The following is a 69,417-nucleotide window of genomic DNA, read 5'->3' on the forward strand; positions in this document are numbered from 1 at the left end:
CTCAGCCTCTCCTCATAAGTCATGTGCTCCAGACCCCTAGTCATTTTTGTTGCCCTCCGCTGGACTCTTTTCAATTTTTCCACATCCTTCTTGTAGTGTGGGGCCCAAAACTGGACACAGTATTCTAGATGAGGCCTCACCAATGTCGAATAAAGGGGAACGATCACGTTCTTCGATCTGCTGGCAATGCCCCTACTTATACAGCCCAAAATGCCGTTAGCCTTCTTGGTAACAAGAGCACACTGTTGACTCATATCCAGCTTCTCGTCCACTGTGACCCGTAGGTCCTTTTCTGCAGAACTGCTACCTAGCCATTCGGTCCCTAGTCTGTAGCAGTGCATGGGATTCTTCCGTCCTAAGTGCAGGACTCTGCACTTGTCCTTGTTGAACCTCATCAGGTTTTTTTTTGGCCCAATCCTCTAATTTGTCTAGGTCCCTCTGTATCCGATCCCTACCTTCTAGTGTATCTACCACGCCCCCTAGTTTAGTATCATCTGCAAACTTGCTGAGACTGCAGTCCACACCATCCTCCAGATCATTAAGAAAGATATTAAACAAAACCGGCCCTAGGACCGACCCTTGGGGCACTCCGCTTGAAACCGGCTGCCAACTAGACATGGAGCCATTGATCACTACCCGTTGAGCCCGACGATCTAGCCAGCTTTCTATCCACCTTACAGTCCATTCATCCAGCCCATACTTCTTTAACTTGGCGGCAAGAATACTGTGGGAGACTGTATCAAAAGCTTTGCTAAAGTCAAGGAATAACACATCCACTGCTTTCCCCTCATCCACAGAGCCAGTTATCTCATCATAGAAGGCAATTAGGTTAGTCAGGCATGACTTCCCCTTCGTGAATCCATGCTGACTGTTCCTGATCACTTTCCTCTCCTCTAAGTGTTTCAGAATTGATTCCTTGAGGACCTGCTCCATGATTTTTCCAGGGACTGAGGTGAGGCTGACTGGCCTGTAGTTCCCCGGATCCTCCGCCTTCCCTTTTTTAAAGATGGGCACTACATTAGCCTTTTTCCAGTCATCCGGGACCTCCCCCGATTGCCATAAGTTTTAAAAAATAATGGTTAATGGCTCTGCAATCTCATCTGCCAACTCCTTTAGCACCCTCGGATGCAGCGCATCCGGCCCCATGGACTTGTGCACGTCCAGTTTTTCTAAATAGTCCCGAACCACTTCTTTCTCCACAGAGGGCTGGTCACCTTCTCCCCATATTTGTGCTGCCCAGTGCAGCAGTTTGGGAGCTGACCTTGTTCGTGAAGACAGAGGCAAAAAAAGCATTGAGTACATTAGCTTTTTCCACATCCTCGGTCACTAGGTTGCCTCCTTCATTCAGTAAGGGGCCCACACTTTCCTTGACTTTCTTCATGTTGCTAACATACCTGAAGAAACCCTTCTTGTTACTCTTAACATCTCTTGCTAGCTGCAACTCCAAGTGTGATTTGGCCTTCCTGATTTCACTCCTGCATGCCTGAGCTATATTTTTATACTGCTCCCTGGTCATTTGTCCAATCTTCCACTTCTTGTAAGCTTCTTTTTTGCGTTTAATATCAGCAAGGATTTCACTGTTTAGCCAAGCTGGTCGCCTGCCATATTTTCTATTCTTTCTACACATTGGGATGGTTTGTTCCTGCACCTGCAATAAGGATTCTTTAAAATACAGCCAGCTCTCCTGGACTTCTTTGCCCTTCATGTTATTCTCCCAGGGGATCCTGCCCATCTGTTCCCTGAGGGAGTCAAAGTCTGCTTTTCTGAAGTCCAGGGTCCGTATTCTGCTGCTCTCCTTTCTTCCTTGTGTCAGGATACTGAACTCGACCATCTCATGGTCACTGTCTCCCAGGTTCCCATCCACTTTTGCTTCCCCTACTAATTCTTCCGTGTTTGTGAGCAGCAGGTCAAGAAAAGCTCTGCCCCTAGTTGGTTCCTCCAGCACTTGCGCCAGGAAATTGTCCCCTACACTTTCCAAAAACGTCCTGGATTGTCTGTGCACCGCTGTATTGCTCTCCCAGCAGATATCAGGGTGATTAAAGTCTCCCATGAGAACCAGGGCCTGCGATCTAGCAACTTCTGCTAGTTGCCAGAAGAAAGCCTCGTCCACCTCATCCCCCTGGTCTGGTGGTCTATAGCAGACTCCAACCACGACATCATCCTTGTTGCTCACACTTCTCAACTTTATCCAGAGACTCTCAAGTTTTTCTGCAGTTTCAGAGCGGAGCTCTGAGCAGTCATACTCCTCTCTTACATACAACGCAACTCCCCCACCTTTTCTGCCCTGCCTGTCCTTCCTGAACAGTTTATATCCATCCATGACAGTACTCCAGTCATGTGAGTTATCCCACCAAGTCTCTGTTATTCCAATCACATCATAGTTCCCTGACTGTGCCAGGACTTCCAGTTCTCCCTGCTTGTTTCCCAGGCTTCTTGCATTTGTGTATTTATGTAATACAATTTGTATCATTTCTAGGGTGCCAAAGTCATTTACAAGGAAAACAAGTAAACCCCCTTATAGTCTTGTAAATCTAGTGGACATGGTGCATACGTTGTTTGATTATATCGAACACTCTTCACTCCACATCTTTCAAGGCTTAGCATCGGATATGAGACATTACATTAGAGGAACATGAGAGATTTTTCACAGAGGGATGTAGATCTGAGTCACACAGCAAACAAATGTACAGTTTCTAAGCTGGGGTGACAGATTTGATATATTTAGGATTCCTGAGCTATCTGGACGTTTGACCTCTGGAAGTTTCAGGTTCTTGGGTCACCAGCAAGTTATTCCGAACTGCTTTAAACCCACATTTTGTTTTCCCTCTCCTCTGGCTCTTAATTAGCATATAGGAGACCAAAGGGCAAGGGGGTGGAGTTACTCTAGTCTGCCACCAGGCAGGGGCTCTCTTTAGTTGTAGGCTCATCCATGAATTATGGGAGTTTGGATTGAGAAACTAACAATAGTTGGAAATTTTCCTTATCAAGCATTAGAGCTGTTCCTTCCTGGGAATGATGTGGTTTAGCTTTAGCTTAATAAATGCTCACCAGACAAGATGTCTCACCTGTTGGGAGGGGTCTATTGACTCTTTAGCTCTGAAAGGAAGCTAAAGTGTGAAATATACACCAAAGTGATTGCCACCAGATCGTTAAAGGGCCATGTGAACGAATCTGCTGTCTGCCGCCTAGTGGTTGCCGCTGCTGGCGGTCACCCTGCCTAAGGGTCGCCTAGGAGGGCTAGGGAACCTGGGCCCTCCCACTCCACCGGGTTCAGACCTTGCGCCCTGTGAGGCCTGTCCAGCATCTTTCACCTTGCAGTGTCTCCCTGGGCCACTTCCTATCTCCCTCTTCCCCACAGTGTGTTGCAATTTGTCCCTGCAAGCACTACCTTGCAAGTGGACTACCTGTCTCTGACCTGTGAGAGCTGCTGCTCACCGGTGCTCATTCTTCTGGTCTGGATCTGTCTACGTCCCCCTCCGGAGCTCTCAGAGCAGGTTCTTCTCCATGTTCTGTCCACCCCAAACTGAGTTGGCCAGCTCCCTTTTAAACCTTGCCTCCAACTGGAGCATGCTCAGCAAGGTTCGGAGGGGAAGGGCCTCCTGAGCCCAGAGCTGCTCTTTAACCCTCTGCTATCCAGAGAGGAGTTTATACACCCCATCAAAGACCCTCTTCCTCAGAACAGATGGCAGGGCATTGCCTTGTGGTCCTTGCACCACCACCACCCCCGGCTCTCAAAAAAATGTTTTTATGGTTCTTCCCAGCCCTGTGACATGTTTGGAAGCTGTAAGGTGGCAAGCAGAGGTACCAATGCATGATCCTGGGGTTGGTATCCTTCATAGAATGTAACCACTGTAATGGCGCATTGTCTGCCACTAAGAGAAAGGGGTTCCCTCACAAATAATATCTTAAGGCATCCACAGCCTATTTTACTGGCAGGGCCTCCTTCTCAGTGACTGAATAGGATGTTTCTCATGGGAACAGCTTCCGACTGATGTACAGTGCAGGGTGCTCTTCTCCGCCGATGTCCTGGGAAAGCACCACTCCCAGCCCTATATCAGAGGCTTCCATTTGTAGAGTGAACCTCTTGATGAGGTCAGGATGCTCTTTTAGCACCCAGAATGCCTTATCACAGACTGTGGACCACCTGATCTGTTTTGGGCTGGTGTCCTTTATTACATCAGTCAGGGGTGCTGCAATGGTGGCAAAATTGGGCACAAAGCATCTGTAGTACCTGGCAAGGCCTACAAGTGATGCACCTGCATTTTTGCGGCTCATATGGCACGTTGCTTTAGGGCCTGTACTTCGCTGACTAGCAGTCTTTGATGTCCGCCCCCCACTCGGTAGCCTATGTGTGTCACCTCCCAGCTGGCCAGCTTGCATTTGGTCAGGTTAGGCATTAGCCCTGCCTCCTGGACGGCCTGCAATATCACCATCATGTGGCTTAGATGATCATTCCAGTCCCGACTGTAAATGATGATATTGTCAGTGTACGTGGTAGTGTACTGCCCATGTAGGTGGAACACTTTATCCATTAAGCACTGAAAGGTGGCCATAGCCCCGTGTAGGCCGAAGGGCATGGTCTTAAATTGGTATAACCCAAATGCCATGGAGAAGAGTCTTTTCTTGTGTCTTGGCAGTTAGGGGAATCTGCTAGTAACTTTTTGTTAGGTCAAGGGTAGATATATACTTGGCGACCCCCAGTCTGGCTAGTCCCTCATTGACCTGGAGCATAGTGTACATGTCAAACTTTGATATAGTGTTCACCCTCCAGAAATCAATGCAGAAGCGGATTGACCACTCACTACGGGACTCCTTGATGACCCCCATCTTCAACATAGTCTGTAGTTCCTGGCGGACCACCTCCCACATCTTCCTCAGCAGGGGGTAGGCCAGGGGTTCTCAAACTGGGTGTCAGGACCCCTCAGGGGGTCACGAGGTTATTACACGGGGGTGGTCGCAAGCTGTCAGCCTCCACCCCAAACCCCTTTGCCTCCAGCATTTATAATGGTGTTAAATATATTAAAAAGTGTTTTTAATTTTGAAGGAACATAAATTCACACGTGTAGAGTTAAGCACAGGCGTTTATTACGCACAGCGCTGGTGGAGTGTTACTTTGCTTATTAGGCTCAGAGACACTGCAGAACAATTAATTATAATAGATTATATGGGGTGCTTATTGGGCGGAGAGAAGCAACAGGAATGAGTTTTCCCAAGCCCCTGGGTAGGTTCTAGCAGCAAGACAAGATAAACACAATAAGCCGATGGTCTAAAAGATTACATAATGGCTCCGCCCAAGGCTTAAATTAACATATTGCTGACACCCAGATAATTACCCCCAAACTATATTTATTAAAATGTATAGATTAAATCCTAATTTTGGGGTCCAGGGGAATGAGGTAGCGGCTCTCCCAGTTGACCAACAGGTACATTTCTGGAGATTTAAAGCAAAAAAGCAGTAATTAGTACATAATAGTTTATAAGTTTACCCTTGCATTTTTGTGGGCTAGAATTGGCATACCTTTGTGAGGGGAGGGTGTCATAACTCATGTCAATCATATTAGGCCTTTCCCTGAACTCTGTCTGGGATCTGAGAGGTATTGTACTACTATCTCCTCCTTGCATTAGGAAGTAACCGTGAGGCCTTTCTCAGCGCTTCATGTGTCTATAACTTACGATAAGGATGCCCAATTACATTCGGAGTTATGCTGACTTTGCTCACTGACTTGAAACACAATGCTAGCTGTTTACCCCAGCTTTCTCTTAGCTATGTATTGTTCCCTGTTAGCCAGCCCCCATGGCCTAGGCCAAGCTGTGGACTCCGGGCCTATATGAAAAGTTCTTAGCAGAAACTGCAGTTAAGATCTTACATCCACATTAAATGGATTATGGCCCTTCAAATTTATAAGGGGGGGGTCGCACTCAGGGCCGGCTTTAAGCCGATTCACCCGATTCCCCGGAATCGGGCCCCGCGGTTAAGAGGGCTCCGCTCCGGGGGTCTTCGGCGGCATTTTGGTGGCGGGGGGTCCTTCAGTGCCACGGAAGACCCGGAGTGGACCCCCTGCCGCGAAGTGCCGCTGAAGCTCCGGACTGCCGCCGGGTATTGGAATCGGGCCGCGCGGGTAGGGTGACCAGATGTCCTGATTTTATAGGGACAGTCCCGATTTTGGGGTCTTTTTCTTATATAGGTTCCTATTACGCTACACCCTCATCCCGATTTTTCACACTTGCTGTCTGGTCACCCTACCCGCGGGTCATAAAGCCGGCCCTGGTCACACTCAGAGATTTGCTGTGTGAAAGGGATCACCAGTACAAAAGTTTGAGAACCACTGGGCTAGGCGTTTTCCCCGGTAGTGCGGTGAACGCCCAGGGGTAGACTTCTGGCAATAGCTGCAACTGGCGCTCTTTCTCCGGCTGGGGGTCTCCTCCCATTGGAACTGGTCAGGGGTCCTGTCCTGGGGTGGTGGGCCAAGTTCTGACTCAGGCAGAGATGTGAGGAGTCCCTCCTGCTCACACTAGGCTTTTAGCAGGTTGAAGTGATACATTTGTGTCTTCCTTCATTTTACGATTGGTGTAGCTCATAATTGACTGCCCCTACCTTCCTCACTATCTCAAATGTGCCTTGCCATCAAGCCATCACTTTCAACTCCGAGGTCGGAAGAAGCTGTAGGATCCTATCCCCAGGCCTGAATTCTCTCATCTGGGCCCCTCTGTTGTAGGTTCGTTCTTGGTTCTGTTAGTCTTGCAGCAAGTTTTCCAGGGCAAATGTCCCTAGCCTCTCCACATCCTCTCACAGATGGATTACATACTGGACCACATTGGGCTTAAGGGGTGGCTGCTCTTCCCACATCTCCCAGAGGATATCTAGCACCCCCAGGGTTTTCCACTGTGCAGAAGCTCAAATGGTGAGAACCCCGAAGGGGCTTGCAGCACCTCGCAGATAAGAAAGGAGGGGTGGGAGCAACCGATCCCAATGCCACGGGTCCTCAGCGTCAAACCTCTGCAGCATCCCTTTTAAGGTTTTATTGAAGCGCTCCACTAGCCTGTCTGTCTGAGGGTGATAGAATGATGTCTTTAAGGTCTATAGCTCCTTCATCAGTTTTGACAGATGTTGGTCCCCTGATCGGTTCAGATCTCTGTAAAGTTCCAGTGTCATAGAGTCAGGGGCTCCCCCTTTCGCAGCTCTGGGTTATTTTATTGAGCGTCCTGGCTTGTGGCTGAACAACTGAACAAATAGTAGCTCAGGCCTCTTGGCTGAGGGCTGAGCAAAGAAATTGTCAGTGGCCCAGGCCTTCTGGCCTAAGGGGTTAGCACTCATCCAGCCTTGCGTGCAGGGCCGGGAGCAGGAGGACCTGGGCCCACCCTGCTCCACTGAGTCCCAGCCCGGGGCCCTAGACATGACATGATCCCATCACAGGCTTGGCAGAGAAATGTGGGGTCTCTGCCTCGGCTCCCAGCAACACAACAGGACCAGTGTCTCTTTTCCCTGGGCTACTTCCCACTGGTACCTGGTGGGGCTGCTCCACAGCTTCTGGGGCCTGGGTCTCAGTCTCTTGTTGGGCAGCCCGCATTTCTCGCCCTCTGAATCCCCCCTCCACCAGAGGGCTCTTGTGGCATAGGCTCTTTAGTGCAGACTTGGCCTCAGAGTGGTGAGGTCCCCCCAACGAGAACAAGCTGCTTCCTGCACATTCCTCTAGAGCAAGAGAATATCTGAGCTGTGTGACCCATGGGAGGGGATGGGGGTTTGTGTAGTGGAGAGAGAATAGGCCTAGGAGAGGATAAAGCTCCGTGATCTGAAGGGGAATGAGACCCTGAAGACCACAGTGCGGGGATAGGAGGGTGTCTGCCTGCAGTCAGAGGGTGGATTTGGGATGGGGTAGGAGTGGTCCTGGGCTGGTGAATACACAAGGATACCCTGCAGAGTGCGGCAGCTGTAGGGAATACTGCTGGCCCAGGCTGCAACAGTCACAGATGGAACCATGGTTCAGAGCAGAAGAGTCCTTCCCTTAGCCTCATGCAGAGCACTCCAGCACTCTGCCACTTGGGGGCAGGAGTTGGCCTTGTCAGCGAGTTCCCCCTCATGGCAAAACTCTGAATTAGGGGAGGAAGCTTGAGGTACTCGATGGAACCCCATGGAACCCGATCTTGTCAATAATCATGCACTGGTCAGGGTTCATCTAGGAAAATGGGCTAGTACATCTAGAGGGGAAATGGGAATTACTCCAAACCAGAGTAACAAGACACAGAGTTAATATTAAAATATTTGGAGATCTGCTCCAAGCCTTACAGTTAATGAGTGATTTGAGTTATCACACAGCTCGGTATTTCCTGGAAAAGGAACTATGCAAAATTCATGGAGTGCCTCCTTAATGGGGTACTCAGGAGAACATTCCTGGTCATTATAGGCAATAGGAGATCACATCATTGAATTGGGTTATTGCACATTTCCGGGGGGCCTCAACTAGAGCAAGGTGTGACAAAGAACCACCACAGTCTTGCAGTGGAGAGCTCATGTTCAAACTCCTGCTCCCTTCCCCATGCTTCTAAGCAGAGTGTCCTGGAATACACCACATAAACCCTACTGCCCAGGAGGCAGGTTGCAGAATCTTTCCCACTTCCTGTTAAAGGAATGTCGCCCAATAGAGTCTAATCCTGCCCCGCAGTACGGACTTACTATGCATGTCCTTGGATGGTAATTCTTTCCACAGCATGGTGCAAGCCACAAACAATGCCCTTTGCCATCCCTCTCATGGTGGCTGGGCTCCCCCAGTCATTGTCTCCCTGCAGGGCACAGCTGCTGTGGAGAAGGGTGGGGAGAGCTGAGTTTTCACAGAGCTCAGCCCTTGTCAGTTTTGAATATAAAGGCCCAGCCAGTCCACAGCCAGAAGAACTGGGAGGGAGCAACTTTTGTGCTCTTGGTTCTGCGAGGAAGGATGTGGAATAGTCACTCACCAAGATCTTTCTTAAAAGCCAGGTTTCCAAAAGTGGCCACTGATTTTCATAGGTAGCCAAAACTTGAGACCAAACTTACAGATTCCTAGATTCCAAGGCCAGAAGGGACCACTGGGCTATCTCGGCTGACCTTCTGCATGACACTGTGCCAGAGATGTTCCCCGAACATGACGCGCCATGGGCAGGATGCTGCAGAAGTGTTGGGTGTCTGCACCCTCCTCCCATTGACCTCCCCTGGTCCCCAGGCTGGCTTGTCCTAGAAGTAATATCTCATGAAATCATGAGGGTGCCCACGAGGTGACAGCAGACTCCCTTCTGCACATGGGTGGGTGCCCGGGCACAGCAGCTGCCGAGAGGCAGGCGCTGGGCAGCTTGGGCTTATAAAAGGCAGAGCTCCACGCAGAACCCTGAAGAGTTTGAGAGCCACACGCTGCCAGCAGCATGAGAGCGAGCTCTGAGTCCTCTTGGATGTGACTGCGGCTGTGAGTGTTGGGCCCCTGGGCTCCGGAAGGTGGGGACACTTTCTGCAGCTGGGGGTGCTAGGTCTGAAATCAGCTGGTAGCTGGTCCGGCAAATGTGCCAGTCCCTGCTTCAGAGGGTTTCTGAAGCTGGGGGAGGTGGGGAGCCCTTCTGGCATCTGAGGTGGATCAGAGTCAGGGAGGAGTTGTGGGTCAGCCAATGTCAGGACTAGCTAGGAGGCAGACTGCTTTGGGTCTGGTGTCGGGGTGCAGTGGTCAGGTAGCAGAGGGGGAACTTGGCTTTCACCAACGGTTGGACGCGCATGGCAGGCAGGAGCGCCGCCAGCTTTTTTGCCGCCCTGGGCGGCGGAAGGTCCCATCCCTGAAATGCCGCCCCCGACAGAGGCGGCGGAAGGTCCTGCCGCTAAAATACTGCTGATGACCGGGGCGGCCGAAGATCCGGCCGCTGCCCCCCAAATGTTAGCGCCCTAGGCGACCACCTAGGTCGCCTAATGGGTTGCGCTGGCCCTGATGGCAGGCTTAATAACTGTTAGGACCAGATTTATCTGGGGTGGGCTGTGGGAGGCACCGTGTGGCTGAGACCAAAGAGCCTGGGCATTGCAGCAGTACCCCCTGTGTCCCTGGAGCAGAGGGATAGGGCCCAGCGACTCCTGCTGGGTGGTACGTAGAGTAGCTTGGAAAAGGTAAGCATGAGCCCATCATTGTTGCAGAGGTCCAGGTGGGGCTCTTTGAGGAAATGTTTGAAGGCTGTGTCATCACTGCAGAGTTGACTTGGGTGACCAGCGCCCCATGTGTCTGCCTCTGGGATACAAGCTCCCATGTTCCTCCTGACTGCCAGACCACAGGGCTGTTCTTCCCCTGCAGCTCTGGGAACAATGGATTTTAAGCAGTAAACCTTTGCTGCACCTGGAATTTTCTCTTCTGGGTAAATAGAGAAATAGAGCAGGGCAGGAATGGAATTTCCATTTTATGGGCAATTCAAGGATTTTAAAATATGTTTAGTTCCAAATCTGGAACAAAACCAAAGAATTTCAAAATTTCTTCTGAAATAAAATTTCCCCAAAATGGTGTTTAAGATTCATTTCATATTTGGATTTGATTTCCACATCAAAGAAATATTTTATAATACAAAATCAATTGCAAAATGAGCAGTCTTTTTGAAATAAAAAGTCAAACCATTCTGTTTCCAAACCTTCGAAATGGGAAGTTTTGCCCCGATCGGAATGCTCTTTTCATTTTAGCTAAATGAAACTGATGCGTTCCCAAGACAAATACACAGAACAGCATTTCCACTGGAACAATATTCCACTGGAAATGTTTTCATCATCTCCAACAATTTCAATCCACCCTCATAGAATATCAGCGTTGGAAGGGACCTCAAGAGGTCATCTAGTCCAACCCCCTGCTCAAAGCAGGACCAATTCCCAGCTAAATCATCCCAGCCAGGGCTTTGTCAAGCCAGGCCTTAAAAACCTCCAAGGAAGGAGACTCCAGCACCTCTCTAGGTAACGCATTCCAGTGTTTCACCACCCTCCTCCCCCTCTGAGGTGTGAGCTGGATTGACCAGGGCCAAGCTGGTGATTGGTTTTCTGTACACCCTGGCTTTGTTCCCAAGGGTCAGTCCTCTTTACTTAGAGGCTTTTGCTCTGGATCTTTCAGTCACACCCCCACATATTCCCCCTGTCCCTACATATTCCCTGTGTGAGCTGCTGCTGAGAGGAGATTGTCAATGTCACATTGAAACACAGGCGGGGAACAAAATAGCAACAAAATAGCAGCAGGGGGAGAGAGAATTGGAGGAATTACAAAAAAATCACAATGTCTGCAATTTTAATGGCGCTCCGCAAATTCTGAGGTCTCATTTAAAAAAACAAAAAAGGGTTGCAAAGATACAGCCCTCATTGTGACAGCTGGGATCAGTCTGTTGAAGGGCGTTAGAAGGGTGATTCCCCGCCTCTCCCCTGAACTACGCTAGTAACAGCCCTAATGTGGACACAATTATACCACGCTGGCTCATTTGCTTTTCTGTACAGGAATAGTAATACTGCTATAAAGCACCCCTATACTGATATAACTGAGGCTTGGTCTACACTATAAAACTGATACTGGCATAACTCTGTTGGTCAGGGGGTGAAAAAACACATCCTTTAGTGACACAGGTATGCTGGCAAAAGCCCCAGTATATCTGCAGCTATGTTAGCAGAAGAGTGCTTCTATAAACATAGCTAACATCGTTCGGGGCAGTAGGGTTCCTACATCATCAGAAAAACTCCTGGCGGTGAAGGCTGTGCCAATGTGGGGGGCTATGCCAACATAGCTAAGCTATGACAGAGCTTAGGTGGCAGAGTTGGAAGGGACAACCTGACAGAGGTAAGGTGGCATAGCCTGAGTCCACACTATAGTTAAAGAAGTGTGTGTGGACAAAGCCTCATCTTATACAGGATGAAGTTAGAGAAAAATTACTACAGCTGCAAACAAACAGGCTTCCACACAGCTTGAGTTCCTGCTTTGTTTCCTTTTGTTTATCAAGAACCATGTCCTGCAAGAAACTCTACAGTGCATAGGGCTCTAGTGGCTGAATAGCACATGGCTTGTAAACAGATCATTGACAACCTCACAGCAAAAACCAATGTGCTGCTAATCCTGCTTTGCAGTAAACCACTGCTGCTATTGGTTGGCATGAGGGCAACGTGGGAAACCCTGTGTCCCTAACCCCATTCACTGAAGTGTAACTGGAACGATGGTATAACGCTTTACATGTGAGCAACCCCTTCCCCCTCCCAATGATCTGTAATTGTGCTGGAGATGGGGGTGGCCTGTGAAGATGAACTCAGCCAAATGGCGTGTATGGGGTTCAGATATGGGTCTCCAGGCCGGTCCTGTTGCATTTTAACTGTGCAATGGCAACAGTGCATTCAATGGAAAGGATGCAAAAGTGCAGCTTTTTGTAGCAATATTAGCATGCCTGCCTGGCAGGTGTACGTCAGATGTGGTGCCTATGTAACAGACACAGAAATATATTAAATTGCACGTAACAAGATAGAGGGGGCTGGAAAATCCTCCAGAGGTGCAACATGACTCAGTCAATGTTCCTAGGAAAACCTTAACTCCAGCCTTTTCTCCCTGCTTTCGGTCGATCCAGGGTCTGCATGCTGGAGCTGGGGTGCAATTCCATAACGCCGTGCCTACAGCAGCCTGCCCGCCTTCCAAGTCCCTGAACCCTCCAGGCCCCAGCTTAGTTTCATTCCAAGGCTTTCAATTAGTCTTTCCCTCAGGCCTTGCCCTTTTGCCCACATTTCTCTGTGGCCTCTCACCTACTTTGAAACAGGGCTCAGAGCTGCGCAGACTGGCTCCTCCTTGCCCTGCAGATCAACCCTCTGGGCCGCACCAGCATCAACACACAGACACTTAGAGCTTGCATCTAAGGTCTGGTCTATACTACCCGCCTGAATCGGTGGGTAGAAATCGACCTCTCGGGGATCGATTTATCGCGTCCCGTCGGGACGCGACAATCGATCCCCGAATCGGCGCTCTAACTCCACCAGCGGAGGTGGTAGTAAGCGCCGCCGACAGAAAGCCGCAGAAGTCGATTTTGCCGCCGTCCTCACAACGGGGTAAGTCGGCTGCAATACGTCAAATTCAGCTACGCTATTCACGTAGCTGAATTTGTGTATCTTAAATCGACTCCCCGCTGTAGTGTAGATGTACCCTAAGCCTGTGAGGTATGGGCCATGGGACTCTTGCAGGGACTGCACCTGCCCTTTCTAGTTCAATTTCTCTCTATTTTGCAGCCTCATTAGATTCCTTTGCCATGGTTGTGTTGGTGCTGTTGTTGTTGTAAGGGTGAAAAAGTCAGCCCCAGGAATGCTGGGGCTTTCAGAGCAGATGCAGGTGTGTATGTGTCTCCCATCATGTCCTTTTCCCCAGTGTGTTTCTCACCTGGATTGAAATGGGGCTGGAAGGCTCCCAGAGTTGCATTTCGCCACCTGGCTTAACTTGAAAGAGCTCAACAACCACGGAGAAGCCAGGCCCATAAACGCTGGGTGCAGCCAGTGAACAGGAGCTAGATTATAGGCATGTGCCTGGACAAGGAAGCAATGCGTGACTACTGCACCACACCTGGAACAGTGCTGGCCTTGGTCCTCCCCGGTGCGAAGCCAGGCATGTGCAGATGTCAGCTGATGCATGCTGCTGTGCCTGGCACTTTGGAAATGGGGCGCATATTCCTGCAAGCCTCGCAGGCAGCATTTGCCCAGGAAAAGCTACTCAAAGTGTTTGCTACCACGTTCTCCAGCATTATCCCAGCACAGCCACGGAGCTTGGAATTGGTTCCTCCCACCAGGTGAGAAGCCTGAGACCCTTTGTCCCTAGTATGCACCAAGCCATGATGAGCAGCCAGGTCCACAATTAACACCGCAGAGCTTTCCAAGCAAGGCCTCTTCTGGGCTGGAATTGCTGGGTCATGGGCTGCAGGGCACTCTTTAAATGAAATGGGTCGTCTGCCTTAGGAAGCGAAAGCCCCTTTCCTTAGTTTTGGTTTTGTTAAATCCACTCAGTCCTTTCGCCAAACAGGGTTATGAAGAAAGTTTGTCCATTGAAATTTGTAATGGGCACAGAGTCCCTTGTGGAGCAGCTAGGCTGTGGTGTTTGGGGGCGAATCAGTCTGGCTTTACCAGTGTTCGATCCGAGCCTGATCTTGGGCATTCATGGCGTTCAACCTGCAAAAGGCTAAAGATGGGGTGAAGATTTTACAAGGAGCCAAACAGAGGCATGCAATCCGTTCATCAGGAAACTGACCAGGCTGGGGATTGTAACTAGCTCGCTAACCTTGGCTCCAGGGTTCTGCATTTCTGAGCCTAGGAAGCTGTGGGTGAAATGATTGGTGCACCTTAGTGAGAGGTGTGTGGGTGTAGGCGTGTGCAAAATATATCTGTTTGAGCGTAAGTGTGGTTCTAAGGCTCAGGGGCCGTGCATGAGGGTGAGCAGCAAAGTGGGCACTCCCTCTCAGGGAACTCGGCAGTGCTCCAAACCAGACAAGAACCTTTCTAAGGTTCCAAGGCCATGCCAGCGTGGCCTTTCGTCAGAGCCCTGCCTGGGTTTCTATGGTGACTCGTTGGCTCACTGGCGAGAGAGTGAGCCCTTGTGTTTTCCCCTTGTACAGTCATGGGCCGGCCTGCTTCTGTGACCTCGGGAAAACAGCTCCCTGTGAAAGTAACATTTCTCCAGGTTCGCTGGGAAGTGAAACATTAGCAGCTGGGACTGGAGGGTGGGATGGTGGGAGTGGTTTCCAGTACCCTGTCACAGTACCCTTTCACAGGCCGCTGTCCTTTTGCCCAACGGGGTTACAAACATGCCCTTCCTGGAAATCTTTGCAGAATATCTGCTGAAGACCCAGGTGGCTCGCTTCCCTACAAAGCCCCCTCACCAGCAAGCATGACCAGGAAACCCCAAAGTGATAGCATATAATTTTAACACACTTTTCAATACAACACAATATGTAATAGCTGTGGACATCTTTAATATCACAAATGTTTTGCAAAAAGGAATGGCACCATGATCCATTGCTTTCTTGAGGTGTGCCTGAACCACACTTGTAATGGAGCAAACTGTAAGATATCTCTAGAATTTATTTGCTTTTGTTCAGTTCCAGTAAAATCTGCTCTCTGGATAGCTGTGGTATTCAGGAATCCCAAATACTCCCACCTTCTAGCAGGGCATGTCTTTTGAAAATGGGTTTCTAGTGCTGCCAATAACAATGTGAGCCTAGAGTTTTGGAATTGTGTCAGTTAACCGGAGTGCAGTGGTGTGTGCTGTGAAGCCAGGTTATTTCTCAGCAGCTCTGCTAGCACTTGCTGATGAGCAGTCTGGGGAATGGAATGCTGATATTCCTGTCTGCGGCTGTGGCCTCCTAGGCAGGAGATTAGCCCAAAGTCAGCGATCTGTGTAGCTGTACTGGTGCTGACTCCTGAGCATAAACAAGGACATGCAGAGAGGTTTGTACTGATGGAGCTAGCTGAGATTTAGCTACAGAGCAAGCATCCATCCCCCACATGCTGCCCTGCCAGCAGGCGTGGTCCCTGGTCTGAGCAGCTGCTCTGGGAATGGGGTAGTTCAGTCTCCATGGGCCGTGCAGTTCTTGGCCACTCTGCTGGGTCTGCCAATGAGTGCCAAGCATGGCAGTGAATTGGTGATGTGGGAGCTCCTGGAGCTGAGAGCCACCAACCCTCCTGACTGGATCCAAACTGATCACCTACGTGTTCAAGGCTCTACAGCCCATTTGTCAGGCCCAAGGAAGTGTTAATGTAAGAACGGGTCCCCGTGCCTGGATTTATGTTTGCCCAACACTTCCCATTATAACCCTCGGTTTTCAGTGGCTTGTAACTTTGCCAAACTTTAAAGTGATATTTCCTGTGCCAGGTGCCTGCCTCGAACAGAATAGTTTGGGGAAGGTTCAGCCATTTTCAAGGGGTAGAGGAGGTGAGAATATGTTGTAGTGAGATTTTTTCTTGGCAGGGTGTGGCCTGTGTGTCTGGAAGGTGCCATCTGGAGTTCCCATGAAAAGCCGCCCAAATGTGGCCAACTTGCGAACATCAGCAAGATCTCAGTCACATGCTCAGCAGAGATTGGTTAGGGTTTGGGAGCTGAAGTCTCTGAAGGTTCCATCTGCACTGAGCATGCTTCAGCCCGTCATGGCTCCTACGTATGACCAGGGTGTGCAGGTGCTATCCCCACAGAGTGACTGAGTACGCTCCAGCGCAGGGTTGCATGGGCTGAGCAGGACTTTCTCTGCAGTTGCTGCTGTAAGCTGCTGTGGTGCTGGCAGAACTGAGAGCAGGGAGACTCTCTCCTGGTGCCCAAGCAGCGAGGATGGGGAAGGTATAGCCTCACTTAGAATGCAGTGGGATGAGGAATGAGGGGAATGACCTGGGGAGAGGAGGTTGCCAAAACCAGAGGGGGCTGGGGGGCACTGGCTGGAAGGCTGGGGGAGAACAGCGGGAAGCAGGAGCTGGTGGGGCGGGAGAGGGGCAGGAGACAAGGGATTGGATAGGAGCTGAGAGAGGAGTCAGCATCTGGGGGCTACATAGGCAGATAGGGGGAGTACAGGAGCAGAGGGATGGAGCAGGAGAACATTGCGGGAGGATAGCAGGGCAAAGGGCGAGGTCTGGGGAAGGATAGGGGCAGGGGAGTCTAACTGCTAGAGCACACTCCCTTCCAGAACCTGGGAACTCTGAGTCTCTACACTACTTTGTGAAACCCCTGGCAAAGTGTGTGTCATCCCCCTATACTGCCTGATGCCTAGAGAGGATAACAGTCTACCACTGCTGCTGATTACTCCATTCGATCAAGTGGTAGAAATCTGTGCTATGGATCCAAAGGGCCGAACTCCTCTGATGACCTAAGCTGGGGGTCAATCTAGTTTGACATATTGGAATTTCAGGCTTTTAAAGTTAGGCGACTACATTAAAAACTATTACTGTTGCAAAGCCCAAGCACTCAAAAGTCAGAGAATGCCAGTATTAGGGTTGCCCATGTGACCTTAATTTGACCTCTTGTACATATGCATATTGATACAGTCTGTAATTACAGGATCACATACTATCTTTTTCCAGAGAACCCTGCCTTGCTCAGTGCAGAGGATGGACCTGCTCTGGGGATGAATCAGGGCTGAGTCGTGAAGGGGGCTATTGTCTGCAGCACTCCTGCCTCATTTGTTGCAGAATTTGGCAGGGGTGTCATGCACAAGGCAGGGTGTTGCAAGTTGTCTCATGGGTAGGCATTCAAATTCTGCCCTGGAGAATTGGATTCTATCCCTGCATCTGCCACAGAGTTCCTGTGTGATGCTGGGCAAGTCACTTAAACCAAAATGTTGTACAGTGGGGTAATATCACCCCCACTCTTCACAGGGCTGTTCTGAGGATAGCTCCAGTGCTGTCTCTGCAGCACTCAGATGCTGTGGGGAGAGCATTGGGAAGGAAATTAATAATTCTGTGTGAGCAAGGTTTGGATGGTATTTGACAAATAAAGCCTGAGGAGAGAATAAAGAAATACTGAATAACTGACCATCCACTGACTGTGGGGAAGACAGTATGCGGTCATGTAATTAAAGACTGTGTCATAATGTATATGCACAAAGGAGCTGAATTAAGGTTGCACGAGTATCTGTAATTGGCATTTCCTAACTTTTGCATGCTTGACTTTGCAAACCTAATAACGTGGTTCTTCAGCTGTGATATGTGCATGTGAATGCATTATAGCCACCAACCCAAGGTAGGAAACATGCCGGTGGCAAAGCCGTGCCCTCAGAAGTTCGGAAATGCCAGCACTGAGGCTGCTTCTTGTAAACATCCACCCCGGGGACTGTGAGACAACAAAAGGAGACCTTTGGCCTGAACTCTGCTGGCCACAGAATCCCCAGCAGCAAAACAACCCTCCCCTCCCAGAGCCGGTCAGCACTGCCGTGGAGGTGTTCAGGCTTCCCTCACAGACTGGCCTGTGGGGCACCACTGCCCCGTGCTGCATGTGCCCACAGCCCCCTCCTTGCCAACCACCCAACCAGGGAGTGAAGATGAGTGGTCAATGTCTCAGGAGCTCCCAAGCCTAGAAGTAGCAGGAAGACAAGCTGCCGTGATGGGAAGGGTCATCACCTGGGCACAAGAGCTGGGAGAGCAGCTAGTGTGGCTATGGATTAATGCACGGTGTGAGCTAGAATTACAACCATGATGGGGGAGTGCAGCTACGCCCTGGCTCCCGCTGCAGTGAAGAGGGGAGCTTAGTCCTGTGCCCTGAGGCCCCCGCACCCGTAAGGCAATGGAAAGGCTCACCTGGACTTCAGTGGGCTCTAGATCAGGCCATACCTGGGCCAAAGTCTTGGAAATGGCCCAGGCAGAGATCTGGAAGGGTGCAGGGGAGGGAAGGGAGGAAGCATGTTAACCTGGATAATTGAAACAGGCTGAGATTCTAAAAGCAACTCCCCTCCCCTCATCCCAGCATAGACGGGGTGGTTTAACAATATCACACCCACCCTGACATAAGCAGCGGTCACTCCATGTTTACAGTGATTGCTAGCGCTCAGACGGGTCGCTCTGCTGGCCCATCTGTTGCCCTCTCCCTCTGGCTGTTTCTCCCCCTGCAGGTGGTGCTCCCTTGCTGGATCATGAAACAAATGTCCTAAGTGGGGCCCTGATCTCGGGGCCGGGGGAGGCTGGAGGGTACTGCCATAACAGACAATAAATGAGGAATGTGGCTAAACCCCAGGCCAGCCCTCATCCCTCCGAAGGCCCAGGTCTCCACAGGGCCAGCTGCCCCCACCTGCATGTCACCCCAGCTACTACTTCGCACTTAGCCCCTTGGGTTGCCCAGCCTCCATGACTGGCCACCCGCCCGAGGGGTCTAGGGGAAAACCCTGGATCAAGCAACTCCTCATCTCTTACACCTCCTTGCCTCCCACCCACCTTAGCCAGTCCCTGGGCAGAGAGATCTTGGGCAGCTGGAGGGCGAGAGGGTGCTGGAGTGGGAGGGCACAGAACACAAGCCTGGTGTAGTGGACCAGAAATTCCAAAGAGGCGGGAATGATGTGACAATCTTGGTGGCTGCACAGTTACACTCCACGCAGGGCCCTGGACGGGACGGGTTCAGTTCGGTTGGGGACACAGGTTCCTAACTCCCTTTGGAATTGGTGGCAATTAGGAGCCTGAATCCTTCTGTGGGGCTGGGCCATAGGTAGGGTGCCATGTACAGTACAAAGGGGAGCCAAGCTGCGACCGTGACTCAGCTGTCGGGGTCTGGAGACCTAAGGCTGTTTCCATGCTAAGACTCACAGTGTTTCAGACACAACCAAGAGACACAGGCGCTGCCTTCTTGCGTAGCAGGCCCCTGCTTAGCTGCAGGCTGGGGAGACTCGACAAGCTGGTTCTCAGAGCTGGGATGGAGAAACCGGACAGGTTTTTTCCTTCTGGAAAAGTGTCTAGCTTTGTCTTTCTCCACTGACAATTCCCCAGCTGCTGCCCCTGGACCTCCCAATGTGCCAGAGAACACGCTGGGGAAAGAGCCCCTCTGGCAAACATTCAGCTGGACGAGTTCGAGTTGGGCACCATGGAGCGTGCAGCTTTCACTGGTGTGTCCCACCCCCTGAGGTACCTGACCCACTTCCAGGTGCTGGAGGGGCTTTTTTGGGGGGGAGGGGAAGGGTAACAGGTGCAGACTGGAACCTTCAGCAGCCCCCTCCTCCCCCCGAGTGTGGGGTGGGCAGGGGTGGTGAGGAGGGAGTTATGGCGAGGTCAGGCCCCACGAGGCATGAGACGAGGCCTGCAGGGAGATGCAGCACAGGGGAAGGAGGTGAGTAGGAGAGCAGGGCCCTGCGGGAGGCAGTGGCAAGGGAGGCCCTAGGGGCTGTGGGGAAAGGGTGCTCCTGTTTTGTCGTGTTGGCCGGTGTGTTGTGACCTTTGGTTGAGCAATGAGTGAAGCACACACAGTTAGCTCCCTTGATAAGTGCAGGGAGGGACTTTGCCTGGCCCTGCTGCAGGGAATCTATATAAGTGCTGGTGGGGCTGGGGAAGAGACCTCGCTGCTGCTCCTTGCCCATCAGCCTGGGGAAAATGTTCCGCCTCTTCAGTCAAACCAGGTGCTGTTTGCAAGTGAAGCGAGCGCTGCAGAGACAGGAGTGGCCCCTTCGGCCAGCACACCTCACAGCTGCCGCACAGCAGGCCAGGTGAGGGGCAGATTGGGGAGCTAGGCCTGAGGGTCGGGACATGGGGCACTCTCCTTCGCCCCTGCTGGGATGCTCTGGGAATCCTGGCAGCTCAGTTAGGAATGTGTTTGAATAGCTCTCTGCTGGGGAGTGACCTGACCGGCTATACTCTGCACTCCAGCGTGAGGGAGGCTTTGGCACTGCCCGGGAATGGGGATCTGACACAACAGCCATTGGGAGCCACACTGAGGCGGCTTTGTGATCTGGGAGAAGGGAGTGCACTGCAAAGCTGGTACTGCATTAGGAGGGGATGTGAGCAGCGTGAGGACAGAGCAGGAATACAAAGGGCCCGGGGTTTGACAATAACGGAGTGAAGGAACATAATCCCAAAGGCAGGTATGCAGGGGGAGGGAGAGCGCTGGGACCCAGTAAGGGTGGAAGACCTGTGGGGGAGGGTGGCAGCTAACTAGACCCAAGTTTGCAATCTGATTAGGCTGCACATGCAAAGCCACCCTGTCCCACATCAGAGAGGGGAGAGTGCCTCTGCAGCTGTGGTGCAGCTACATCTGGAGTACGGGCTCCAGCTGGACCCCTCTCTGCACCGGACAGAGAAGGATGACAATTTTTGGAAGCATTTTAGAGAAGGGCAGCAACAGGCTGGAGTTGAGGGAAAGCTACGAAGAGCAGATTGTGTACAGCTTGGCTCCGGGGTGACGTGATTTGAATAGTAACATGGAGCACTCACTGTACAGAGGATTTTGGGCCTGATGCCAAGCCAGTGAAGACAATGGGAGCTTCTCCATTGACCGTGGCCTATGAATTGATCCCTTTTATACATGAACTAATTAGGGTGTAAACAACAGAGCAGGAGAGGACTGGAGAGCTAGGAGTAGTGGTAGGGAATGTAGACAAAGGCAATGTAATGGAGTATCAGGAGATCCGTTAGGCTGTGGAATAACACCCCCAGGAGTAGAAGGGAGTCCCCTGAGTTTGGCCATTTAACACACGACTGGCAAGGGGACCGGGGGGAACAATCCCTCACCAGCTGGGGGAACGGACTACTCAGAGCTGCAGAAAGGCTCGTTCTTCTCCAAGTAGAGCAGGGGTGGCCAACCCGGGGCTCCGGAATCACATGTGGCTCCTCAGAGGTTAATATGCGGCTCCTTGCATAGGCACCAACTCCAGGGCTGGAGTTACGGGCGCCAACTTTCCAGTGTGCCGGGGGGGCGGAGGTGCTCACTGCTCAACCCCTGGCTCTGCCACAGGCCCTGCTCCTACTCCACCCCTTCCCGCCCCCTCCCCTGAGTCTGCCATGCCCTCACTCCTCCCCCTCCCTCCAGAGCCTCCTGCACGCCACAAAACAACTGATCTGGAGGTGCAGCAAGGGAGGGGGAGGTGCTGATTGGCAGCCGGTGGGTGGGAGGCGCTGGGAGCGGGTGCAGGAGCTGATGGGGGGCTGCTGACGTATTACTGTGGCTCTTCGGCAATGTACATTGGTAAATTCTGGCTCCTTCTCAGGCTCAGGTTGGCCACCTCTGAAGCAGAGTAACAAACAGAGCTGTTAGTAATAGGGATGCCAATTTTGGTGGCCTGTATTCCTGGAGATTTCATCACATGACATAATCTTTAATTCCTGGAAACTCTAGGCCAATCCTGGAGGGTTGGGAACCCTGGTTAGCTGTATCTGAAAACAAGGGGTGATTTAGAATAAAACAAACACTGCCTTGGCAGTCGTGGGGACAGGTTCTATAACGTGCAGATTCCCTTCTGGAGCATGAATCAAAGCAGCTCTGTGCATGTGTGGAGAGGGGCCCCTGCTGCTGCTTTGCAGACATCTGCAAATGGGGACATCTCTGAGATGGGCTGTGTAGTTAACAGATTGCTGCCCATGAGGAGGCTGCTGCGCCCTCTCTTGGCTCTCCAGCCTGTGTTGGGTGATGGTATGCAGCCAGATATCCCCGCTCGCGAGGGTTCTGCTGTCTCCTCGGGTTTGTATTGGGGCAGCATGTGTTATATGCTGTCACAATCTCAGGTGTCTGGTATGGCCTCTGTGGCCCGCACTAGGTCTGTGCATGCATGCATGCAGCTGGCTGTGCCCCTGAGGGGTCTGCGATCTCCTCCCACCACATGTCAGAGGACACTCAGCATTCTCCTTGTCTTTCAGTTTCTCCACCACCTCTGTGGAGCACTTGTCTTGGTCGGACTCATGGCCGAAGGACGTGGGCATTCTTGCGCTGGAGGTTTACTTCCCTTCGCAGTACGTAGAACAAGTGGAGCTGGAGAAGTACGATGGCGTGGAAGCCGGGAAGTACACCCTGGGCCTGGGCCAGAAGCAGATGGGCTTCTGCTCAGCTCACGAGGACATTAACTCCCTATGCCTGACCGTGGTGCAGCGTCTTGTGGAACGCAGCCGTCTCTCCTGGGACTCCATTGGCCGGCTGGAGGTCGGCACGGAGACCATCATTGACAAGTCCAAGGCTGTCAAGACAGTCCTAATGCAGCTCTTCCAGGACTCCGGGAACACGGACGTCGAAGGCATCGACACCACCAATGCCTGCTATGGAGGCACAGCCTCCCTCTTCAACTCTGTTGACTGGGTGGAATCCAGCTCCTGGGATGGTGAGTGACATCCAGCTAGCATGGGTGTAGGTGCCACTGCTCTGCCATCCGGGGCCCAGCCAGGGCTGCCAGTGAGAGATGGCCAGCGGCAGTAGGGTAGGTTCTCAGGGATAATGGCTGCCCCAGCTTCACAGTGGTTGATACCCCAAACTGGTGGTCTTCCAGGCTCTGAACTGAGGCCTCGAGGGCGACAGTGTTAAGAAGATAATGAGGATTTGGTTTAGGGTTGCCAGGCATCTGATTTTTGACCGGAATGTTAAAAGTCTGGTTGGCAGCACAGCAGGGCTAAAGCAGGCTCCTTGCGGCTCCCGGAAGTGGTGGCATGTCTGGCCCCTAGGCACAGGGGCGGTGAGGGAGGCTCTGCACGCTGCCCCCCTCCCAAGCACCGGCTCCACAGAGGCTGGACATGCCGCCGCTTCCGGGAGCCGCCTGAGGTAAGCGCTGCCCGGCCATAGCCCATAGCCCACACCCCCTCCTGCACCCCAAACTGCTCATCCCTGGCCCCACTGCAAAACTCGCACCCTGAGCCAGAGCCCTCACCCCCCCCACACACCCCAACTCCTACCTCAGCCTGGAGCCTTCTCCTGCACCCTGAACCCCTCATTTCTGGCCCCACCCCAGAGCCCATATCCCCAGCCAGATTCTCACCCCCTCCCACACCCCAACCTCCTCCCCAGCCCTGAGCCCCTCCTGAACCCCAACCCCTTTGTCCCTGGCTCCACCCAGAGCCCACACTCCCAGCCAGAGCCCTCACCCACTCCCGCACCCTAACGCCCTGCCCCAACCCAGTGAAAATGACCACGTGAACAAGGGTGGAGGAAAGCGAGTGATGGAGGGAGGGGTAATGAGTGAGTGGGGGCGGGGCCTTAGAGAAGGGGCAGGGCTGGGGCATGGCCTCAGGGAAGGGGCGGGGCAAGGGTATTCTGTTTTCTGCAATCGGAAAGTTGGCAACCCTAGTTTGGTTACAAATTGGCAGTGTGCTCTCTGGGCCAGACCCTCTATGCTGGAACTGAAGTGGCCGAATCAGACTTGGTGTTGTGCCTGGCCTCTCTGTCTGCCTCCCTATGGCTTTCCCTACAGTAGCTCTGCTGGGAGCCACCTGAGCGGCCGCTGGGCCTTATCTGGTGCAGCTGCTCAGCAGCTCCCTCGCTGGCTACGTGCAGTATCACAGGAGGGAGGAAAGCAGCTCTGACTATTCCATTGCTGCATTGGGGCCACAGGGAGAGCAGGCTCGGAGCTTGGCTGCACCAGGAGCTGTGAGGAGGGAGACACAGGAGCTAGTTACACTCACTGGGGAATCGTCCTCATGGTCAGGGAATCCCCAGCAGGGTGCTTGCCAGGGGTTTCTGCTCCCTGGGTGTGGAGCAGCTACTATTATGTAAGGACTTGGGGAGTGTCTGCAGAGATCAAAGGTCCAACTCCGTCTTGCGGAGGGGATGCCAGCCCAGCCTGCAGCCTCAGAGGGTGAACATAACGTAAGAACATAAGAATGGCCATACTGGGTCAGACCAAAGGTCCATCCAGCCCAGTATCCTGTCTACCGACAGTGGCCAATGTCAGGTGCCCCAGAGTGAGTGAACCTAACAGGTAATCATCAAGTGATCTATCTCCTGCCATCCTTCTCCACCCTCTGACAAACAGAGGCTAGGAACACCATCCCTTACTCATCCTGGCTAATAGCCATTAATGGACTTAACCTCCATGAATTTATGTAGTTCTCTTTTAAACCCTATTATAGTCCTAGCCTTCACAACCTCCTCAGGCAAGGAGTTCCACAGGTTGACTGTGTGCTGTGTGAAGAAGAACTTCCTTTTATTTGTTTTAAACCTGCTGCCCATTAATTTCATTTGGTGGACCCTAGTTCTTATATTTTGGGAACAAGTAAATAACTTTTCCTTATTCACTTTCTTCACACTACTCATGATTTTATATACCTCAGTCATATCCCCCCTTAGTCTCCTCTTTTCCAAGCTGAAAAGTCCTAGCCTCTTTAATCTCTCCTCAGATGGGACCCATTCCAACCCCCTAATCATTTTAGTTGCCCTTTTCTGAACTTTTTCTAATGCCAGTATATCTTTTTGGAGATGAGGAGACCACATCTGTACGCAGTATTCAAGATGGGGGTGTACCATGGATTTATATAAGGGCAATAAGATATTCTCCGTCTTATTCTCTATCCCCTTTTTAATGATTCCTAACATCCTGTTTGCTTTTTTGACTGCCGCTGCACACTGCATGGACATCTTCAGAGAACTATCCAAGATCTCTTTCCTGATTAGTTGTAGCTAAATTAGCCCCCATGATATTGTATGTGTAGTTTGGGTTATTTTTCCAATGTGCATTACTTTACATTTATCCACATTCAATTTCATTTGCCATTTTGTTGCCCAATCACTTAGTTTTGTGAGATCTTTCTGAAGTTCTTCACAGTCTGCTTTGGTCTTAACTATCTTGAGTAGTTTAGTATCATCTGCAAACTTTGCCACCTCACTTTTTACCCCTTTCTCCAGATCATTTATAAGTTGAATAGGATTGTGCTGTAGGGAACACTAGGCTCTGGCTTCTGTTGCCATTAAATTGGCGTCAGATGGAAGCAGGGTTGTTCAGTACACATTCTGGTTGCTTTAATGTAGAGCACACATCCCGAGCAGTGCAATAGCAGGGGATGGGCCGCTCTGCGCTGGTTGGGACCACTTGATGTATGTTCAGCCCTCAGACTGAAACAGTTGAGCCCTGTTGTCTCCCATAATGAGGAATGTGGCCAAGCCCCAGGCAAGCAGCCCGGCCTCTGCAGTCCCAGAACTCCACAATCCTGTCTCCATATCCTACTCACTGCCCCCTCTGTGTGGGATAGATGTACATCTGTGACAGTATGGCAGCAGGCAACATCTGAAACCATGTCACCATGGCAGTTTGGCCATGCCCCTTTCTGCACCGTGGCCCCCGTAAACATCTGCTTGGCAGATTGTCTGGGACTTTAAAGGTGACTTTCAAAGCTTCCTCCCCCCCCCCCCAAATTGCACTTGTACCCTTTTCTTGATTTTTAGGATGTAAAGAGGGCTGGAAAGTGCCGGCTCTGGGCTTCCCTGGTTTGGCTGTAGGACCTCTTGGCTATTTCAGAGGGTCTATTGTTTTTTCTCACAGGGATGTTGCATATTTAGCAAAGGCTTCCTTCCCCCAACATGTGACTCACTGAAGTGAAGTAAATGCTAACAAAAGCAAACACAGACTAAACCCTTCATCTCACCTTGGGTGCCACTTTCTTGACTCTTGTAATGTCCTGACTGCATGAGTTGTCTGGCAGCATCCCAGGCTTCCTGGCTAGACCACTTTGAATTTCTAACAAGGAGGACAAACAAGGAGGAAGAAACCTTTAAAAAAATTTAAACGTGTCAGGCCCCCTTTATCCATCAAAGCATCTACCCCTCAAAGCAAGGCTGTGGTGGTGAAAAGGGCACATGCTCAATTTTGTTTCCCTTGCAGGTCACAAGTCTCAAGGGATTTTTCTACTTTTTGGCACAGGGATAAACAGAGATTTAGACTTGTATGTGATTTTGTTCATGTTTAGGCCTAACCAAGTCTATGTTCTCGTCCCGTCCTAGGGCGCTATGCAATGGTGGTCTGTGGTGACATTGCAGTCTATGCCACTGGCAATGCCCGTCCCACAGGAGGGGCAGGAGCTGTAGCGATGCTGGTTGGACCAGAGGCTCCTCTGGTGCTAGAGAGAGGTTGGTACTGTTAATACAATGACTTTGTCTTTCCTAGGAGTGTTTGGTGCTTGGCCAGAGCTGGCCAGATTCTAGCAATAGGCCACTGTCTGTGGGGCAGCTTAGCCCTGGAGACGCATGATCCCAGGTTGTGTGTCTCTGGACATCAATCCTTCCTGAGCCTTGTAGCAATTGGTCTCCTGTGGAATTCATATTTCAGGATGGGGGAGGGACACGGGGCACTTCATGGCTCTTAATGAGATGATCAGTAGTGAGTCAGGGCTGTGTTTTTGGTCTGAAGTCAGTGGGAGCTGCTGTGTGCCCAGCACCCCACTCACTTGGGTTAATTCATAAGTAGGCACCTAAGAGCCTAATTCTAGGCTCCTGTTTTTCAAAATGTTGGCCACTAAGTCTGTGTATGAAAAGAAAACCGTGGAGTACCAAGTCCAAGCTCCTCCATGCAGAGGCGAAGTGTGCAAAGGAGGCCTTAATGAAAATAAAATGTAAAAGAGGAAAGAACGTCTCAGGTGCAGTCATCTTATGTGCCTGATGTCTGGCTGCTCAGCACTATTTAAACCTCATGGAAAGAGACATTTGGAGTGATCCCCAAAGCGTCAGTGCCTCCCTTTGGCCAGATAGGGCATTGCACAAAGTCTGCTTGGATCAGCGGGACGGTCAGTCCGCTCTTCTTCTCTGACTTTCTGTAGTCCTGTTCCGGGATCAAGGACATTAATTTCTGTCCCACTGGGGTTTATGGACTTACGCTTGGCGGGGGTTAGCTGGGCCTTGTCCTCAAGGGGCCGAGAACCCCCTTTGGCTGTTAAGGGGTAGGTGGGGGAAGGTGGGCCCACCCACTCCGCTGGGTCCAGCTCAGGGCCCTGAACCCAGGCAGGCAGAATAAGTCCTCCACAATTCTCCTGTTGTGCCCTGAGCTTCTTCCTACCTCCCCTGGGTCTGTCTGTTTCTGCAGCCTGTGGCTCTGGCCATTTTGTCTCTGGGTCATTGTCATTCTGGGGCAGCCTCTCACTAGCTTCCTGGCAGGACCCTCTGTCCCTGGCCTGCTTGCTCCTCTGGCAGCCACCAACCCCTCTGCTTCTTAGCTCTGTTATTCTCCCAGCTGCTGTGAGGCTGCCAATCAAGGATGACCAGCAGTTCCTCCAGTAACTCCTTGGCTGCCAGGTCCACATGGGGTCTACACGCCCCATGACATGACACCACATCTAACATGGTCTTAAAACTCATTGAGAAGAATTGCTGAATTTCCACAGCCGCCGTCAGCCTCGTGGTTGGCTAAATAAAGAGAGAATGATTGATGTCCCTGCTTCAGTAATATGTGGTGGCACTCAGCCAAACTATGCGTTAAGTGTGAATCGGCCTGGCTGCACTGAGGGCAGTGTAGCTATGTTGCCTTTCACCAGCTGAGACTCTGGCCCTGTGTCTGTGCATTTCCATCCAGCTAGCGTAAGTGTGGTGAAACTTGCGATAAGCACAAGGACTTTGCTGGAAACAGAGCACATGGTTTAGGCAACAAAGGATTTTACTAAGAGGCACTAAATTTGCAAAAACAAATAAAGGGTTTTTTGGAAGATCTTGACAAATTACAGACTGTGGACACAACTGTCCCAGGCTCAGTACACATGTGGCTTGACCTAATTAACAACAAAGGACTGGAAGTATACAAGAGATATACAATAAATAAATAAAAAGATCCAGAGAAGCTGAGATTTTTCCATAATCTGGCCAACATGACTGATCCAGGAACAGGCTTCTTTAGCTGTGCCCATTCCCAGGATTCAATTGTGTTATGGATCTAACACACCTTTTCCCTGACATTTAACAAATGGAGCAGGCACTACAAAGCCCTCTGTCTTACCTGTTACTGTCCAAACCACGATGAATCATACAACAAAACAGAGCAATCTAAGAGTATGGATATCAGACTCCTGCTGCCTGTGCACAGCTCAGGAAGGTTCCTAGCCTCAGGCCTGAAGCAGGCAGTGCAATGCTATATGAACTCAGACTGATGTTGATCTGGCAGCTCCCTGCCCCCCCGCCCAGCTCACCTCTGCCTCCACCTCCTCCCCTGAGTGCGCTGTGTGCCCGCTTTTCCCCCCTAGCTCTCAGCGCTTGTACCGAGAAACAGCTGTTTCACGTGGCTGGGAGGGAGGGGAGAGGAGGGGGAACGCAGTGCGCTCAGGAAGAAGCGGGTCCGGGGCAGGGATTTGGGGAAGGGGTCCAATAGGGACAGGGAGGGGGTGGAGTTGGGGCGGGGACTTTGGGGAAGGGGTTGGAATGGGGGCAGGGCAGGGGCGGGGAAAGGGTGGAGTCGGGGCGAGGCGGGAGGGGCGCGACTCGCACAAGCACCCACCAGCGCTGGGGAAAGTTGGCATCTATGCTGTCCCCCCACCCCTGTGTCCCCTCCATCTCCATCACCCAGCTGTTCTCGACTCTGAGCTGGATGGGGGGTCAGAAACTCAAGTGTGGATGGCAGAAAATGAAGGCTGAAGCAGATTGAAACACACAACTGCTCCAGGCCTAAGCTGAGGCTGTATTACATGCCCTGAACTGTCCTATCTGCCTCCATAGTAGCTGCCCTAAGGAGCTGTCCAGGGTGGTAAACAGCTTTCCCAATCCTGAGGGCCTACAGCCTGCACCAGAGCCCAGCACCAAGGGCTGCAAGGAACCATCATCCTGCTGTGCTGAAAGGTTAATGTCTGTTCAGGAAGGCTTCAAAACAGGGCCCTCTCTGCCTGTACCCAGCCACCAGCAGCCCATTCCTGGAGTTCAGCACATTCACTCCTTAGGGAAGACTGGAAACCGTACAGCAGCTTGAATCCACCCAGGCCCTTCCTGGCTAGTGCAGGAGAGTCCTGAGCAAACAGCCTCATTCAGGGAAGGAATCTTCCCTTCCCCCTTCAAACAAGCAACTATCCAACCAGCACCGAAGAAACCTGCCCTGGACACATCGGTTCTAGCTGGGCACTGTCTAGTATCAATCTAACACTCCTGAGCAAGCTCGCAGTCGCTAGCCAAAGGCCAACTACATGCCCATCTAACTGAAGCTAATATTCCAGACCTGGCACAATCTGGATTCGGGGCAGGATATGGACCTGAAACTGCTTCAGTGGCACTGCTGGATGAACTCCTGCTGTCAGTGGATACAGGGCAGACATCCAGTCTCAGCCTCCTGGGTCTCGCTGCAGCGGCCAGCCATGAGATACAGCAGTCCTGCCTATGCGAGGTGATGGGTCCAGGGAGTGCACTAAAATGGTTTAAATCCATCTGGTAGGGACACGCTCAAGGGGCAGTGATAGAAAACTGCACTGCTGCCTCTGAACTCATCGCTGGTGGAGTCCCTGGTCCTAGTCAGCATCTACATGCAGCCCCTAGGGGAACTGGTCAGAAGACATAGACTCAAGTGCAGCGATATGCAGATGACACACCTCTCTACCTCTCCTTCACCACATACAATCACACCACTATCACTAGGATGGCCAGTGCTGGCGGCCAGAGGAAGCACTTTGAGGAGTTTGCAGCCATGGTGGCACAACTGGTCAGCTGATCAGTTCAGTCCATAGCTTAGGAGGCTCCTGAATTCCTCGCTGATGCTGAGCTCTTGACGCTGAGCTCTCGTGTGGCAGTGTCCATGAGTAACGCTTTCTGCTATCTCTGGCTGGCTGGGGGACTCTGCCCCACCCTGGCAGACGACGACCTGGCCTCAGTTGTACACACCTTCGTCACCTCTCGGCTGGGCTGCAGCAGTGTAGTATACCTGGCCATGAAACTGGCAGCACTTAGGAAACTTGAGCTAATATAGAATGGGACAGCACATCTCCTCAGCAACATGGGATGCCATGGGCCCAACAAAACCATCCTCTGCCCCCTATGCCAGCTTCCCATAGAATATCGAGTTCACTGCCTCAGTCCTTACCTTCCAGGTGCTCAATCTCTGCCTTGGCCCAGGTCATCTAAGAGGGACTATAGCTCCAGGATAAGGACTCGACAACTTTGCGCCTCAGGCACAATGGTCCTCTCTACTATAAGGGAAAAGCTCGTGTGTGCTTGGGAGACTGAGCTTTCTTGAGGTCTGGGCTGGAATGAACTCCCCTAGGAATGCAGGACCATCCCAACCTTCCCCACCTTCCCTTCCCTGAGCCCAGCACATTTCTTTGATCTGTCTTCTCTGTTATAAGCACAGAGCAGCACATACATATTTATATAAAAGCACTCCAAGCACTCCGTCACACAGAATTTCCCCTCTAGAGGGAGGCTGAGAGAAAGTGGACCACACACGCCGGATGTTAGTCATGTTGCGTTATGCACAACTGGAAGGTGCTCAGATACTACACAGACAGAGGTAGTACAAGAATCTACCTACCTTTCCAGTGTATCCAGAGAAGGTTCTCTTAATAGAAAAGATCTCAGATATGAAGGATATAGGATGAGGTCAGAGCAGGAAGAGGAGGTGGAAAAGTGGCTCATGAAATCAATGAATTTTGTGAATTTTATGGGGTGAATTTTTTTTTTAAAGAGCTGTGGTGGGTTTTGGCTAAGAGGTTCATTGCAGGAGGGGGGCTGGTATGGTGAGGGTTTGAGGTTCTGTTCCCCTGCTGTCTCCGATACACAATGGTGAGTCTGTTTTCTCTCCTCCAAGGTGTTCGGGGAACCCACATGGAACATGTATATGATTTCTACAAACCAGACATGGCTTCAGAGTATCCCATGGTGGATGGGAAACTCTCTATCCAGTGTTATTTCCGGGCCCTGGATCAATGCTATTCTGTCTACCGCAAGAAAATCCAGAGCCAGTGGCAGAAAGGTACAGAGCCTATGAGTGAAGCGGGAAATCTTGTGAGTGCCATAGGTTAGACAAACACCTGTCAGGGATGGTCTAGGTTTCCTTGGTCCTGTCTCAGTGCAGGGGGTTGGACTAGATGGTCCCTTCCAGCTGGACATTTCTATTATTCTGTGTCAACTGGGGTACCTGCTCCTCTGCTTCTGGGGGGCTCACAGTCTCTCTCTCTGCCCCCCTTGTTGTGTCTGTCTCCCCCACCCCACCCCATGTTGTAGGACCTGTGGATTTCTGGGTAAGAGGACAGAGGGGCCATGGACTGGAGGGGCCAAGAGTGGTGGGAACACAGGGGTGGGGATAGGAGGTGGAGACACCAGAAGTCCATGAACCTGTAATTTGTTAGCCTCTGACCTGGCTGATAGACAAAGTGGTGGGAGAGCCGTTGGAAGGAGGCTGGGTCAGGGGCCAGGCCTGGCTGGGTGATAAGACAGACAGCACATGTTGAAATGGTGGGTGCTGTTTCCTCCATCTGAGGAGAGTTTAAATCCTTTAAAAACCCATGTTTCCCTACTGTGACTCATCCAGGGCTCTGTGCCTGGGGAGCTCGCTGGCGGCAGCATGCAAGAGCCATGAGGTCGTTCCTCATTGGACGAAGGCGTGAGCGCCTGCCTGTGTGGGCACGTGCTGAATAGCCATTGTAACCAACCCGCTGCCCCAGAACAGGCCCCCCAGACTGAGCCCAGGCAGTGGCAGCTGGGTCTGCAGTACTCGTGGTTTGCTGGATCGAGAGAGCCCTTCCAGCTCCAGGGGCCAGTCCCTTTTCAAAGTAGCTCCTGTGCAGGAAGGGTGAGACTCTGTGCCAGAGAGCTGTGAGGGACTCTCCTGCCCTAGTTTAGTATGAGGGTGAATAAATCTCCCCATATTGTCCCCATTTTTGGCATCCGTGGGGTTGTCGGTGTCTCCTTATGCAGCATGGGAAGGCTGTGGGTCTCTTCCCCACCCACCCATCCCATTGCCCTGTGTGGGGTAGGTCTATGGGTCTTTGCCTCCAGTGCCTGCTGCAAGTGCTGTGGCTTTCTGTGCAGAGTGGGGTTGATGGGTCTCTAATGGGTGGCTTCCGTCTCCGTTCTGCTGCAGTGGGGGTGGACAAACCTTTTACCCTGGAAGACTTCCAGTTCATGATCTTCCACACGCCCTTCTGCAAACTGGTGCAAAAGTCTGTGGGGCGAATGATGCTCAACGACTTCCTAGCAGCTCCCAACCCTGACACGCAGAGCGGCCTCTACAAAGGGCTGCAGGCCTTCAGGTGGGTGAGCGCTACGGAGCAGGAGTGGCCTCTGCCAGGGGTGTGAGAGTCCCTGGGCTGCCAACATCCATGGAGAGGCAATTCTGCTAGTGGGGCTGCAGGAAATTGGAGCAGGGTCCACACATCTGTGGCACATCCCTCATAGGGACTGTGCAGGGACAGATGCTTTTTCAATGTCTGTTGATAACGATACCCAGCTTTTAGTTAGCACCTGTCATCTGCAGAGCAGTTCAGTGGCATTCTCCCAATTTTACAGATGGGAAAACTGAGGCTCCAAAAGGGAAAGTGACTTAACCAGCAGGCCAGTAGCAGAGCCAGGAATAGAACCGGATCCCCTGAGTTCCAGTCTCATGCTCCAGCCTCTAGGCCACATTAGGAGTGTCTTGGTGGGGACTGTTTTTTCCTTGAGGCGCTGTGGATGCTCAGGGGAGAGGTTATTGTGGGAGGATGTTTGGGGTGAGTGTGTGATTTCCTTAGCGAGGGCGCTAGGTGACAGGGAGGCGAAGGGTGCCCTGGCAGGGTGGTGCGCATCAGGGTACGTGTTACCCCTCTGGCAGGGGCTGATGCATTATGGCAGGCAGCATTTCGGCATGATGGTCTGCGGGCACTTGCCTCTGTAAGCTGCGGAGACTGGTACATCTCCATGTACCAGTGGGGCTGGGGCAAGGCTCGCATGGGAGCTGCAGACATACAGAGGGGTGTAAGCCCTCTAGCAAGGGATGCCTGTGGTCAGGCGGGACGTGGCTCTCTATTTGCTGTGTCGAGGTTTTGGGGAGCGCTGAGTGCATTATGGGTGTGACCACAGAGCCAGAGTCAGTGGACAGGAATGTAGCAGCAGCACTGAGAGATCCCCAGTCATGGACCAGGACCCCACTGTGCTAGGTGCCGCACGGACACGGAACAAAGAGCTGTTCCAAAGAGTTTCCAGTCTAAGTATGAGACAAAGGACAAGAGGCAGACACAGTCAGGGGAGTGGAAGGAAACAGTGAGACAGTGCTGGCCAGTGTGGCAGCAGGGGTCTCAGCACTCCAACAGCCTAGCCATGTCAGGTGTTTTGCAGACATTGTGGCAAATTGGCTATCCTGGCTGGATCGCGAGCAGGGCTAATGATTCTTTGGGAGATGCTTTTCTACTGAGAGTTGAGGATTGTTATCGAAGAGCTAAGGATTTTTGTTTGCCGGGGAAGCATCGGTAGCAACTCAGTAATGAAGCCTGAGCGGAGCTGTGCACTGAAAGCATGGATTCAAATGTATGTTATGTATGAAAATACAGCAGTTCCTCCCATCCCTGGAGCAGCTGCTCTCTCAGAGCAGAATGAACTTTCAGAGAATTTACAAGGCAATCTATTAGTTTAAGAATCACATTTCTTAAAGGAGGTATTTTTAATTTTATACCAGACTTTTTTGCCCCTAATAATCTCAGTAACAGAAGAACACCGACTCTTCAAATTTCCTGTGGTGTTAAAACGCCCTGGAATCTTGTGCACAGGCTCCAGCGTATAGACTTTAAGGCCAGGAGGGACCATGGTGATCCTTTAGTCTGATCTCCTGCACATGGCAGGCCACAGAACCTTGTCCACCCGCTCATGTAACAGACCCCTAACCTCTTGCTGAGTTACTGAAGTTCTCAAATCATGGTTTAAAGACTTCAGGTTACAGGGAATCCACCATTCACACTAGTTTAAACCTGCAAGAGACCCGTGACCCATGCTGCAGAGGAAGGTGAATAATTGGATTCATGATCATTTCCCCCCATCATTCTTCATAACTGAAGGTTTCTCCTTCCGCAGAGGCTGAAGGTAGGGTGACCAGGTAGCAAGTGTGAAAAATCAGGATGGGGGATGGGAAATAGGCAACTATATAAGACAAAGCCCCAAATATCCGCACTGTCCCTATAAAATTGGGATATCTGGTCACCTTAGTTGAAGGTTAGAGGCCTACTAGAGAAGTCCATGAACTGCCCTTTTTCAAAATGGCTGCTATCTCCTACTGTCCTCAGTAGGACTGAAGTGCCTCCACCTCCTCACATCCTGGAGGAGCGCCATCTTCCCTGAGTGCTGCTATAGTTTCAGTCCTATTGAGAACAACGGGAGGTGGGAGCCATTTTGAAATGGGGCAAATTCTTTGTGACAGTCTTTCAGTTATGAAAAATGGGGGCAAAACATGGCCATCAATCTAAATAGCTTTCAACAACTGCCCATTGCACCAGCTCTGCTCAACAGAGAGGTCAGATTTTGGGGGCGTGAACTAGGGTGTTTGTGTGTTTATGCAGGATATGTGTATATGCAGCTGAGACCACCCCAATCCCACATAAGGGATGCCAAAAATGGAAAAAAAACAACAATAGGGCTTTTAAAGAGACAAGGTGGGGGATATAATATCTTTTGGAAGCTGGTCCAATAAAAGATATGACTTTACCCACCTTGTCTCTCTAATATCCCGGGACCGACACAGCTACAAGGACACTACATGCCTTTTAAAATCAGTTTAATCTTATCTGAGTCAATAAACATGAAAAAGCCTCAATCATACTTGTGTGATCTCACAGTTCAGGGCAATTGCACCTGTATTCCCCTTCTGTGGTCCAGCCAGGGCACCCACTCTCAGGCTTCTTGCTCCCCAGCCGTCACCTCTCCGGGGCAGAGACACGTGTTTCTCTCCCTCCTGACCGGAGTCTTTTCTGGCTGCACCGTTCCCCGCCTACACTGTGAATCCCCAAGCAAGCCAGACGGCCTAAGCACACCTGCTTTGTTTTTCTTCTCAGAGGCTCTGAACAGTGTAATTGTTCACAGCTGAGTTACCGCCTAGCTTTTTCTAAGCAAGCACATTTATTCTTAAGATAAAAGTGTTACAGAGAAAATATTGCAAACAATAAAGGAACCTACACTCAAGCTAATAAGCTCACCAGAGATCACCCCCTGTCTCTAGCAAGGGCTCTAGCAGGCGAACAGTCATTCAGGCCCCTCCAAGTGGCTTTTCTGTGGTTATAAGTCCATAACCACCTTGGCTGAGAATAAGCCCACCGGTGAGTGCCTCTTTTATCCAACTGGGGCCTCTCATCTTGTCCTCCTATAACAGGTTATCTGCAGACAGTGGGTTACTCCTGAGGGCACGGTTAAGAGAGGGGCCAGAGATGAGAAGTTGCCCCCCCCCCAAGTATTTCCTGGGAAATCCACTCAACTAAAAGTTCAGCCTTGTCTGGCCCATTGTTTCAAAGAGTCCCTTGAAGATCAGAACACTGCCAGGGTTTGCATTAGTCCTGGCTCCCTCCTAGAGATGTTCCAGACAATCCTCCAGGAATACATGAACATTTGCATTTTTAATACAGTGAACTCCTAAAATTCTTCAAAGCGATTCAGTCAAGCTTGGCTAGGATATGTAGGTAATTGCCACATCTGTTACCTACGGTTCTTGTATTGTCAGCATGGGGCAAAGTTAAGGTTTTTGCTGACACAGAGAGATTTAGTTCTACTGTTAAAAAACACATTCAAGTGCAGTCTGTCCAAGAGATCACTGTCTGGGGAGAGGCCAAGATGGGGCAGAGTTCAGGCTGTTTGGGTGCCTAGCTGCATTTCCAGACCATAATGTGTTTGGATTTGTTTGAATTTACCCTTCCCTCTGAATTTCCTGGGTTTGGGAGAACGCCACCATCCCAATTGCATTTCACCCCAAGTGACAGGTCTGCACTCCCAGCCTTGATGGAATTGTTTGCTGTCTGGGAGCTGTACTAGTACTACGTCAGGGTGAGATTTCCCAGGGTGCCATGACCACCTGGGGCACAGAGGTGTCCCTAGAGGGCCTGCAGGCGTTTGCAGTGGCTCAGATTTCCATGGGGGGATGTTAGCTGTTTGGTGAATGACAGTTCTGTGTCCGGGGTAGTGAGGTTTCTCTAATGCCAGCTGCAGGCAAGGTCTCCCCAGATAACACCGAGTGCTCCTTGCTGCTCTGCATCCCTACTGAGTGACTGGCACGAGGCTGAACACAGCAGGTCCTTGTCAGCAAAGGCATGATGAGCGTCATGTCACCCAGCTCGATTGTTAAAAATGAAAACGCAAAGCGGGTGTGGGAGCAGCAGCTGTTCGAGGGGCTCAAGACTTTCTAGCTGGGCTCCGGGGAGTGTAAGATTTCCCTAGCGGGAGTCATGGTCCATCAGGCAGGTGAGATTCTCTTCCGGGGGCTGTAACTGTCCAGGAAGGCGAGCAATTTCCCAGTAGGGACTGTGCAAATTCAAGCAGGGTGCAATGTAAGTAGACAGGGCTGCAGGACTTCAGGCCGGCAGCACTTCCCTAGCAGATATTTGCAGAGCTGCCAGCCATTGACCCTTGCTGCTATCCATATGGCCCGCTGTGGGGAGACGGATTGCCAGAGGGAATTCGTGCTGGGCAGCTGATGCGTTTTCCCAGCGCAGTTGGTCCTCCTGGCTGGTTAACCCACAAGTGAACCTCCTCCTCCCTCTTCCCAGGGGGGTGAAGCTGGAAGACACCTACTCTGACAAGGACGTGGAGAAGGCCTTTCAGAAAGCTAGCCTGGAAATGTTCAGCCAGAAAACCAAGCCCTCGCTGCTCCTCTCCTCTCGCAACGGCAACATGTACACCCCGTCCATGTATGGCTGCCTCGCCTCCCTCCTCGCACAGTGAGTGCCAGCTCCAAGCACCCCTTTCCGCCAAGCCCTGCCCCACCCCTGCGTGCCCAGGCCTTGGCAGAGAACAAGTCAGGGGGTGGGCACAAAGCTGACTTCCAGTTGGGATCTGAGCCTGCAGCCTTTGTGCTGAGCAGCAGTTACTCCTCATCTAAAGGACCTTTCTCAGTTACTGAGCCACAATGGGGGGAGTCTGACAGAAGAGCTGTGATTTTTCCAGGACTAGTCTCTGCCTGAGGTTCCATTTTTAAAAAAAAACTGGATCAAAAATCAAGTATCAGAGGGGTAGCCGTGTTAGTCTGAATCTGTAAAAAGCAACAGAGGGTCCTGTGGCTTTTGAAGAAGTGAGGTTCTTACCCACAAAAGCTTATTGATCAAAAATGACTCAGCGACTTGAGTACCACAGCTCTGTGCAAGTGTGTGCGCGTGCATGTCGGAGTGGCTGGGCTTGTGTGTGCACACAAGTGTGTGTGTGTGTGTGTGTGGGAGCAGCGGGGTGTGTGTGTGTGTGTGTATGCTCAGTCGTGCATGTGTGTGCGCGGGCACATGCTTGTGTGTGCGCGAATGGGTCTGTGTGTGTATGAGGGGGATGTAGCCTTTGCCATTATAGACTATTTGTTCTTACAATTCTCCTGACCCGCAGTTACTCCCCAGCAGGAGGGCTCGGCCTGAGAAGGGGGCACATTCCAGGTTGCACAGTGACCGTTTCTCTACCATGACCTGTCTGTGGGTTTTTCCCTTTCAGTGCTTCACTTTGCAACTTTAAAAGTCTTTTTATTTCGTTCCGTGCATAGCGTTGCTGTTTAACCAAACCCAGTGTGTGTCAGAGGCAGAGGGGAAAGAAAAGACTCAGCCGCTCTCAGGGTGGGGTAGACCCTGCTCCTGCAGGTGGGCACTCGTGCACTCTAAGGATGACGGTGCTAACTGTGCTTTGCAGAGCCTGCCTGTGCCTGGCCCTTAGTGCACGCTCTCCCCCACAACTCCTAGTTCTGCCCAAGATACAGCAACGTCCCCTGGTCTCCCTGCTCTCAGCAGGGACTGCCATGCATACTAATGCTCCCTGTGTGCAGCTCATCTAGCCTCTGGTTTTTCTATCATGCCCATCACCAGCGTATCTTGGCTCCTGGTGCATGCTCTCCTAGCTGCTGTCTTGAGGCATGTCTGAACTTGATCCTTCTAGGCCCTACTTCAGGGAGCCTGCTGGTATGGAAAGCCTGGAGACAGTTTCTCCCCGCAGTAGCTAGAGATCTGATTTCCTGGCTGCTCAGATGCAGGTGATGCTCCCTTACCTCACTAGTCATCACCAAATAAGCCCGCAGTGGTGCCCACTTGCAACTCCAAACCCTGCTTCTGTTCCTCGTCTGGATCCCACAGACCTTAACGCCAGCGACAGGAGCAGGAGGCAAAACTCTCCTGCCCTTCTCTGCCCGCTTCCTGGGGTTGCCTGCTGTCACGCAGGGGGATCGTTTCTATTTTAGGGAGGTACAGCCTAGGTTCAGCCCGGGGGCCATTTCTGGTTGCCCCCCACTGATTTGAAATAAAATCCATTTCCAGCATGTCCCAGGTCAGAGTAGCTCACCTACAGCCCACACACTGCCCCCTGGGGCATCAGCTTGCCAGGCCGTGTGGGTAGCTCCCAGGATTTGGGGTGTCTGGCCTTTAGCATGGACGTTCGCCACTGACAGCTTGGTTTGAATTGCCACAGATACTCTGCTCAGCAGCTGGCTGGCTCCAGGATTGGGGCCTTCTCCTATGGCTCGGGATTGGCTGCAAGCTTGTTTTCCATGCGCGTCTCGCAGGATACTGCCCCGGGTGAGTCCCTTCCTATTCACTCACCTCGCTCGTCAGCCATCGGACACCTTAGGTGGCAGTGATGGCTGTGGAGGGTCATCCTTCCTGCTCTGGCCTGGGGATGAGGCTTCTGTTCCCAGCCCAGCCCTCATCCTGGGGAGCTCCTGAGCCCCCAACCCGGGCATGGTTGTAAATACCCTGAGTGCAGGAGCAGACAGTGCAGGGTGCGGGGTGGAGAGTGGGCCTGGACGACCCCCCATGGAGCTGTGTTCTGGCCGCAAAGACCATACTCTGCTGCTGCTGGGGTTAGCAGAGGGAGTCTGAGGGTCGTTGCTTAGAGGTTCCATGTTGACCAGGTTTTGGGGGGTTACCTTACAGTGGGCGGTAGTAAATGGGGACCCTGGAACTGCCACAGCAAAGTACCAAGGATCCAGCCAGTCTTGACTATGACAGCGGCCAGCACCCACTGCTCAAGAGGCAGGTGCACGATCCCGGGGTGAGGGGAGGCAGTTAGGGGGTTGTTTGCCCATGGGTGTGTGTGTTTATTCTGAGCCCCTCAGCGGCTGGCTGAGATTGGAATGTGACCCGACTCACAGTGTGACTGCAGAAAGCCCTAGGGACACTGTCCCCACTGGGCTCCCACCCCCATCCCGCGCTGGGTGCTGGGATCGGAGCTCAGGCCACCACACAATGGGGTGAGGAGAGATTCATTAGGGATGCTTTATCGGCTTCTGAATGGCTTTGCCCACCTGGGGAAGGAGGCAGATGGTGTACAGGGCCTGTGGGGACACCCTTGGCCTGCAGGGGGAATTACCTGGACACCCGTTCCCTGCAGAGGAGCTGCGACTTGATGGGGCAGTGTTCATTGGTTATGGATCCCTTGGGCACCCTCGGCTTCCCTGGCCCTGACTGGCTCACTCTCTCACCAGGCTTTCTCTTTGCCAGGTTCTCCCCTGGATAAGCTGGTCTCCAGCCTCTCTGACCTGCAGACTCGCCTGGATGCCCGGAAGCGTGTCCCCCCGGAGGAGTTTGCAGAGATCATGAAGCAGAGAGAGGAAAGCCATCACCTGGGTGAGGGAGCACAGTCAGAGGGCCCAGCGGCCAGCTGCAGCCAGCACTCTGGTGCTGACACCTCAGTGGGGCTGGACTTCCTAATGTTGGGTCCCTAAATCCGCGTGTAGGCACCTCAGGAAGGGACCTGATTTTCAATCACGCTGAGCACCTCCAGCTCCTCTCAAAGGGTGGGTGGGAGTGGAGGAGGGTGCAGGATCGGGCCCACCACCCCTGCCCATGGCAACTATTACTGGGAAGCCCTTGCTGCTGCTTGGGGGGGTGAATCCAAGTGGAGTCTGCATGGTGGCCAGCCAGGAAACAACACTGCACGTTAGTGAGCTGGGGCAGCTGGAAGTCACTGGCACACAATACACATGGAACCCCTCTAGGGACATGCCTGAAAACCCTTGGGGTACCAGGAAAAGGGCAGATGTCTCTTTGCCCAGCCTGGCCTCTGATTCAGTGTCCCAGGCACGCTGGAGAAATTCCTACTGACATCCTAATTCAGCAATAGACATTGGCCCCCTTGTTAAACCACCGTGAACAGCTGGACACACACATCCCCTCATTAATTACCTGGCAACGCTCCCTTACCACTGGCCCTCCTTCTTCTTTTGACTCTGTACAAACTAAGTCCAGGGAAACAAGGTCTCTTCTGCCCTAGCTACCCTTCTTCCCTGCTGGGGGAGCATGGGACTCCCACTTCTCCCACAGCCACTGAGTGGAGGTGCTGGCCAAGGCTCTGGAGGATCATTTGGGGCCCTCACCTGCTGGGAGCCCCACTGAGCTCAGATGTGCTGCGTCCATCACCTAGTGTCTGTGCTGGAAAGCTGGCTGGCTGGAGCTTTCTGGAGCCAGTCTGGCCAGGCAAGAGCACCTTCCAGCTCCCCCGTAGTGCATTTTCAGGCAACGAGGGCCAGCAGCTGGAGCCCAGGCCTGGAAGTCAGGAGACCTGGCGGCTGTTCCCAGTTGTAGCTTTCAGATCACCTCATCCCAGCCAGGGCTGTGCTGGGAGCCTGCAGGGAGATCCAGACCTCAGGTTCACACTTCCAGCAGCTGTCCCTCTCCCCATGGCAATGCTGCCAGGTTGCTTACAGCCCCAGCATGAGGGGATCCTGCCCCACAGCTGCAGCACCCATGCTTCAATCCTGTTTCTCTCTCTGCAGTGAACCACACTCCCCAGGGGTCTAAAGACGACCTGTTCCCTGGCACCTGGTACCTGGAGCGAGTTGATGACAAACATCGCCGGCAGTATGCCAGGAGGCCACTCTAGCGGGGACAGGCTGCCAGGTGACTCTAAATCCTCCTTGGGGGCCTGGTAATCACAAGGCAAGCAAAGGAAGATGGGGAGATGGGTGAGTGGGGTGGAGGAACAAGGGATCAAGGCAGTACTTGGAGGGATATCCTTTCTGAGTCCATTTCTCCTGGGACATGGGAAGAACAGGAACTCTGGAGATTTCCACAAGGCAAGGATGGTTCCAGTGGAAACAGGGAAGGTCTGGGACCACCCAGCAGCTGGGTGCTCATCAGAACATTAGTGGCCAGAGCCAGTTGCTTCGGAGGAATGTGTAAGAACCTCACAACAGGCAGAGGTGATGTAATCTCCCCACCATACTGGGTCTCATCTTGGTCTCTAGCAGTTGGAGACTGGCTTACTGAGGCAGGAGGTTTGGTCTCCCTTCCCACATGTTTGTCATTGCTGATGATACGTCTGGATACCCCTGATAGCCAGATAAAGGTCTAGTCCCTCTTTGAGACCTGTGAAATCCTTGGCAAGATGCAGAAAGGGACTGGCGGTTGGTCAGTCTGGGCTCTTCTAGTTCTTCTTGCTCATTTCACAGGTTCCTTGCACGTGTCTTAACACCTCTCTGTCTTTTTGAGGGCAGCTCCACCTGCTGCCTTACTCAGTGCTAGTGACCCAGCAGCTGCTGCCAGCATAGAGCCTGAGTTTCTCACTCAGCAACGTGCAACACTGTCCTAAATCTGGGGAGGACTTAGCATGGGGAAGATGCCCTTGGAGAGAGGGGCTCACAGAGGGGAGCTGAGCGAAGTTGGGAATTTCCAATTTGACATCTCTACCTTTGATTTGGTTCTGAAATGGGACAAAAGGTTGGAATTTCCCATGGAACAGCAAGCTCTAAACATTGCGTTTCAGCGTTATTGAACAAAGCAAAACTTTTGAACATTCCCCACAGCAAAATGCTTCATTCTGAGTCATTTCAACATTAAAATATATTTCCTTACAGTGGCACATTGCCTTGTGGGGGGGTCACCTGTCCTCACTGGGGGCTAGGCTCCCTAGTCAGATTACATCTCCCATAATGCACCCAGTCATGTGACTCCCATGAGCCACCACGCAGCTTGGTCAGTGTGAAATTCATGCCTTATGGAAGATGTAGTGCTCCAGGGGCCCAGCCCATGGGAGAGAAAGGGGCCAGAACTACCACTCCCGTAAGGCAATGTGCCACGATATGTAAATATAGTTTTTTTGTTTTATTGAACTGCTACAGAACTAAACATTTTGGGTCAGTTCAAAACTGAAATATTCTGATTCGATTCCAACTGACCTGAAATGAAATATTTTGCTTAGATTTTCACAAGGGAAAACTGAAAAGTTCCCAGAACTCTATTTTCCATTGGAAAGTCATGCATACAAATTCCCAACCAGCACTAGGATGGTAGGACTCAGTGCCAAGACTCAACAGAACAGTTCAGAGGGAGGGGCTTAGCAGCTAGGTAGGGCTGGTGGACCCTGAGGGTGGGGCTTAGCAGTTAGGTGGGGCTGGCGGACCCTGGAGGAGGGGCTTAGCTGGCACTTTGGGGCAGCAGGACTCTCATCCTTCTACCTGCACATGCTGCATGCCTATCTGCACTTGGAGCTGGGGGTGATTCTCAGCTGGAGGAGACATACCTGCGCTAGCTCTCCTGGAGTGAGTGTGCTACAAACAGACTGTAGCCGTGCACTGTGAGCCATGGGAGGGGCTAGCTCCTTCCCCAGAGGGGGGAGCAAACTGGCAAGTTTCCAGAGTGGGGGCCAGCTCCCATCTGTTAAAGTGGCTGCAGTTGGGCGGTTTCTGAAGGAGGAAAGAGTGCCCCCCCCCAGGCTGCAGTTATTGGGCTGGTGTCCCAGGTGGGGAGATGGGGTCTGTACCAAGACTGCGAGCTACCGTCAGGGGTGGGAGAGAGACATCAAATGAATCCACTCTTCTTGCTCTGCCCCTGTAGACCTGCCCAGCCTCATCAGAGCAGATCCCAAGGCAATGGCCGAACCACCAATGGAGAGCCCGCAGGCTCCCACCGCACCAGCTGCAAACACCCTGGCTCCATTATTGCAAACGGAAAGACCTGTCACTCTTCCCAGGGACTGCACACTTGGCTGAAGGGCCCCGTAGAGATAATGCAGCCCTGCGTGCCTGCCTGAGAGCCTCACACCATTCGCCGTGTCGGTGCCCAGTTTAGGACGTTCTCTGATGCCAGGCGCTCATTCCATCCCTCCCCTTTGGCACCCCTTTGCTGGAGGAGTACATTTCTGCGGCGGCAGGGTGATAACCTGGGTGGTGAGGATCACCCCCCTCCCCTTTGGCCAGCTCCAATAGAACTCAATGGGGATCAAACCACAGGGTGCTATTGAAATAAATTCCATAAGCCTTCAGAGCAACACTGATATAGGTTGAACAGAGCCAGAGCCTGTCAGTAGGTTTTGTTTGAAATTCTCCTCTAGGATGGTTTAAAATTCAATAGATTTTTTTTGTTCTTTGTTTCTTCAGGGATTTCCCCTGCGGGCCCTTAGCTCCTCCCTCCATAGGTGGGGCTAGCTGTCCTTTGGCTGAACTGGCCTATGAAGAATGGCTCAGATGATGTCACTGTGCGTAGTGCTGTACTACTTTGTATTCCACATGCTTTTATACTGCATACAGAAATAAAGCCATTATGAATAGCGGGGGCAAACACAGTGACATCACACTACGAAGGGAAACCTATAGGCTGCAGTTAAATGAGAGGCCCATGTCTGTGTGGAGGGCGTGACAGCATTGCTGCCACCAGGTGGTGCAATGATCCTCTGGTCCTGCTGGTAAGTTTGTTCTTCAGACAGTGCTGTGGAGTCTCAGGTTGTGTGTGTGAGCCCCTAAAGGGGAGGCAACATGCTGGACCAGTGGGCTGCATGGCTGTATGCTAAACAGTAGAATGCTGGGAAGCAGAACTCCTGTCTTCTATTCCTGGCTCTGGAAGGGGAGGGTGGCCTAGTGGTTAGAGTGTCTAAGTGCTGTGTTTAACTATTCTTTGCATTTATATGGTGTCCATTCATTATTGCATCCTCCAGCATTTTGTGATGTTGGCTATGCAGGAGTCTGTCCCATTGTAGACCTCACAGTCCAGCACATAGATTTGGCACATTCATTCTGAGAGGCTATATAGCTACGTGAAGGATTCTGGGATCTGCCATATTTGAGATCTGAATTTTCCAGTCTTGCAAAATGGGTATGGAGGAGAATGTTCCTGCCCTATCACTTCAGCTAGCACTAGGAGATCTTGCTCTGTAATCAGGGCTGGGCTGTGCAGTGCACACAACTCATTCCAGTCACTGGAAGAGCTGCGATTAGAACTCAGTCTTCTCCAGGCTTACAGCCCTGCCCACCTTTCCCTCAGCCAAAGGATATGTTGATGGTGGAAAAATAATGCTGCACTATCTGTGCAGCAGATTGGTAATGATGCAGGAGGCTCAGTGGGGCTTGGGAGCCAGCTCAGTGCACTTAGAATGCCCAGGAAACTAAGAGCAAGTGTCTAGCAAGTTCTACTGAGCATGTGCAAATGGTAAATTTCTGCAGCCTCTAACTTGATCACAGCTGTTCATGAGGATATGAAACAGCACCTCTGAGCGCATGATTAGCCCCTGGCCCAACTGTCATGCTCCTCCACCAAGGAGGAGGAGCATGGTGATGCTCAAGGGGATTTAAAACTTATACATATATTAAGAGGAAATGGGAAGATTTTTAAACCTAATTCTGAAAGGATGACATAATTTTTTCTCAAAAAATTTACCAATGGCAGTGACCAGTTGCGGAAACTTCAGTCTGAGGGGTTAGTTTGATGATGTTATAAACAAATGAAAACAAGAGGTATAACGGAAAGTGTTAGACAGCTTAAACTCTAGGGCTTGTGCAGGCTTGCTCCTCCTTGCAGTCTAATACACAAAAAGTGTACCTCTGCAGAATGCCCCCCTGCCCCCCTTTTTAGGGATGGGAGAGGCAGAAACACTTTCAGGCCTTCTCTGTAGAGCCAGAAAAAGAGGGCTCAGCTGCTCTTACAGGTCACTTTCTGCATGTGTTCTGCAGTCAATGCACTTGCTAGGTTTTCTAATGGTCCAAACTCTCATTTTACAGTAGAATATGCTAAAATCCAGCAAAGCGTGGGCTTGACATGAAAGAGCTGTGTAACAAATTTGTTATGGAAAGGGCCAGCTGTTTCTGCGCCATCTCTCTTGGGGGGAGAGAGAGAGGAGGTGCCAAGGCCCTCTCACCATGTTAAAAACAGGCAAAACTTTTTTCCAACTCCCGGGGTGACAGTAACTTAAAGGACTTACCAGTACGCCGGAGTCCTGAGCAGGGGGCGTGGCCTCAACTGGAAGAGATGTGGCTTCAAACAGAAGACGCGTGGCCTTTAAATACCCGGGCCCTTTCAATCACCCCTAGAGCTCCCAGCTGCAGAGGTGGCTGGGAGCGCCAGGGCGATTTAAAGGGCCCAGGGCTCCAGCCGCTGCAGGGAGCCCCGGGCCTTTTAAATCACCAGTCTGGGGAAGCTGGTCCGGTCCGGCATGGCGTTACTGGCTCTTGCTGGTATGCCGTACCAGACCAGCTTACTTTCACCTCTGCCAACTCCCCCCTTCTTAACTTGAATATGGCTGGAGAGATGTAGGTTAGTCTCCTACAGTCAGCCTGGCCCTGAGATCAAATCTAGAATATTTCAGCCCCAAAACATGAGCATTGCAAAAAGCACAAAGACATGCAAATAGAAACTGTTTCTATTAGAATCCTGTTATCTTAACTGGGGCTCTTGCTCCAGCTCAGGTTGTAATATGAACAAGCACTTCTAGCCAGCCTCACCTAGACTTCAAACAGGGCTTGGTTTTTAAATCTCAACCAGATCTCCAGCCAAACCACTTTTGAAGAAAACTGGCACAGGAGTCTGACTTACAGTGTCTGAACCAAACTATAGCTCAGCAATGGCATGGGCAGAGGTGTTGCAAAGGATGGCAGGTCAGTCCAGCAAAGCATCTGTTCCAGTTTTGGACTGGTGGCTGAATCCTTATCACTGGCTGACTGGTCCCTTTAAGAGGGTGTGGGGGTGGTGTCCAGTGCACCTGTGACTGATTACCTGCTGTCCAATTGGGCTTAAGACAAGGAACTTGACGTATACAGCAGCCAGCAGCAGAAAAGGAAGCTGCAGAGAACAGAAGACTGCAGGAACGTGTGTGACGTCAGACTCCAGCCAAGTAGGGGCCTGCCAAATGCAGGGAAGAACTAGGGTGCAGCTGGAATGTTGGGAAGCCCCAGCACTGAGTAGTGGTGTGAATTCTATATAAACCAATTAGACCCAGAGGGGAATGTATTAAGGGCTGAGGCCTGGAGTGTATGTAAGGAGCCCTGCAGAGGGTAAACTGAGGCAAGGCTGCTCTATAGTGACCCCAGGCCAGGAAGGGTCGCTTGGGAGGCAGCTGCCCCTTTTACAGTCCCACATCCAGGGGCTGGGGCCAAGGCTGGAGGTGTTCCTGGCCCCTCTCCTTTGGGTGTATCTGAGCAGCTGGAGAGGGGTTGGAGTCTGTGCTACCATGGCAGGGCTGTAAGGTGCTGGCCTGCGCTGTGGGCATGCAGTGGTGCCAGCGCAACAGTGATCTTGCCAGGGGAACAGGAGTGAGCAAAGACCTTCTTCCCACTGTGGGTAAACTCCTGCTTCATCCCAAGCATACCCTGTGCCCTCTTCCCCCCGACCCCCGCCTGGGCTGCTGCGGGACACCGAACACAAGACACATGCACATGCTCTCCTCCCAAATGCTGTATTGACTGTGCTTGGATTTCCTAATGACAACCAACGCTGTGCCCAGCTCTCGCTGAGCCTGCTGGCTGGCAGTGCTGCCAGGGGAGAGGTTGCATGCTGGTCTTGAACCTGGCCTGGCTTTGGTGGGAGAACAGCTCTCCTGGGAAGCGGCTGCGAGCTCGCTGTAAAGGACTAGAGCGTCAGCTGGAAGACCTCTGTCACATGCTGCTCCATTTCACCGAGGGCACCGACCGCTGAAGAGATTCCCAAGATGTTCCACTGTTCTCCAGCCACAGCACAGGAGCTGTGGTAGGACTGGAGCTGTACCCGAGCCTTCCCCAGCAGCCCTGCAGATGGGAACAGCACAGAGCGCTCACACTGTGCGCCTTCTGGGGTGAGGACACCCAGCTGCAACACAGCCCTTGGCTCTGCCCTGCCTCGACTTAACACCCCACTGAACATCCCTGCGGGGACAGGACAAGGCTGAGAACAGCAGTCTCTTGTGGCTATGAGTCTGGCAGCCCTTGGGCCTTCCCTCACAATCAATGGAAAACTCAGCCCGCCCTGTAGCCAGCATGGCCAAGCAGCCCAGGCTGGTGCAGACAGGTCCTCTGGGCCACCAGGCCCATCGTCTGTCAAACCCGTTTCAGGGGCAGGGGATATTTAATGGCAAAGCAACACCCGGCCCCTGCCTTCCCCATCACCCCCCCACCCCCTGCTGCAACCGTTGCCTGCCAGAGGCATGTGGCCTCGTTACATCCGTAGGATATCTTCTCACAACCCCTGACCCTCAGTTCCCCCCACGCTCCTCCCCCCAATTCCCAAACAACTGCCGGGAACTCCCCTGCAATCTCCCCACTGCACCCTTTCCCCTGTATCTTGTCAACCGAGTGTCCTGGATGAGGAGTGCACTGTGGGGTCCAAGAGACCGGGAGCCCATCACTGGTGCAGGCGGATCACAGACCTGCAGCCCCCTACCTTTCCACTTCTCAGGACTGAGGCTTTGTCTGAGCCAGGACTCCCTACTGGGGCACACCGCTCCCCCTGGTAACTCCAACTGCTGCCTGGAGCCCTGCAGCCTCTTAACTCAGCCCTGCACAATGCTAGCAGCAGCCAGAGTGGGACCTCAGCCCTCCTCTTGGTGAGGTGGGACATTCAGGGCCTAACTGTAACTCGTGGACTGGAGGTGGTACGGGCAGGCTGGGGGGCTCTTTCCTTACCGATCACTGCGGGCAGTGTGCTGGCGTTGGCAGCTTTGGCTCTGTACAGCAGCAGGTGGCCGGTGAGAGGAACTGGCTGCTTGAAGTTGGCTCCGTTGAGCTCCTGCAGGATAGGGGTGCTGCCTTGGACCGAGCCCATTAGCCTGGAGGGGGTCCCCTGTAGGGTGACCTGCAGGAGGCTGTCACCATTGTACAGCTCTGGCACTGCGTTGCTGTGAGTGGCCGTGACCTGAAGGGGAGATGACAGCTCAGCAGCCCCATGCCATAGCAATGGTACTTCTATCCCCCCCCTCCCCTTGGGGAGGTACAGCTGTGAATCGACACACAGGGAGGCAAAGTGACTTGCCCATGGTCTCCCAGGGAGTCTGTGGCAGTGCAGGGAATTGAACCTGGGTCTCTGGAGCCCTAACTACTGGGCCATCCTTCCCCTCTCACCCTCTGCGGGGGCTGCATGCCAGAGAACACCCAGCTGGTGCTAGCCATGGGCGGGGGCTTGTCAGGGCCCCCTCTAGGGGTCCTACGGGGGAGACCATCCAGGAGATGCCAGGTATCCCTGCCTACGTGTAAGGGGTAGGGGGGGTGCCCTGCTAGTGCAGGGACAGGGAGTGTCTGCTGGGGGATGTGATGAAACAGAGCTGGGCTCTGGTGCTGGCAGACGGGCCAGTGGAGAGTTTGCCCCATGCCAGGCGGGCCCAGTGAAGTGACCCAGGGAGGGGACTCCATGTGCACTGACTCCTGGGTGTGTGACTGGGGTCCCAAGTGAGCCGCGTACCTTCAGACCAGCCTCCTGGGCCAGCAGCAGCCCGTTCACCAGGTTCACATCCTTTTGTGCTGCTCCTTCTAGCAGCCCGGTAGCCACGGCAGGGCTCAGGTAACTCCCAGCCTTCTGCAAAGGCGCTCCTGGGGGTGCAGGGAGCCATGAGGGTTACACAGAGACACGCTAGCAGAGCCCCAGCCGCTGTAGGTCTCCACCCCGTGCCAGGCTCCTCCCACCACTTCCTGCCAGAGACCACATTTTAATACAAGGACTCTGCCGTTCCCCTCCCACTCGCATAGCCCAACCCTGCCCGTCACCATCACCTCCCATCATAGGCGCTGACTCTGTGAGTGCTCTGGGGCTGGAGCACCCATGGAGAAAAATTGGTGGGTGCTCTGCACCCACCGGTAGCTCCCCGCCCAGCTCACCTTCACCTCCTCCCCTGAGCACGCTGCGTGCCCACTTTTTCTCCCTAGCTCCCAGTGCTTGCGGCACGGAACAGCTGTTTCGCGCAGATGGGGGGGGGGAAGGGAGGAATGCAGTGTGTTTGGGGAAGAGGAGGGGCCTGGACAGGGATTTGGGGAAGGGGTCCAATAGGGCAGGGAGGGGCAGAGTTGGGGCAGGGACTTTGGGGAAGGGGTTGGAATGGGAGGGGCAGGGTTGGGGAAGGGTGGAGTTGGGGCAGGGCCGGTGCCGGCGGGGAGAGGGCGTGATCACCCACCGGCGCCAGGGAAAGTTGGCACCTATGCCTCCCATCAGCTCCAGCAGCTGCTCCCCTGGAGAAGTGACAGGAGCAGAGTAATGAATGTAAATGAGCAGCCAGCACCCTGGGTCCACCCGCTCCCACTGCCTCCCAGCTTGGAAGCCTCTGCTTCAGAGCTTTGGCCAACCTGGTTTTATAACTCCAGAGCAAGTGGGTGTCTGCCATTTCCCCTGGAGACTATTCCCCAACCCCGCTTCCCCTTTCCTGCTGCAGTTCCCCCACCACACTGTGTGAAGTCAGGGCAGGCCCAGCCACCCCCCACCAAGCCCCACTCTGCTCCTCCCTAGAGCTGGTGGCCACTCGCAATTTCCATTTTGCGGGAAGTTTTGACATTTCTAAATGTATTTATTTAAATCTGACTGAAAACAAACAAATGGTTTCAACATTTCCCGTGAAATGTGAATTTCAAACAGGTTTGGGAAGAGTGTTTGGGGAATGTGAAGTGTTTTGTTTGTACACTGTTTCATGACATGACTTCCGAACCTCTTCCAGTTTTATTGGATGGGGTTTTTTATTGTTACGTTTGTACATCATTTCACAATGGGGCCATAGCAGTAGTGCATGATGTACAAATATAACAATCAAAAACCCCATCCAATAACATTCAAAGAGGTTTGAAGTTAGCAAACAAAATTTGGAAATGTTACAAAATGAAAAATTTTCCCCGTGTGAGAACTTCTTGAAAGTGATTTTTTTTTAAATGTTTAATTTAGACAAAAATGGCATTTTTCCCATCAAACGAGTTGATGAAAGTTTCCAGCCAGCTCTCCTCTTCCCCCTCAAAGGGGATATGGAGGGGGTGGGGGTGAGCAGCCAGAATATTGCTGGTTTGTCCCTGGTCTGGGCCCTTAGGGGATGTCTACACTGCATTGTAAAACCGACATTTTGAAGTGCGGACGCAGGTCAAGCCAGGAGGTCTGTGTAGTGCAGTATGGCCAGGTGAGACCTGGCTCCAGCAATTGTAAATGCAGTTTACAGTGCAGGGTGGACACTCAAGCATGGGCTTGGAAACGCCAAGCCCAGGACCACAATGCAGTGTAGACATACCTTCAGTTGCCACATGCTCTGTCCTGCCTCCCCCAGGGCAGCCCTGGCACTGCACAGCACCCCGTCTCTGCAGCACTGCTGTGTCAGCACAGGGGCAGAGACACAGGGCCAGCATTCTGCCTGCCCAGCTCCTGGAGAGCACCAGCTGAGCCCCACCCCGTGCGAGGAGCTGGGTTCTCTGCCGCCCAGCCCTGCGAGCTCACCCAGTGTGGAGACCTGCACGCTTCCCTTCACTGGGCTGGCCAGTGTCTGCAGCAGCACACCGAGGGCTTTAGCCAGGGCGATCCAGGGCTTGGTCTGAGGTTCCAAGGCGCTGCTGAGAGCCTGACCATTTACCTGGGGGCAGAGGAAGGAAGAGGAAAGGGGGCTGAATACATAGTGGGCTGATGGGCTCTCGCTTGCTCCTGTAAAGGACTTTATATCCAGAGATCTGCCAGCACTTTACAGAGGAGGGCAATAGCATTACCCCCATTGTACAGATGGGGAAAGTGAGACACACAGCAGGGCTGTGACTTGCCCAAGGTCAGCCAGAGCCAGAAATTGAACCCAGGTCTCCTGAGTCCCAGTCCAGTGCTCTAGCAACTAGGCCACACACACTCTGAGTCCTGGAGCAGAGGCAGAACCTGAGGCAGCATGAGATGTTCAGTTGGCTGGGCTGTCTGCTCGCTGGGAGCTCTGCTGGGGCAGCGCCCATCCTTGCTCACAGCCTGCGTCCCTCCCCATGCCCCCTCACTCACCACGCCAGCCAGCGCCTTCCCCTGGGCCAGGTCCACAAACTGAAGGGCGATTTCTTTGCCACAGCGACTCTGTGCTTCCCGGGTGCTGGCGCCCAGGTGAGGGCAGCTGATCACATTGGGATGGTTCACCAGGGTGCGGTCCCGGGGTGGCTCCTGCAGACACAGCCTGTCCTGTTAGCCCGAGCCGCCCTCCGGGTGAGTGGCCCTGCCTGAAGGGGCATTGCAGCCAAGCATGGTGGAGCCGTGGGCACAGCTCCCGGCCTGCAGGCTGGATGAGCAGCCGGGGCGGTGTTTCAGTCCCAACGGCTGATGCAGGTGGGAAGGGTGCAGCTGGCGCACAGCAGGGGCACAGCACCTGGCACGAGGGGGGGTGTCCTGTGCCATTGGCCTGCACGGGGTGGGGGAGTCTTCAATCCCACGTGGAGGGCAGAATTAAGGCTGGTTTGGGAATGTTACAGAGTTTCCAACGGGTCATTTCTGAGGGCCTGGCAAGGCTGGGACCCAGCTCCTCCCCCGAGCTGGGTGCAGATGAGTGGAGGGTGGAGGGGGTGGAGCGAGGGGCTGGCTCTGTGTGGTGGGGAATGACTGCCAGGGGGCAGGGAAGTGAGCATCACAGCTGGGTAGGGGGAAGCAGAGTCAGCTCAGGCCTACGGGCCTCGGGCTCAGGGCTACGACAGCGAGGGTGGCTGCTCACTCTGGGCTGGGACGTAATGTTCTCCAAGCAGCTAAACCCTGATATCAAACCCAGCAGCTGGCACAGGGCCCCGAACCCTGGCAGAGTGGAGTCCATGGCCAGTGAACGAGCCAGGGCCCTGCACCCACTACCCTCAAGGAGCTACAAGAGCAGCACATGGACCAGAAGTGACCCACCCTGGGCAGCAACTTGGGGAGAACAAGGAGCAGGCTCCTCTGTGCCTCCCAGGCAAGGCCCGAGGTCCCGCAGCTGGGATGGGCCCTCTGTTTCTGTGCCCACTCTCTTCCCAAGGCAGCAGGCCTTGGCTTGGGGCCAGGGCCCCCCTATCTGCTGTGGCAGTTCCAGGGGGGAACGTGCTCTGGGTCCCGCCTTCGCCCGGGGCTCCATTTACTTACCTCAGTGAAGACGTCAAGGCCGGCCCCCCCACACTGGCCAGACTGCAGTGCCCGGAGCAGCGCCCCCTCATCCACAATGCCCCCTCGGGCACAGTTCACCACCTGCACACCCCACCGGCACTTGGCAAAGGTGCTGTCATTCAGTAACCCTGGGGAGAGATAGCGGGGTGGGTAGAGCCTGCCAAGGAGCTAGCCAGCCTGGCCCCCCTCCCAGCGTGGGCTACCCTGGACCCTCCCCCACCGGGAATCCCAATTAACTGTGTGCAGCTGGTCCCGGCTGGCAGCAGAGCACACACCTACTGGCCTGAGCCCTGGGGGGTGTGTGTGTGGAAGAGACACACACACCCTAGTCCAGACCAGAGGGAGGGCTCTAGGGGAGTGTCCCTTAGAGTCCTCTCTGCTGCGATCCCATCCCCTGTCTCAGCATCCCCCTGCCTCTGTCTCCCCTCACTGCTGGGGCATTCTCTTTGGAGGGCCTAGCTGTGAGCCCGCAGTCAGCATGACAGGACACCCCTTCACCCTGGCTGGGCTCCGCTATTGGCAGAAGGAGGATAGGAGCTTGTGCACTGGGCTGACATGGCTCTGCCAACATGCCACCCTCCTGACTGCTGCCCCTGCCATTCCAGCCTTGCCCCCCCATCATGGCTCTGCCAATGCACCATCCCCCTGACTGCTGCCCCCCGGCTCGGCTCTGCCAGCACGCCAGCCCCCGACCACTGTTATCCAGATCTCCTGCTATGGGCCCCCCAGCTTGTCCCGCATGGGGCTGTATCTGACTCTCCCCCTAGGCCTGTTTTCACCTCCAGCCCCCGGCCCTGTTAATCCCACAGCCTCCAGAGGGGAGAGACAGGGGCTGGTGTGGCTGCTCTGGGCCCTGCTCCCCTACCTGTGGTGGAGGGCAGGAGCGGCGTGTGCACCGTGATGAAGTCGCACAGGGGCCAGATCTGCTCCAAGGGCAGCTGCTGCACTCCGAAGGCAGCCGAGTCCTCGGGTGTGATGATGGGATCGTACCCTATGGTCTAAGCACAGCCATAGCCACTCACACAACCCGAGCTGGCCTCCTCAGCTTTGGGTGACAGGCCCCCCAAGCCCTAGGGGAGGGGACCTTGGGCAGTAGGGGGCCCATCATGAGGGCTGTCCATGTCCTTCCCAAGGTGCAGCAGGGAAAAAGCCCAGTGGGCAAAAGGGCTGGGGGAGGGGCCACGGCAGGGCCCCCTGGGGGCGGGAGGGGGAAGAGCTACTGATGCACAGGGGGCAAGGGGCCGCCATGACTTGGCACTCCTTACTAAGCAGACCCAGAGCCCTGTCCTGGCTGGCTGGGCTCTAGTTCTGCTTGGGCCATGGCTGCATCCTTGCTGGAGGCTGCTTTTGCTGCCCGAAGCGGCGCCCTCGAAGCCCCTTCGCTCTCGCCAGGGAATCCGCACGGCACCCAGGCACAGGGAGCTTTCCCCACAGTGTCAACACCATGCTCCCGGCCTTCCCATCGTACATTGCTGGCTAACAGGGTAAGTCTGTCTTCCCAGCTGCTCATGCCCCCTTGGCTGCGCTGTGAGGTAGGAGTGCGAGGGGCAGAGTTAAGGGGAGTTTCCCCCATTGCCTTTCCTGGCTGGGCACGGCTCCGTAGTCACACCAGTCTAAGGCACAAGAGACGCCCATGTCCCCAGAGAGGCTCCAGGCAGGTACAGACAGGACAGCCCCCTCCTTAGAACCCCCAAGGGCTGCAGCTGCATGGAGAAGCAGATTAACCCTTTCTCCTCCATTCCCGTGGCTGGAGGGAGAATTAATCCCCTCCTCCCCACTCTGTGTGTGTACTGGGGGAGAAGCATGGGGCACGTTAATCCTCGCTCCCCTCCCCCCAGGCATGACCTGCCCTGCGCCTCACCAACCCAACCGAGCTCCTGGGCCGTTTAACCCTTTCCCTTCCCTTCCCTGCTCCCTCCCTTACCTTCATCCCGAAGGCCTGCATCCTGATGGCCACTTCTCTGCCAATGCGGCCAAGGCCCAGGATGCCCAGGGTTTTCCCGTGAAGCTCCATTCCCATGAACTAGAGCAGAACACAGACAGGGCTGAGACTATTGGCTCCAAACCCCCCTCCCGCCCCCCAAGCACTGCCACGGAGACGGCACCGGACTCTTACCTTCTTGCGGTCCCACTTTCCCTCCTTCATCGAGGCGGCTGCTTGGGGGATTTGCCTGAAACACCAACAGCCTTGCGGTCGGCAGAGCCTGCAGCCCCTGGCTGAGCCACCCAGAGCCATCCCCACCCCACTGTGGGGTCAGTGCCCTGCAGAGCGTATGAGCCCTGGGGGCAGGGGAGTGCTTTGTGAGCATTGACATGCCCCAGTGTCCGTGCTCTGCAGGGCTACAGCTTTGTTCCCTCCCACCCAGCCCCAGCTGGTCTGTGGGAGTCGCGGGCCGCGGAAGGAACTGGGCACATGGCTGGGCAGCTTGGCGTCGGGCCAGTGGCAGTGATGGTAAGCAGGGGACAGCCAGGTACCAGGGCTCTAGGTAGGGGCTGGATCAATGGTAGGGACTAGGGGGTGCCCTGGGGACTCTGTGCAGGAGGGGTAGGGGCAATGGCAGCGATGGGGGGGTGAGTGCCCTGAGGGTTCATGGGGTGGGGGTAAGGACAGGTGCAGCAATGAGGTTGGGTGGGTGCAGTGATGAGGAGCAGGTGATGGTGGCTGCGTGACAGTGTGACCAAAGTGGGCAATGCAGAGGGACTCAAAGCTGCCTGTCAGTGGTGGGGAGGGGCAGTGCCAGTGGGGCACAGGCAAGGTCTCATGGCTCCCTGCTGGGTCAGGCACTCAGAGCCACATGGCTGGGGATGGGGAGCCAGTGGCTGCTGGATGTTTGGTGCTCTGTGCAGGGTGGCTGGCAGTGCCAGGGAGTGGGTGGGGGTCAGGTACCCGAGGCCCTGTGCTGGGGGCAGTGGGTTCAGAAGCTCTGTGGTGGCAGGGGTGATGGGGAGACAGGGCTTATGTATCAGTGGAGACGGGGAGATGGTGCCCTGGCTTTGTGCCTGGGGCAGGTCAGAGCTGGACGTCCAGGGCTCCGGGGCAGTGGTGGGGTGGGAGCTGGATGCTGAGGGCAGGGGAGATGGGGATATGGGGAGGAGGCACATGCTGGGTAGGTGGGGCAGAGTGCAGATGAGCTGGTGCAGCATGTGGCAGAGCACAGTGCACTGTGTGGGGGACTTGGGCTGTGGGCTATTCCTGAGATCCACAAGCAGTGATGGGGCTGGGGGTGCTGGTTGCCCAAACGCCCTCCCCGGGGGTGGCGGGGGGGCAGACGTGCTCACCTGGCCAGGCTCAGGATCATCCCGCAGGTAAGCTCTGCTGCGCTCAGGCTGTTCCCGGTGGGCGTGCTGAGGGCAGAGCAGAGCACATTGCGGTTAGCACAGACATCGGGGACAGGGGAGCCCTGATGGGCCCCATGGGGCAGGCCTGGGAGTGCTCCTTGCAGTCACTTTCCCAGGGCTTTGGAAAGCCGGGCTCCCCTCCCCATGGGAGCATGGCCTCTGGCCACCAGCGAAGCTGCTTGTGGACACTCAGCCAACATTCCTAGCCATGATGGTTCTGAACTGGCTGCACTGGCTATACTGTCACTCCATGGCAGGGGCCTCCGGGCACAGAACTCAACGCTTCGCTGGCTCCATCTGCTGCTGTCACATCAGCCTGCAACATCTAGCTGCTGTCACCAGTCTCTTCCAGCCGTGCTGTCCCCCACTTTCTCCCTCCTGCTGAACAGCTGGGTTGGTAGCTGTGTTTCCCCAACTGCATCTCATTCTGTTCCCGTGCCACATTGCATACACTCTGCAGCTGGGATCGGTTCTTGGGGGCCTGCACAACCTGTTCACATCAGGGGATCTGCCCTGGGGGACACTGCCCCCACCCCCAAGTGGCCCATCAGAGCAAGCGGGGGGGGGGGGGGGCGGCTGGAGCCTTAGCTGAGTGAATAACCAATCTGTCGGTTTGGTGGCCAACATGAAAAACACAAAAGAACAAAACATTTCGTTTGACTCAAAAATGAATTCGTCATTTAATTTTCAAGGGGTTTTTAAACTTTTGCTTTTTAACCAAGTTCAGCTGGATTTCAGAAGTTGTTTCAAAACAGAAAGTCAAAAGGCTTCATTGCAAAAGTCAAAGTGAAACGTTTTCAAAGTTTCACTCAATTTCTGCCTGAATTGATTTCCTGAATTTGACCCAAAACTGCATTTTTCAACAGAAAACTAAGTACAAAAAAATGTTATGCTGCTCTAGGTGGAACATCCAGGAGCGCCATCAGCTCCAGATGCGCTGCTAAACCTCTAGGACCTGACCCAGAGCCCTGTGCCCCCCACGAGCCCCCGCACTGTAAGAATCCCACTAGAACAGCTCAGAGAGAATGGGAATGGAACCGTACCCATTTCAACTCCTGTCTATTCCCTGGAGCCTTTTCTAAGTAATGGAGTGGCAGGAGGGGTACCACTTGCCCACACATCTGCAGGTGTGCACCTTGGATCTGCTCAGATGCTTCCCCCCCATACTCATGCATACAAGTGCTGACCTCAGACCCTGTGCTCTGACCCTGCAGAAACTGGACACATGCTGCCAGGGCCACCACAGCCATTGTGTGGGAAGAGGCAGCTCTGTCCTGGAATCAGACTGCTCTTACTTCATCACCAGGATGCCCTTCCTCGTAGCTGCCTCCACGTCCACATTGTCGACGCCGGTGCCCGCCCGCCCGATCACCTGCAGCTTCTCAGCGGCCTGGATGACGTCTGCGGTCACTTTGGTCGCTGAACGGACAATGAGCCCATCGCAGTCCTGAAGGGGTGAGTGCCGGAGCGGATGGGATGAGGAAGCCAGAGCCGTTCCCCAGCTTCCATAAACACTGCTCCCCCCACCCCTTGGTGTGAGTCTTAAGGCCAGAAGAGCCCCTAGCCAGTCTGACCCCAGTATAGCAGTCGTGGGAGCCGCCCCCAAGGTTCCAGCCCAGAACCTGGGGTTTAGACAGAGACGCCCCAAGGCGGGTGCAAAGTGACAGAGACTCTACCCCGTCCCTAGGTGAAGTTCCAGCAATGGTTCCAGTCTGACTCTGCCCTCCCACCCGGGGCTTTGCTGCTCCAGGGGAAGAGACCCACCCATCCCAACAGGGGGAAGCCTTGGCTGTCCTGACTGTAGGAGCCCCTGTTCTTCCTGCCCCTAGTCACACCAAAGCCTCTGCTCTGCTCCGAGGTGGGGCCCTGCCTCTCTCCTGGAGCCCCTCTCCCCACCCATGCCAGCTGAGCATGCCTAGCACCCACCATAGGCACGGGAGCTGGAGGGCCCACTGGCTCTGGGGGACTCTGGCTGGGGCAGTGCAGGTGGGGGGCAGAGCTCCCCAGCAGAAGCTGGACCCGACCCCGTCCGTGCAGCCCTTGGCTGGACGATCGCCCCCGCTCCTGCCCGCGGCACCCCCCGGCCCAGGCCTCGAGTCCCCGCGCCGCGCAAACACCCGCGACTGTTGCATCAGGCGCGGGGCGGGGAGCGCTGCACGGAGCCTGAGCCAGCCAGGACTCGGGGGGGGGGGGGTGCTGTGCCGGCTGGCACCCGGGAACAGCCCGCGCCCTCTACCCAGCCTGCACCCCACCGAGCAAGGCAGCTCCCCAGCATCCCCCATCCCTGCTCCCCGCACCTGGATCTCCGCCAGCAGCTGCTCCCGGCTCAGGTTGGGCTTGTCCAGCGCCTGGATGCCGCCGGCCTGCAGCAGCTGCTTGCAGCAGGGGTCCAGGTTGTCGCTGAGCAGCACCTTGCTCAGGGTGGCGAAGGCCATGGCGAGCGCAGCGGCTGCGGAGAGCTGCGACCAGCCAGACACTGGAGGCTGCACGTTTAGCAATTCGGGGGCTGCGTGTTCAACTCAGCAGATCTCCCTAATCCCGGCTAGCCCCTCCCCGCTCCGCAGTACCCCCGCCCCTGCCTCCCCCAGCTCAGCAGGCGGGGCTGCGCTCCCGGAGCACAGAGCGGGACAGCGCTGCCCTGCAAGCAGCGGTCACATCATCCCGGCCCGGGCTGGGGAGCAGGCGTTAGGGGACCTGTAAGAGCGCTCAGGAGCCCGCTGCCTGCCCTGCACCTGGGCTGGGGCTTCCCTGCATAACAGAGCCCAGACTCTGACTCCTTAAATGGGGAGGGGCATGGCGCAAAAGGGGCCCTTCCCCTGGACATGGTCTGCCCTGTGGGGACAGCGACAGCCTCCCCTGCAGGCTAGGGGAGGAAGGGGGACCTGGCCAGCAGCTCAGCTCCCCCTGGCCTCAGTTGGTCTGTCTGCAAAGTAGGGTTAATAAGGTCTCCCTCCTATGCAGGGGCCTACACATCCTATGTCTGGAGAGAGAGCCTCTCATGGAAGGGCTGTGAGATCAGCACTATGGTAGGAGTGTTATTACTCTCAGTCTTACTGAAGGCTTCTGGGACTTGGTTCCCCCGGCTGAAAACCAGTCCCTGGAGGCTGCCAGGGTTCAGGTCCTGGCAGGATTTGGGCTTACGCAAAGCTCATTGGGGTGGGTGTGTAGCTTCACACTAGCCAACTCCTCCCCCTTCCAAGTGCAGCACACCCATCGCTTGCCCATTCTTGCAAAGTGAGTTGGAAAACCACTCAGGAGATGGGAAAGCATCTGACAGTTGGCAACCAGGGCCAGATTCTGTCCTCAGTGACTCTGGGGTAAATCTGGAGTCACTCCACTGAGGTCACCCGTGTCCCTCCAGCGGTACGTGGGTGTAACTGAGATCAGGGTCCCTCTGGATTAGGAACCAGTGTTCCTCCCAATCATTTTTGCCGTAATATGAGGCAAAGCACACTGTTAAGAATTTCTATTTTGTGGCTGGACAGCCTTCTCTGCCTCTTGTCTTAAAAACGGAAGGGCCAGAGCAGATTGTCCAAAGCTCCATTTTCTCCTCCATGCCATGGAAGAGTCATCGTTCTTGGCTCCTGGCGCTTGTGACAAGGTCAAATGCTGTGAGAAGTAGGAATGTCAAGAAGGAATCCCCAGTAAAGGCGATTTGTCCATCATCTCTGCCATTGCAAAGGAAACTCTTGTCTGGGACAGGTGAGTTGCACAAAAAAACAACAACGACAACACTGTCTTCCAGATAAGAATCCACATGATTTGTCCCTCCCACCATTGACCACCACTGACCCATTTGTAAAATCAAGGCCAGTTCTGATATCTCTGATCATGAGCTTCCAATTGGGAGGGCATGCACGGTCCAACCTCCCCAGTTAGAAGTCCACATGACCTGCTAGTCACACCCAGCAACCACTCTGGAACAAATAAAGCCCCCTTTGATATCTACAGGTCGTGAGCCTCCCTATGGCCCATGCGGGGCTGGCCAGGAAGAAAGAGGGTTTTCAACAGACTGTTACACAGGAGCTTAGTTTAGTTGATCACAATGGTCCCTTCTGGCCTTGGAACCTATGAACAGACAGACAAGAACATTATTCATTAGGATTCAAATTTCTTTCTTTAACCGGACTGCAGCCAGTTACATGGTATATTTACATGTCGGGTCCAGTCCTGCTCCAGTGGAAACCAGTGTTAAAACACCCAGGCTCAGATCCTCAAAAGCATTGAAGTGTGTAATTCCCAGGAGGGTCTGGGCCCCACTGACTTCAGTGGGAGCAGATCCGGATCTCCAGGCCCTGATCCTGCAAGCACTGAGTGGGTCCCATTTGAAGTCAGTGGGCCCAGTCCTGTTCTAGTGGGATTGCTGACATGTGTAAAGTTACTCACATGCACAAGGCATTTGCAGGATCAGAGCCTGTGGCTTGTTCACTGGGAAGTGACACTTTGGGAGTGGGGCAGGGGAAACATCTGTAGGTTATTGATGGCTTTTAAAATGAGCTCAAATCTGCCTGCTGAATGGCTGCAATGTGGCTTTTTTACCCCATACAACTTCTAACAATCAGATCTGGATACAAATTGTAAAACCGTCACTGTGTGTCTTTTTTTAATGTATATTAATTGAAACATATTTAGATGGGATGCTCTGTGTTACCGACTTGTGAATCTGATTTCAAGTTTCACACGATAATTGGTGTTTGTCTTAAAGCCCACAGCCACGCGAGTGAATCTTGGCTTTGGTGTTTCAAAAAAGTTGTTGGCCCTGCTGGTTGCAGAGAGAAGCTTGAAAATGTGATGCCAGAGGCTCAAACGTCAAAGGGCCAATATAGAAAGAACGCCAAATGGCTTTACTTTCAAATCTCATGATTTTCTAAGCCAATCTCATGATTCTTTTGAGCCTGGCTCACGATTTATTGAAAGTTTGGGGTTGGCAACTCTGCTGCCCCATTTCCTGGTCACAGGTGAGGGGGGCGAGGGGTTCCTATACTGCTGTTGTCACCATTTATTTAGAGCAAACTGTGGCCCAGCTACCGCCCAGTTCCCATCCTCTGTTTTCTTGCCAATCAGCAGCTTGTGCATCTGTGCAAAGAATTTGCAATCTAAGTTCGCATGCTGCTGCTAGGTACTCAGGGGCAACCCCTTGCCTCCAGTGGGGGTGTAGCTGTGTAACTGGGGGCAGGATTTGACGACAATGGGGTCACGTAGGTGGCCTGAGTTAACAATTCTGTCACTGATACAGGCCCTGTGAGGGGTCCTGTTTGCTCTCCCCGAACTGTATAGGGCTGCAGGGCTGACAGGAATGCAAAACAAGGCCAGCATTGCCAGATGCAGGCGCCTAAAGCTCAGCTCATGGGTATTTGGGCACCTGACCATGTGGATGGGATTCCAGAAATGCTGAGTGCCACACTTTCTGCTGCTGTCACTGGCAGCCCCATGGGAGTTAGGCCACTAAGCCAGGTGTCTGTACATGGACTGACGAGCTGGACTTTAGACTGTTGAGTTTAGAAATGCTGGCCTGTCTCAGACACTGGTGTAACAGCGCTGCCCTGGAATGCTGCGAGGAGCAGAGCTGCCGAGCAAAGGGCAGGATAGAACGGGCCAGCCATCGTCCACTGATCCCCGGGAACTAACCTGCCCACTGAGCAGGGATGCTGCACACTGGAAGAGACAGCTTCCCAGGGCAAGCCCAGTAAATGTCTTGCTACCCTTTCAGCTCCGCCTTCCCTTCCCAGAAAATGTGTCTTTTACAACTCCAATTGCAGAATCGGCCCAGTCCATGCGTTGCTGACCAAAGCCCCCGTGAGATCCTACTGCTGTACTTGCCCTGCGCCCCTCTCCCTTCCCATGCTGTGCAACTACCTGCAAGCCTGGTGTGAGCTAGCCTTTAGTGCCTGCTAGAAAGTATGTAAAGGCAGGACCACGGCAGGGATAGTCCTAAGGGGGTAATCCCTGGGTGCAGACTGACTTGCTTCCACAGCGGGGGGTAATTGTTGAGTCTCCCTGGCTGTTAGGCCAGCTTTGGATAAAGACTCCTGCAGTGGCATTCTTCACCCGACTATGGAGTGGGGTGGTGAGCTACATGTGTTGTTGAGCAATGCCTGGTAGTTTATACACTTGGGCCATGATGGCAGAGGCCAAACAGGTCCCCCTGTCAGATTGTCAATGTAGCAGCCACTCCCAGTATCTAAATACATGGGGCCTGCCCCTGCTCCCTGAGAACTCAATGGGGGTTTCTCTTCTGACACCAACAGAAGCAGGATTGGACCTGGGATTAGCTGGCTGTATCATAGAAATGTCCGGCTGGAAGGGACCTCGAGAGGTCATCAAGTCCAGCCCTCTGCGCTGAGGCAGGGCCGAGAAAACCTAGTCGTAGACCATCTCTGGCAGCTGTTTGTTCTTAAAAACCTCCCATGATGGGGATTCCACAATCTCCTTTGGGAGCCTAGTCCAGAGCTTAACCATCCTGTGGTGGGGTGAGATCCCCACACTGGCCCTCTGTGACATTATTGACATAAACTGGGACCGTGTAGATCATTGTTGCAACCAAGGTCCTGTAGTGGCACCCAAATCTTGTGTAAAGGGGGTCAAATGGGGTGTCTAGGACAAGGTTATGGTTTACTGGTTATGATTATGCTGTCTATATGTGTGTATCAGTTTTGTAGTTGAAGTTATGAATATTGGCTCTATACTGTCTGTATGGCAAACTTATGCTATGCTTCTGGGTGACATCCCAGACAAGCTGAGATTAGCTCTGCCTAGCCTGCTTGATGGCCCATTAAGGACCATCAGCTATACAATGGACCCATTGAGAGAAGGCAGGTACGCCTTGTAACTCAGCAAAGTATGCAGGGACTGGCCCATGTGACTCCAGACTCCATTTTGCTGTAATTTTCCACAGTAAGAACAAAGAGGTGTTCTTACACCTGGAAAAGACTATATAAGGCTGATGCCTCATCTCCATCTGGTCTTCAATCCTGCTTCGTACCTCTGGAGGAACTTTGCTACAAACTGAAGCTCTGAACAAAGGACTGAATGACCCATCCCAGCTGGGGATGTATTCAAGAGACTTGATTTGAACCTGCAGTTTATTCCATCGCTGCTGCAAGCCTGAACCAAGAACTTTGCCATTACTGTATGTAATTGATTCCATTTAACCAATTCTAACTCTCATCTCTATCTTTTTCCTTTTATGAATAAACCTTTAGATTTTAGATTCTAAAGGATTGGCAACAGCGTGATTTGTGGGTAAGATCTGACTTGTATATTGACCTGAGTCTGGGGCTTGGTCCTTTGGGATCAGGAGAACTTTTTTCTTTTACCGGGGTATTGGTTTTCATAACCATTTGTCCCCATAATGTGTGGCACTGGTGGTAATACTGGGAAACTGGAGTGTCTAAGGAGATTGCTTGTGAGACTTGCGGTTAGCCAGTGGGATGAGACCAAAGTCCTCCTAGTCTGGCTGGTTTGGTTTGCCTTAAAGGTGGAAAAACCTCAGCCTTGGGCTGTGACTGCCCTGTTTTAGCAATTTGTCCTGAGTTGGCACTCTCAGTTGGGTTCCGCCAGAACCGCATTGTCACACCCTCCAAGAATGGAATTGGGCCAGATGGGCCCAGCAGCTAATTAGGCTGTAAACAGGGGAGCTTTTGACTGGAGGCAGCTACTTAAAGAACAGGCTCAGGTGTGCAGGGACAGGCAGGGCGTGTAAAGCCAGGTAGTGGGCTGCCGAGAAAGGGCAGTTCCTCCCTGGGAGGAGGGTTCTTGGAGCTGGTACACCCAGAGAGAAGGGGAACCAGTGTGGTAGGAAGCAGTCCAGGGAAGGAGCAGAGAGGGTAGAGCCCAGAACTTCTGAGCTGAGGGTCTCAGGACCAGAACCTGGAGGGGGCAGGCCAGCCACTGAGGGAGTGGCACTGGGGCAGTGAATGGGCTGACTGCCTAGGACTGCTGATGGACTGAAACCCAGAAGGGGGAACGCTGACTGACCTAGTGAGAGGGCTAAATCACGAAGCAGATGCTGAGGGTTCTGGAGTGAGAGGAGCCGCAGACCCAAGTCAGAGTGACGATGTGCAAACCACAGACGGGGGCGTCTGCCTCAAGAGCAAATCTCCAGAGTGACCAGGAGGAGGCGCCAGACCAGTGGTGAGTAGAGCACCCCATGACACATCCTTAAAGTCAGGAGGTTTTTCCTGATATCTAGCCTGAATCTCCCTGGTTGCAGATTAAGCCCATCACTTCTTGTCCTCCCTTCAGTGGGCATGGAGAGCAGCTGATCACACTGTCTTTTATAACATGTCTGAAGACTGTTATCAGGTCCCTCTGCAGCCTTCTCTTGTGTAACCCTTCTGCCCATCTAAGTTGGCAGCAACAAGGGCCGGGTTCTGTATCTAGGGGTTCCGTTTCATTAAAGCAATGCAAAACCGGCTTGAGCCCCCACCCAGTGACCTGGGACAATTACATACCACCCCCTGGGTGCCTCTAAGAGGCAATACTTCCCCTCTCGCAAGCATGGAGTCTGAGTGTAACAGAAAATGTTTAATAACATGAGGTAAACGACATCAGCATTAAATTGGAAAAACACCACAAACAGGATTCTTAACACAAACCATGAGAAAAAAAAAAAAAAAAAAAAAAACCACCCCAGCAAATTGGGCTGTATCCTTTCCCTTTGGTTCTTGAATCCAGCAACCCAAAAATCACCCAGAGTCCCCAAAGTCCAACACCCCCAAAGTCTCTTGGGTCCAGAAACCACACAAAGTCCCAAAAGTCCAACAGACCCCAAAGTCTCTGTCCCTGGTCAGTGCAGCCCCAGAGTAAAAGGGGGCGGGGCACACAGGGTGTTAAGGGGCACCTTACGTGATCCGAGGCCAGGGTTCCACCACAGCCTTCACCACGAGCCAGTCCACTTCCTGAGCCACTCCAGCCATCCCCGCAAACAGGTCCACTCGCCGTTCCTTGGGCTGCTCCAACAAGGCTCCCAGCCGCTCTCTGCTCCTCCAGTCTTCCCCACAAATTGCTCTGCCAGCTGCTTAGCAATATAGCTTCAGGCTTCCCCACTAGTTAACACAGCACTCAGTGATTTCAGCTCTTAGCAATTTCAACTCATAGTAGGGGAGCCCCAGTGCTAGTGCACTATTAGCCCAAAGTGAATTCAGCTCAGCAGCCTACAACCTGACTTCTAATAGAATCAAAATTAGCTCTGATATTCAACAGTGGAGAGAAAGAAGATAGTGCAATTAGTGCTTCAAACCCTCAGAGACAGCTCATATTATCAGATATAAATACCCATCCTCTGTCAATTGACTGGGTTTTGTAACCCATGCCCCTTGTCAAGGGAGTGCTACTTAGGTAATGGTGAAGGACTCACTCAGTCCTTCTGTCATACAACAGTTCCACTGGCCTTGATTCACAGAATCAGGGTAACAAAACTTTATTCTTCCTGCCCTAATAACAAAGAAACTGGGGATCCCACACCAGCCAAAGTAACCACTTTGAGTTGCTGTTGTTTCATGCCAGGCGAGTGGGTGTGCCTATGCAAACAAGATCAGCCCCTGGAGTTCTTTTCCACACTCGCCATAATTCACCACCAGATGTCAGTAGAGCTCATCCTGACTCTGCTTACACTTGGATATGGTGCAGTGATACAATTTGGGGCTAGACTGTGTCCCAGCTGGGAGGGAGAACAGGCTGAACGCAGAATGAATGGGATGAAGAAATAATACTGAGACTAGGACAATGCCATTATATAAACCAATGGGACGTGCTCTCCTGAACACAAGTACAGTACCCCACTCCTGTTATCCAAAAGAAGAGAGCAGAAATAGAGGGCTTCATAGGCAGCTGGCAAAATGGTCAGAGGCTTGGAATGACTTCCCTGTGGAGAGTGAAAAGGCTAGCCCTGTGCAGTTTCCAGAGGAGATGGATGAGGGGGCCATGCTAGAGGTGTGCTGAGCAACTCAGAGAAGGTAAATGACATGTTCCTGATCACCCACTCTCACAATCCAGGAACAAGGGGAAAGTCAAAGAAATTGAAAGGCAACTGATACAAGGAAATACATTTTACACCAAGCATTGTCGGTGGAACTCATTGCCACTAGATCTTATTGAGACCAAGTGCTTAGGAGTATTCAAAATAGATTTAGACTTTTATACGGCTAATGAGAACATCCACAGCTACGCTGACCAGGGGACAAAACCTTCAGGGCCATAGACCCTCCTATGCAGGCTATAAACCAACCACTAGGCGATAGGCAGGGCTGGCTCCAGGCACCAGCTTGGCAAGCAGGTGCTTGGGGCGGCCACTCCGGAGAGGGGCGGCAATTTGGCAGACGGTCCCTCACTTCCGCTGGGAGCGAAGGACCTTCCGCCGAATTGCCGCCGCAGATCGCAATTGCGGCATTTGGGGGGGAGGGGCTGCTTGGGGCGGCCAAAACCCTGGAGCTGGCCCTGGTGATAGGGGTCAGGAGGAAACTGACTCTTTGGGCAGGTTATTCCCTCCCTGACCTCAGAAGCAGCTGGGGCTTGCTACCCTCAGCTAGAGGAGGCTGGACCCCTGGGCTGATCCTACGTGGGGGAGGAAGCTGCTCCTGAGGGAGGGGGAAACCAAACTAAACTACTTGTGTCTGGCAACGGTCAGAAATGGGGGAAGGGTGTTGAGGCCCAAGCCTCATCTGATCTATGTGGAAAGCAGGGCCTCTAACCCCAAAACCTGCCATGCCAGGGCAACGGGCACCAGGAATTAGCTCTTTTGCACTAGGTGGTGCAGATTGATACTATTGGCTCCCAATGGCCCTGCCATGGGTCCGGCTAACTCTGAGTTCCAGTCCCTAGATCACTGGATGGGAGGGTTCAAGTTTGTAAGACCTGCTAAAAGATGGTTTCCCCAGGGGTTGAGCAAACTGCACGGTCCCTGCCCCAGAGACATGCAGGCAGAGTGATCTGCTAAGGAAATCTTTGCCATTGTCAAGGCTAGCTGCGCTGATGTCAGAGATGGGAGAAAGTCCAGGACAGCTGGAACTGAACAAGAAACCAGGTCAAGGACTCTGTCTTGAACAACCCTTTTCAACGGGTTCCATCTGGCAGCACATCTCCCCCTAGGGGAGGACTCTCTGGACTCTAGATCCCCTCAGCCATACACCCGGTGGCCTGGCCCTGCAACTGTGCTGTCAGATGAAGGGACCTAAGGCCCTGACTGCCCACTGTGCTGCTCCACTGGGGCAGGAGATCCATGTGGGCCAGACCAGAAGCTCTGGGAAGCAGCTGGGCTGGGCCTTGCATGACTGAAACTGCTCCTGCTCTGTCTGTCGAATTCCCCCTGCCTTCCAGCCACAGGAGAGGAGGGTGCAAAGGAGCCTTTCCCTTGCTGCAATGGGCACGGCTCAGATGCATACCCTGGCCTGCAGAACTCCAGACATGTTCTGCATACAGGTCCGTGCCCGAGTGACCCCACAGCTAGCACACAGCAGGTGACCCCTGAGGCCAGGAACTCAGACTCCTGGTGAGTTTGTACCTGGCATGTGCAGAGAGGACTCTCAGACTCTGCCGTGGTCCTTGGTGTTATTGCTGCAAGCTGGCTGATGCTGGGCTCTAGCGAGGGGGCTGAATGGGGACTGAGAGAGGAATGGCGAGCTGGGGGGCGAGCGCAGTGCTCGGGGAAGGGGCGTGTCACCTGGACAAGTCAGGAGCGCAGCTCCCTCTCTGCTGGCCTGGCTGGGTGGCTGTTTCTTGGTGTGGCAAAGCTCCCGGAGTGGCTCACTCGGCAGTGCCAGCCACTTTGTCATTGACATGTTTGTTGTGAAAGTGACTCATGCTAATCCCCATTCTGTGGAAGGTCCCTTGTCCTACCCCCACCCCACTCATCTCCTTCAGTTACCTGTAGGGCCCTGTCCAATAAGCACGTGGTGAGCTCCAGGGGGCAGGGAGAGTCTGTATGGTGCCTAGCCCAGGGGAGCTCTGAGCCTTGGCTGGACTTCTGAGGCCCTACAGTGTACAGATTCCAAACGAGGTCACCGAACCTTAGGTCCTGCTTTATGTACAGGATCCAATTATAGATTGTTTATAAAGGATTAATAATTGATTCCTAGTAGAGGTGCTAAGCCTGCCCCAGACACGAGCAGTGTATGTTACAGCTGGTGCTGTGCACATCAGTGGAAGGGGTTAGATGGGATAATCTGCCCCCACAGTAGTTAGAGATCTGCCTAAACCCTGACACAGGAGGTTTGAAGCAGCCTAGTGACCTCCTGGGCTCCTTAAAGGTCCATAAGCAGTGATTAAATCATTTATTAAAACCATCCACCAATGCTTTATGTGAAAGCCCCATTTAGACATTGGTTATCAAGTGTGACCAATGTGTTCTTTTTCCTTATCACCCTGTATGCGCATTTTAACTCCTAACATTGCTGCTTTTAAGTGTCTTCTGTCCTAGCCCTTTCCCTGGGAACGCTGAAGACACAACAAGGATGTACCCCTTTATCCAGGGAAGGTTTAACTTTAAAGCACAAATGCAGATATCTTGCTGAGGAGACCCATCCCAGATTTGCCTGAAATCACCACAGTTCCTGCTCCAATCTGTTGGCTGAGGGGTGGCCGGCACGGGTGCGGGGGGGAGATGTGGAAATTGTGCTCTCCTGATGGTAGAAATCAGGAGTAACTGAAAGGAGAGTTTGGCCCTTGTCTGTTGACTCCAAAGTTCAGTCACTCAGTGAAGAAAGGCTCCAGGAGTTTGAATCAACCACTGGAGGTGACTAGGTATAAAAAGACCATGCCAGCCACAGTTAGAACTGCAGAGCAGTTCCAGTAATAAATGCCTGTTTCCTCACATTTGTGCTTTCCAAGAAATTCACTGTTTGAGGTGCAATTTCTCATGCTAGGGCTCTGCCCCTGGGGACTGGTTTTTAGAGTTTGACCACTTTTGACTTAAGGGAGAGTGTTGGGGGTGGCAGGGGGGGGGAAATCTACTTTCATAATGGTAAAAACAATTCTAACCAGCCACTTTTCAACAGGACTCCTGCAAAAAGTGAAACTGCATCTGAATCCTTGCCTGGGCACAGTCCTCACTAAGGACTATAGACCTGATCCAACTCCTGTTGAAAGCCGTGGGTGTCCTTTGGGCTGAAGCAGGATGCCGGAGGTGCACACGCCTTGTGTGGTGTTGCCTTTCTGAATTGGGTGAATTTTGCTCCAGTGCAGGTCATGGCACATGTCGTTCCTGTCTCTGTCCATGTTTTTTAAGCAAAAGCAAGCAAAGTATGTTTAAAAAAGACTCTGTTAGGAGCATCCAGGTTTGGGCGGTGGGGGAAGCCTGCCAAGCCGGGAAATGCTGCAGTTAAGGGGCACTTGCAGCCTTCACTCTGCCCCTTCCTTATGGGCATTAGGATCCAGTGCCCAGTTGGAGGTTCTCA

At 53.2% G+C, this 69,417-nt stretch overlaps 2 protein-coding genes across 4 annotated transcripts; one reads left to right on the forward strand and one right to left on the reverse strand.

The window, feature by feature from the left end:
- Positions 1-19,938: 19,938 nt before the first annotated feature.
- On the forward strand, positions 19,939-43,963 carry HMGCS2 (3-hydroxy-3-methylglutaryl-CoA synthase 2). 3 transcript variants are annotated; one of them, XR_004646777.1, is made up of 10 exons: positions 19,939-20,136; positions 22,280-22,734; positions 26,337-26,462; positions 31,096-31,260; positions 32,371-32,539; positions 37,001-37,171; positions 38,883-38,989; positions 39,914-40,039; positions 41,188-41,350; positions 43,789-43,963. XR_004646777.1 is itself a non-coding variant. In XM_034778519.1 (10 exons), exons 1-9 carry the CDS (start codon positions 20,024-20,026, stop codon positions 41,292-41,294), a joined length of 1,539 nt encoding a protein of 512 aa, XP_034634410.1. In that variant the 5' UTR covers positions 19,939-20,023; the 3' UTR covers positions 41,295-41,311; positions 43,789-43,963. The 3 variants fall into 3 exon arrangements, 2 of the variants coding, with proteins under 2 accessions (XP_034634410.1, XP_034634411.1); XM_034778519.1 differs by having other exon boundaries at positions 41,188-41,311; XM_034778520.1 differs by lacking the exon at positions 43,789-43,963 and adding an exon at positions 43,247-43,700 and having other exon boundaries at positions 41,188-41,311.
- Positions 43,964-47,056: 3,093 nt separating this feature from the next.
- On the reverse strand, positions 47,057-58,577 carry PHGDH (phosphoglycerate dehydrogenase). The gene is made up of 12 exons (XM_034778518.1): positions 58,324-58,577; positions 57,322-57,473; positions 55,967-56,032; positions 54,804-54,858; positions 54,612-54,710; positions 53,553-53,685; positions 52,667-52,815; positions 51,578-51,730; positions 51,044-51,176; positions 49,046-49,173; positions 48,274-48,502; positions 47,057-47,400 (listed from the first exon to the last, which is right to left on the reverse strand). Exons 1-12 carry the CDS (start codon positions 58,459-58,461, stop codon positions 47,246-47,248), a joined length of 1,590 nt encoding a protein of 529 aa, XP_034634409.1. The 5' UTR covers positions 58,462-58,577; the 3' UTR covers positions 47,057-47,245.
- Positions 58,578-69,417: the final 10,840 nt, after the last annotated feature.

Source organism: Trachemys scripta, chromosome 8, assembly GCF_013100865.1.
Source record: "Trachemys scripta elegans isolate TJP31775 chromosome 8, CAS_Tse_1.0, whole genome shotgun sequence".
NCBI classification, from domain to species: domain Eukaryota; kingdom Metazoa; phylum Chordata; order Testudines; family Emydidae; genus Trachemys; species Trachemys scripta.

What these genes read in the sequence shown, in the direction of transcription:
- PHGDH (XM_034778518.1), bottom strand. Translation starts at nt 58,461, where the DNA reads ATGGCCTTCGCCACCCTGAGCAAGGTGCTGCTCAGCGACAACCTGGAC. An exon ending in GAAAGTGGGACCGCAAGAAG is followed by an intron (nt 54,711 to 54,803) that starts GTAAGAGTCCGG and finishes GTTCTGCTCTAG; the next exon opens with TTCATGGGAATGGAGCTTCA. An exon ending in GCCTTGACGTCTTCACTGAG is followed by an intron (nt 51,731 to 52,666) that starts GTAAGTAAATGG and finishes CTGTGTCTGCAG; the next exon opens with GAGCCACCCCGGGACCGCAC.
- HMGCS2 (XM_034778519.1), top strand. Translation starts at nt 20,024, where the DNA reads ATGTTCCGCCTCTTCAGTCAAACCAGGTGCTGTTTGCAAGTGAAGCGA. An exon ending in GGAATCCAGCTCCTGGGATG is followed by an intron (nt 22,735 to 26,336) that starts GTGAGTGACATC and finishes GTCCCGTCCTAG; the next exon opens with GGCGCTATGCAATGGTGGTC. An exon ending in TCCTCTGGTGCTAGAGAGAG is followed by an intron (nt 26,463 to 31,095) that starts GTTGGTACTGTT and finishes CTCTCCTCCAAG; the next exon opens with GTGTTCGGGGAACCCACATG.